This window comes from Brachyhypopomus gauderio, chromosome 5 (assembly GCF_052324685.1).
Source record: "Brachyhypopomus gauderio isolate BG-103 chromosome 5, BGAUD_0.2, whole genome shotgun sequence".
Taxonomy (NCBI): Eukaryota; Metazoa; Chordata; class Actinopteri; order Gymnotiformes; family Hypopomidae; genus Brachyhypopomus; species Brachyhypopomus gauderio.
In genome coordinates, this window is record NC_135215.1 from 17,396,863 (window position 1) to 17,468,951 (window position 72,089).

A 72,089-nucleotide genomic window follows, 5' to 3' on the forward strand; every position below is an offset into this window, starting at 1 on the left:
CCTCCTGCAGTGTTATAGGCGGTTTGGTGTTTCCCTCTAGTTCGATGGAGAGGGCTTGAGTGAGTCTCTCAGGCTCTCAGTCTCTCAGTCCTCCTCTACTTTTTACATTTCCTCTACTCAAACACACCTGACACAACTTATCACATAATTATTGAGCACTCCACGTGCACCAACACACGTGCTGAAGTGGAACGAGCAGAGAAAACGTGCGACGCATGAGCCTCCATTCGTTAGCGTGTTTTCAGGATGTGAGGTTCACGTTAACAAACACCTGTAGGCACGCTGAGCCCTGTATGGAGTGATCCTCAGCGTAGACACACACTGCTTTGCTCTGTGGGTTGCCTTCATTCTCTTGCATTTCAATGGTAGTGCTAAATGCTTGTGTGGAACACCTTTCAGATGAAGTTGTTTCTCTACTGCAGGATCTGAAGGTACTCACGCCCTTATCAGACTCTCTGCTACACCTACATTTAATTATATCTCTGATCTTCCACATTTTGTTTGAAAATAGCAAATAAGCATTTTTCTCAGGGTTCTTAACAGAGGAATCAATTACTTTGTTACCTATGGCATCAGTCATGTGGAAGTCATCTTTGATAAGCATTCGTGCAACATTAAAACTTTAGCTTGATGTATTTTGTGTGTGTGTGTGTGTGTGTGTGTGTGTGTGTGTGTGTGTGTGTGTGTGTGTGTGTGTGTGTGTGTGTGGGTGTGTGTGTGTGTGTGTGTGTGTGCTCTAGGTTTGGCACCCTGCCACATGTGCTGACCTTGTTTTGTCATTGTGCAGTGTCACACATTGTGTGTGAACAGAAGGAATGGAGCACAGTGCTTCTGGTCTGATGCAGCAGTCAGAGACATTAAAGTAGGCATTCATCAGCCTCTCGACCCACACCTGTTTCTGTGGGGGTACGACAGCTCGGCAACACGCTGTCACATCCTTCTTCTTGCTGTCTGTCTTAAGTGTTCTTGTGAGTGAGAGAAACATTTCTTCCCTGGGTGATGGTGTTAACACAAACCCCACCCCACCCCTCCTCTTCCCTGGGTGATGGCGTTAACACAAACCCCACCCCACCCCTCCTCTTCCCTGGGTGATGGTGTTAACACAAACCCCACCCCACCCCTCCTCTTCCCTGGGTGATGGTGTTAACACAAACCCCACCCCACCCCTCCTCTTCCCTGGGTGATGGTGTTAACACAAACCCCACCCCACCCCTCCTCTTCCCTGGGTGATGGCGTTAACACAAACCCCACCCCACCCCTCCTCTTCCCTGGGTGATGGTGTTAACACAAAACCCACCCCACCCCTCCTCTTCCCTGGGTGATGGTGTTAACACAAACCCCACCCCACCCCTCCTCTTCTCTGGGTGATGGCGTTAACACAAACCCCACCCCACCCCTCCTCTTCCCTGGGTGATGGTGTTAACACAAACCACACCCCTTTTCATACTGCCCTCCTCTGCCCAGTGACATTGCTTTTATGCTTTAAAAATGATCCACATCACCTGAAACAAGCTCTCCCACTTATTATTGACAGTGAATGTTAAGTGAACTATTTGTGTTTATGGGGGTGTGAGGGTGTTGGGGTGTGGGGGTGTGAAGCTGTGAGGGTATTGGGGTGTGAAGGTGTGGTGGCATGAGGGTGTTGGGGTGTGAAGCTGTGGGGGTATTGGGGTGTGAAAGTGTGGTGGCATGAGGGTTTTGGGGTGTGAAGGTGTGAGGGAGTGGGGGTGTTTGTGTGTAAGGGTGTGAGGGAGTGTGCTTGTGGAGGTGTTTGGGTGTGAGCGAGTGTGTATGTGAGGGTGTTTGGGTGTGAGGGAGTGGGTTTGTGGGGGTGTTTGGGTGTGTGAGGGGGTGGGGGTGTGTAACGAAGTGTGCTTGTGGATGTGTTTGGGTGTGAAAGAGTGAGTATGTGAGGGTGTGTTTGGGTGTCTGAGGGAGTGAGTGTGTGGGGGTGTTTGGTTGTGGGGTATTGGGGTGTGAGGGAGTGAGTATGTGAGGGAGTGGGTGTGTGGGGGTGTTTGGTTGTGGGGTATTGGGGTGTGAGGGAGTGAGTATGTGAGGGAGTGGGGGTGTGGGGGTGTTTGGTTGTGGGGTATTGGGGTGTGAGGGAGTGAGTATGTGAGGGAGTGGGTGTGTGGGGGTGTTTGGTTGTGGGGTATTGGGGTGTGAGGGAGTGAGTATGTGAGGGAGTGGGCGTGTGGGGGTGTTTGGTTGTGGGGTATTGGGGTGTGAGGGAGTGAGTATGTGAGGGAGTGGGTGTGTGGGGGTGTTTGGTTGTGGGGTATTGGGGTGTGAGGGAGTGAGTATGTGAGGGAGTGGGTGTGTGGGGGTGTTTGGTTGTGGGGTATTGGGGTGTGAGGGAGTGAGTATGTGAGGGAGTGGGTGTGTGGGGGTGTTTGGTTGTGGGGTATTGGGGTGTGAGGGAGTGAGTATGTGAGGGAGTGGGCGTGTGGGGGTGTTTGGTTGTGGGGTATTGGGGTGTGAGGGAGTGAGTATGTGAGGGAGTGGGCGTGTGGGGGTGTTTGGTTGTGGGGTATTGGGGTGTGAGGGAGTGAGTATGTGAGGGAGTGGGCGTGTGGGGGTGTTTGGTTGTGGGGTATTGGGGTGTGAGGGAGTGAGTATGTGAGGGAGTGGGGGTGTGGGGGTGTTTGGTTGTGGGGTATTGGGGTGTGAGGGAGTGAGTATGTGAGGGAGTGGGTGTGTGGGGGTGTTTGGTTGTGGGGTATTGGGGTGTGAGGGAGTGAGTATGTGAGGGAGTGGGCGTGTGGGGGTGTTTGGTTGTGGGGTATTGGGGTGTGAGGGAGTGAGTATGTGAGGGAGTGGGCGTGTGGGGGGTGGGCGGTGTAAACAGAGTGAAGGCAGTGCTGGGACAAGCAGGTCCACACATGATTGGCTCAGTTTGTAATGACATGAGCTCTTGATGGAAATGAGGCTTACTGGTACTTTGCCAGGAAGGTATGGAATGTGTGTGTGTGTGTGTGTGTGTGTGTGTGTGTGTGTGTGTGTGTGTGTGTGTGTGCGAGGGCGCACGTGTGTGTGTGTGTGTGTGTGTGTGTGTGTGTGTGTGTGTGTGCGAGGGCGCACGTGTGTGTGTGTGTGTGTGTGTGTGTGTGTGTGTGTGTGTGTGTGTGTGTGTGTGTGTGTGTGTGAGTGTGTGTTTGGCAGTAGGAGGTGATAACCTCTCTGTCTGCATAAACGATTGCCTCAGTTTGTGTTATTAAAAACTATGCCACGTGAAATTGAATACCCTGGATGGAGCCACCAGTGGGTTCCTGCTGCTTCACATCCATTCTCCCCATGTTAGTGATGTCACATCCACTCTCCTTGTGTAAGTGATGTCACATCCACTCTCCTTGTGTTAGTGACGTCACATCCATTCTCCCAGTGTTAGTGATGTCACATGCACTCTCCTTGTGTAAGTGACGTCACATCCACTCTCCTTGTGTTAGTGACGTCACATCCATTCTCCCCGTGTTAGTGATGTCACATCCATTCTCCCAGTGTTAGTGATGTCACGTCCACTCTCCTTGTGTTAGTGATGTCACATCCACTCCCCTTGTGTTAGTGATGTCACATCCATTCTCTCTGTGTTAGTGATGTCACATCCACTCTCCTTGTGTTAGTGATGTCACATCCATTCTCCCTGTGTTAGTGATGTCATATCCATTCTCACCGTGTTAGTGATGTCACATCCACTCTCCTTGTGTTAGTGATGTCACATCCATTCTCCCCGTGTAAGTGATGTCACATCCACTCTCCTTGTGTTAGTGATGTCACATCCACTCTCCTTGTGTTAGTGATGTCACATCCACTCTCCTTGTGTTAGTGATGTCACATCCATTCTCTCTGTGTTAGTGATGTCACATCCATTCTCTCTGTGTTAGTGATGTCACATCCATTCTCCTTGTGTTAGTGATGTCATATCCATTTTCCCCGTGTTAGTGATGTCACATCCTTTCTCACCGTGTTAGTGACGTCACATCCACTCTCCTTATGTTAGTGACGTCACATCCATTCTCCTTGTGTTAGTGATGTTACATCCTTTCTCCCTGTGTTAGTGATGTCACATCCATTTTCCCTGTGTTAGTGATGTCACATCCTTTCCTCCCTGTGTTAGTGGTTTCATATACATTCTCCAAGTTAGTGATGTCACATCCTTTTTCCCTGTGTTAGTGATGTCACATCCATTCTCCCTGTGTTAGTGACATCACATCCATTCTCCCCGTGTTAGTGATGTCACATCCATTCTCCCAGTGTTAGTGATGTTACATCAACTCTCCTTGTGTAAGTGATGTCACATCCACTCTCCTTGTGTAAGTGATGTCACATCCATTCTCCCCGTGTTAGTGATGTCACATCCATTCTCCCCATGTAAGTGATGTCACGTCCACTCTCCTTGTGTTAGTGATGTCACATCCACTCTCCTTGTGTTAGTGATGTCACATCCATTCTCTCTGTGTTAGTGATGTCACATCCACTCTCCTTGTGTTAGTGATGTCACATCCATTCTCTCTGTGTTAGTGATGTCACATTCATTATCCTTGTGTTAGTGATGTCACATCCATTCTCCTTGTGTTAGTGATGTCATATCCATTTTCCCCGTGTTAGTGACGTCATATCCTTTCTCCTCGTGTTAGTGACGTCACATCCACTCTCCTTATGTTAGTGACGTCACATCCATTCTCCTTGTGTTAGTGATGTCACATCCTTTCTCCCCGTGTTAGTGGTTTCATATCCATTCTCCAAGTTAGTGATGTCACATCCTTTCTCCCTGTGTTAGTGATGTCACATCCTTTCCTCCCTGTGTTAGTGATGTCACATCCTTTCCTCCCTGTGTTAGTGATGTCACATCCTTTTTCCCTGTGTTAGTGGTTTCATATCCATTCTCCAAGTTAGTGATGTCACATCCTTTCTCCCTGTGTTAGTGATGTCACATCCATTCTCCCTGTGTTAGTGATGTCACATCCTTTCCTCCCTGTGTTAGTGATGTCACATCCTTTCCTCCCTGTGTTAGTGATGTCACATCCTTTCTCTGTGTTAGTGATGTCACATCCATTCTCTCTGTGTTAGTGATGTCACATCCATTCTCCTTGTGTTAGTGATGTCATATCCATTTTCCCCGTGTTAGTGATGTCACATCCTTTCTCCCCGTGTTAGTGACGTCACATCCACTCTCCTTATGTTAGTGACGTCACATCCATTCTCCTTGTGTTAGTGATGTTACATCCTTTCTCCCTGTGTTAGTGATGTCACATCCATTCTCCCTGTGTTAGTGATGTCACATCCTTTCCTCCCTGTGTTAGTGGTTTCATATCCATTCTCCAAGTTAGTGATGTCACATCCTTTTTCCCTGTGTTAGTGATGTCACATCCATTCTCCCTGTGTTAGTGACGTCACATCCATTCTCCCCGTGTTAGTGATGTCACATCCATTCTCCCAGTGTTAGTGATGTTACATCAACTCTCCTTGTGTAAGTGATGTCACATCCATTCTCCCCGTGTTAGTGATGTCACATCCATTCTCCCCGTGTAAGTGATGTCACGTCCACTCTCCTTGTGTTAGTGATGTCACATCCACTCTCCTTGTGTTAGTGATGTCACATCCACTCTCCTTGTGTTAGTGATGTCACATCCATTCTCTCTGTGTTAGTGATGTCACATTCATTATCCTTGTGTTAGTGATGTCACATCCATTCTCCTTGTATTAGTGATGTCATATCCATTTTCCCCGTGTTAGTGACGTCACATCCTTTCTCCCCGTGTTAGTGACGTCACATCCACTCTCCTTATGTTAGTGACGTCACATCCATTCTCCTTGTGTTAGTGATGTCACATCCTTTCTCTCCGTGTTAGTGGTTTCATATCCATTCTCCAAGTTAGTGATGTCACATCCTTTCTCCCTGTGTTAGTGATGTCACATCCTTTCCTCCCTGTGTTAGTGATGTCACATCCTTTTTCCCTGTGTTAGTGGTTTCATATCCATTCTCCAAGTTAGTGATGTCACATCCTTTCTCCCTGTGTTAGTGATGTCACATCCATTCTCCCTGTGTTAGTGATGTCACATCCTTTCCTCCCTGTGTTAGTGATGTCACATCCTTTCTCCCTGTGTTAGTGATGTCACATCTATTTCCTCTCAAAGTTCTGATTCTGGGGATGAAAAAAGCCACATGGTTTCCCTTTTCTCCCTCTGCTCCGAGACACCTGGTCTGGGGTTGCTAGGTAACACATTGTGCCAGGATGTTTGATGTGTGCACTCATTGCAAATTGCTTTGATCCTTCCTATACACTAACAGCATCCGACCCAGAGCTGCTCACAGAGATGTGCGGGTACTTGATCATTCTGTGGTCCTAACTGCATTTCATAGTGGGATTAATGGGATAAAATAACTGAATAACTATCTTGTTAAACAAATCCAGAATGGCAGCGCAATACCCCAATAAAAAACAAGAACCACAGTAGTGTGATTATGAACAGCACCTCATTACTGATGCAGGGTGGCAGATCTAAACAGACCTTTTCTGACACCCCTCTTACTTTCATCTGTTATCAGAGAAAAGCCACAATCTGTCAATGGACTCTTTCCTGGCAATAAATTAATACACAATCAGGCTGCCTTAAAACAAAAACTTTTCTTTGAAGCATCAGGAGTCAGATGAGGGTCCTGCCCTGATGTAGGCTTCTTCCCTCAGTGAAAGCTCATTTGTACATCAGTCACTTTTTAACTTTCCTCTCTCCCTTTGTGCATGAAAACATGTTCTGAGTCCCTCGGTCACCCAGGGGTATTACCTGTCACATCCTGCTCCCCGTTGAGAGCATGTGTTTACCCTGACTGATAAAGCACCTTTATGTGATGAGCATTTCTCTAACAGATTTTCTCACTGAGCCTCAAAGAATTGTTTCGGTAAGCCATATGCTGGTTTGGGTGAGTTTCCACGTGGAGTTGGAGGGCCTTCACACAGGCTGGGACCTGGTTGGAGAACGCTGTGTGCTGATAGCTTTAACCTAAAGCCCTGTCTGAGCTGCAGGAGACGTAGGCCTCCTGTCTCCGCTCTGGCCCTGGAGGCCCCAGACGATGTTTCTCATGCCTCCCAAAGCTCATTCACTCCGTCCTGCCCAATCGCTGCATTAAATAAATAGTTCTTAATTCCACTCTCTGCTTTCTCATACAGGGGCCCCCACAGCTCTGCAAACTTTTATGGTGGCTGTTGCTTTGATTAAAGCACTTTGTAAACTTGTTTTAGAAGGGACTATATAAATAAAATTATATCATTATAATAAATTGCACTGTTTTATTTATTTTTGCGATATATTTGTCTAGTTCAGCTTATCAGGTAATTGCCAAGGCCAGATTCAGCTGTATTACGTGCGCTACAGCCGAGGAAGGGCTAGAATATGATGCGTCTGTTGTGGGTGCTGCCTGTTGGTTTATCCCTGCGTCTGGTGGTGGACAAAGATGGTAAATGCTGGGTAAACCCCACGGTGGGCTCACTTAGGGCTCGCGAACGGCTCGAGTAAAGTACGCGCGGCATGTCTGAGGCAAACCCGCGTGCCTAATGAGGAGTAATTACAGAAGTGATTATCGAGCTTCCCTGCGCGAGCCTCCAGATGAAAGTGTCGGACACTCCAGCGGGCCTGCGGTTGGGGGAGCCGTCAGCACCTCACAGGCGTGCGAAGTCTAATTCGCTTCTCTTCATATGGGAGAGTCTGTGACTGGATCTGGGATTAACGTGAACTTAATGAAACATGGATGAAAAGTAATTTCCTGTCTGCATGGGAAAATGACGAAGCAATTTACCCATCTTGCTTAGGCCTCGGACTTCAGCGCAGCTTTTGTTTTTAAGATGTTAAACTCAGCGATGCTTAACAAGTTGCCACAGTGACGGGGAAAACTCAGGTGCTGCAATTTCACACCTAATTGATTGCAATTATCGCGCAGTTATTGACTAATAGATTTTAATGAAATTTCAGGCAAAATAAAGACTTAAAAGGAATTGTCCAGGGACACAAGCTGCGTACTGAGACTACAGGCAGTTAGCGCTGCTTTTAAGTTTGACATCGTGGTCTATAATAAAAGAGCTGCTTGCAGCAGCCTCGGTACCTCAGCACAGGCAGATAAATGATGCGCCGTAATGTGGGACGCTTTTAAAAGCCACCCGCACCCTCAAAACAAAAATATACAAACAAAAAAACACATCTGCTTTGAAGGCGGGCGAGAACGATTTTGTTTGTAGGTAAAATAAACGGAACCCGATATGTAAGAATCGCTTTCGAGTTTGCCGCCGCTCTCATTAATAACGGAGCCGAGGCTAATCATGTTGAAGGGAGCGAGGCGCGGCTGCGTTCATCCCGCCTCACCTCACGTGCGTGAATGTCAAACTGGCTGTAGAGATGATTACAGACTCATTGCGGAGGGGGGGATGGAGACGGGGTGGGTAGGTGGGGCAGGCCGGCAGGGTTGTTTCCATGCAGTATTCATTCTCATCTGAGTGTATAGCAGCTTCAAGTTGTTTTAGATCAAAAGCGTTTTTAGTCAGCTGCAGGAAGGCACTGGGGGAGGGGGAGATAGGAGCCGCGCCGAGTGTCTGTCTCACTTTGATACTGCATTTCATCTCGTCACGAGCTCCAGCCATGCAAACGGCAATCTGCACGTGCACTTACATATGTTCTGAAAGTGTGACTCTGCCAGCTACCTGCCTGCGTGTCATATTAATATCACGGCCCCAAATCCAATTTTCGTGTCAAGGAAACTGTGCGCCAACGCACCTCTGTGTGGAGTATGTTGTTTTTGGCCTCCACTGATTCTGACTTTTTCTCCCCCTTCTGGTTCTCCTGCATCTATATGATCACCATGGCAATATCACTGCTCTTCCTGTCATTGTTGGCGTACCTGGACTACACAGGTAAACGATGTTTATTACCGAATGTTTACTCCTGATCTGCAGACTTTATCTGATTTGATGACGTCCTGATACGTCCTGTGTTACATAACCATGAATAAATAAATAAATAAACACACATCTGACAAAGAGAACAGTGTGTTCCCCATGTAATCTCCATGGCACGTCTACGAAAGCCAACTGTCTTTTAGGAAACATTCAGACCTGCTGCGGCGTGGACCAGTCCTTTCGGAGTGACAGCAATTAGCATGTCTCCTGCCAGGTTCCACTGAGTTGAGCTGAGGGGACCTCATAATGGGGCGAACAGGTGACTCTATTCCCTATGTGGTCATTTTAAATGAGACTCTCTTCTCCTTTCCAGGAATGCATTGTAACTGTGAGAAAGGAGATATCAGGGGAAGGGAAAGAGCCCGCCTGTTCTGTCATAGGGCCGTGTATGTCCAGACTTCCACACCCGAGAGCCTGAGAGCTTCTTCTGCATGTTTGTTGGAGTTAACTTGCAAACTCCATGATGTGTATTGGCAGAAATGGGCCATCTGCTGGGAGGACTTGCTCTTTCAACACCAACCCTCTTCCCCCTTGGGAAGATCATTTTGTGATCTCCTTCAAATTATATTTTTATTATGGTGTTAAAGAAATATCAATATGCATATTTAATGTTTCTGCTCTAGATGGGCAACAGCAACTGGGTCCTCCTTTTTGTAGGGTAATGGTTGATTAGAGCGGCGTGGAATTTGCATTGTGAGAAAAAACGGAGATGAAGGCTTTCATTTTGAGGGGATTACAGCATGTAATTAAGTCTTATATATCTGCCTTTGATGCACCCTTTGAAAAAAAAAGTTCAGATCAGCACCATCTAACTTGCACCCCCCCTTCCCCCTGAGCAAAGATAAAATGGCATTTCTTGTAAACCTGAGGAGGCTATATCTCAGAGATATATTACACGTGTTATTAACTCCTCGGTTCCGAGCAGTGTGTTTTAGTCATTTCTTCATGCCAATATTAGCACTAGTGCAGCTAACTGGTCCAGAGAGCATCTGCAGCGTAGATCAACCTTTCATCTTTCATCAGCACTGTGTGCAACACCTTATGACAGGAAGTAGACCAGCGGATGTGTAGGAAGAAGACTAGTGGATGTCCATACAGGAAGCAACACTGTGTGTTACTCAGTGTGAAGAGAACACTCAATGTTACTCAGTGTTACTCAGTGTGAAGTTGAATACCTGTCTTGCAGTGATGCATGAGGATGGTTGATCTGGACCTCTGGTGATGTAAGGCCTATAAGGGCAGTGGGATGGTTGATCTGGACCTCTGGTAGTAGTTACTGCTCAACTTATATGCAGAGGTGGGCAGTAACGAAGTACATTTACTTAAGTACTGTACTTAAGTACAGTTCTTGAGTATTTGTACTTTACTTAAGTTGATTTTTTTTTAATACTTATGACTTTCACTTCACTACAGTTGAATAACAAATACAGTACTTATCACTCCACTACATTTCTGTCCAGCTCTCGTTACTCGTTACTTCCACACACAACTCTCCTCCCCTCCCCCGATAGGCTGTCACCTGTGAAAATACTATCAGCAATCAAGGATGTGTCTGTGAGGTGTAAAATCAAGTTCGGTGTCGCTAGTCGTTCTTTTCCTAAATAACAGCAACATGAGCGGAGACGGCGGTGATGGAGCATGCCAGGGTTGCCAACTTTTCAAGATCGCTTGGAGGGAGATTTGAACCTGGACTTGGTGGCGAGTGTAAATTGTTGATCGGGGGGTGGCAAACGTTACCGGGGCGGTGAAAAATGGACACAAATTAAGTATTATATCACGATCGCCGGTGGTTGATAGATATAGATCAGAGGTAAATAAACTAGATTTTTTTTCGGCGTGAGATATCGGAAGTGTGGCGTGAGAGCGTGTGAAAACGGTCAAATGCGTGTGTCTCACGCTCAATGCGTGAGAGCTGGCAACCCTGGCATGCTCTTTTGCACCCATGGCCGTATCTCGACAAAATGTTCCAGTTTTCTGAACGGATGAATCATTCCTATTGTTTTAAATGCATGCTTTGTTTGCCAAAAACAAACTATATCACTGCATACCAAAATTCACCGTCCCACCTGAGGAAGTATATTACGGTATGCAGCCTAAATGTTTTGTTAAGTGACTATGTAGTCAGAGGAGCTTTGCAGTAAGGCTAGTGAAATGACTTTGCCTGTTCACTCCACTGCTAGGTCTGCTAGGATCACTATAAATAATGTTAACATTATATTGGCAAGTAATTCAAACTACGGAAACATCAATAAGGGAAACCGTGTGGGTTAATCGAATCTTGTCAAATAATGTTTCCATTCTAATGTCAGTGTAGAATTAATGTCAATAATTCTAATGTGGCTGTGATTTCTAGTTTGAAAAGAGTTTGTTAGCATGTTGGGTGGCATGGAGTTGGTGGGCTTTAGCCATACTGCAAAAGGTTGTAGCAAGGTTAGACTACCAAGATGCCACACTGCTAATTTTACTTTGTCTTTGTTTATATTGACTGTAGCATAATGTTGTATTGGATGACTGAATACCTAACTAGCAAAGAGAGAAAACCGTCATTTTATTATTGACTTTTAATATGGTAACATAATTTGCTTAAACAGGTTAGGCTAGGCTAATCAGTGTATTGTGGTTTTAGAAAATGTTTTTGTTCCTTAAACTAAAGTGTAGGTTAAACTTTTCTGCTACCACTACCTGAATGATGTACATCATTGGAATATGCCTTATGGATTATTATCAAAGACTGTATGAATATTATGCCCAAAGAGGATTTGGTAGGATGTATAATACTTTTAAACTATAACTTTTTTACAAATGTGACGGAAGGTGTACTTTAATACTTAAGTATTTTTAAAAGCAAGTACTTCAGTACTTTCACTTAAGTAAGATTTTGAACATGCAACTTTCACTTGTATTGGAGTAGCATTTGACCAGTGGTATCTGTACTTTGACTCAAGTAATGAAATTGAGTACTTCGTCCGCCTCTGCTTATATGTGCCTGTCTAAGCTGATTCCATACAGCAGTACCGTAGTTCGACGCCAATGGCTTCATAGCTTCATACTGTTTTATTTACTTCTATCTAGCATGTCTCAGCGTGTGATTTAGTCACATGTCTACAATACTTGTGGAATTTCTTTATTACATTAATTATTATCTGACATGATTCCCAGGACAAGATAATTGTTCCTGTCCTAGTGGAGGTGCACCCATTCTCTTAGTGGAGCTAACACATACCACAGTGGTATTTCTCTGACATTTTGGGAAAATTCAGAGTTTTGGAATTATTAACACATCTCCTGCTTCACTGAAGGAACCTGCCATTTTCACCACTAATGTGCTTGTCTTAAGAACTCTGAGTAGAGATTAGAATAGCTTGGTGTGTAGTGGATATATGTGTAGTGTATATGTATGTCCCAGTGGCCACTATTAGGTACACCTGTCCAACTGCTCATTAACGCAATTGTCAAATCAACCAATCACATGACAGTCACATGTGGACATGGCCAAGATTATCTGCGAACCTTGAGGCAGATGGGCTATAGCAGCAGAAGACCACACCGGGTGCCACTACTGTGATCCAAGAACAGGTAACTGAGGCTACAATTTGCACAAGCTGACCAAAATTGGACAGTTAGACAATTGGACAAGCATGGATTCAACCTGCCTTGTATCAACGTTTCAGGCTGGTGGTGGAGTGCAATGGTGTGGGAGATATTTTCCTGGCACACTTTGCACCCATTAGTACCAACACCACAGTGGTGTCATACTCTCAGTGCTGGTCAGTGAAGTCACACTCTCACATGCTGGACAGTGGAGTCACACTCTCACGTGCTGGACAGTGGAGTCACACTCTCACGTGCTGGACAGTGGAGTCACGCTCTCACATGCTGGACAGTGGAGTCACACTCTCACATGCTGGACAGTGGAGTCACACTCTCATGTGCTGGACAGTGGAGTCACTCTCACGTTGCTGGACAGTAGAGTCATACTCTCACGTGCTGGTCAGTGGAGTCATACTCTCACGTGCTGGTCAGTGGAGTCATACTCTCGCATGCTGGACAGTGGAGTCATACTCTCACGTGCTGGACAGTGGAGTCACACTCTCACGTGCTGGTCAGTGGAGTCACACTCTCACGTGCTGGTCAGTGGAGTCACACTCTCACGTGCTGGTCAGTGGAGTCACACTCTCACGTGCTGGACAGTGGAGTCACACTCTCATGTGCTGGTCAGTGGAGTCATACTCTCACGTGCTGGACAGTGGAGTCACACTCTCACGTGCTGGCCAGTGGAGTCACACTCTCACGTGCTGGACAGTGGAGTCACACTCTCACGTGCTGGCCAGTGGAGTCACACTCTCACGTGCTGGACAGTGGAGTCACACTCTCACGTGCTGGACAGTGGAGTCATACTCTCACGTGCTGGACAGTGGAGTCACACTCTCACGTGCTGGACAGTGGAGTCACACTCTCACGTGCTGGTCAGTGGAGTCACACTCTCACGTGCAGGACAGTAGAGTGTCGCTCTCACGTTACTGAACAGTGGAGTCACTCTCACGTTGCTAGACAGTGGAGTCACGCTCTCACATGCTGGTCAGTGGAGTCACACTCTCACGTGCTGGACAGTGGAGTCACACTCTCATGTGCTGGACAGTGGAGTCACACTCTCACGTGCTGGCCAGTGGAGTCACACTCTCACGTGCTGGACAGTGGAGTCACACTCTCACGTGCTGGACAGTGGAGTCACACTCTCACGTGCTGGACAGTGGAGTCACACTCTCACGTGCTGGACAGTGGAGTCATACTCTCACGTGCTAGTCAGTGGAGTCATACTCTCACGTGCTAGTCAGTGGAGCCTCTCGTGCTCACTGCTGGTTTCCATGATTTATGTCTCTTCCTCCATATGCACTCCATCTCTTTCTTCTTCACTTTCATCTCCACTTATATTCCTGTCAAAGATTTCACTTATATTCCTGGAAGATTTCCCCTTTATTGTCATTGCTCTAATACACATCTGTTTAAATGAATTGGTTTTAATACTAAATCTGGCACAAAAACACCATCTGCACTATGCAGAGCTCTTTTCAATCTTCAGTGTGCCTATCTAATATTAGCTATCTAGAATGACTACATTATCACTCAGCAGGAAATAAATATTCCCCATCATTACAGACAACTAGCTAATCCATTTGTGGGTCTAATGCTAAACTATTAACAATTAATCCCAGGGACTTTATCTGATGGGACTGAAACAACAAAATGAATCAATTCTAAAAAGGTCATGTTATTATCTAGTGACAATACACCTAGCCTACACATCGCCTATACACACCACTCAATGAGATTGCCTCGAGATTATAATGATATTATTTATTTATTTTCTTATATGTTTTGTAGGAGGGGGTCCACACCTTGCAGGTGCGCCCGGACGTGTCTGGAGCGTTTCAGGAGACTGGAGTGTGGGAGAGGCCAGCAGGAAGAGAGCCAACGTGATTCATGGCATGACAACGTCAGCATCAGCTGCAGAACAGGAAGCCCAGCGTGGGGCCAGACTTTATCACTCCGGCAGTGACATCATCTGTCCGTCTGGCTTCCTGCCGATCCCACTGTTTCCCCTGTTTGGCCTTTGGAAGCTGTGCGCCGGCCTGCTAATAGGCTATAGAGGCCTTTACAGCAAAGCCTCTCCTGTTTTTCTCACTGGGGGCTGTGAACTGGGAGACAGATGGAGAAAAAAACGTATGAAGGATCTCAGGCCCAACGGCAGGATGTTATGAGGATCTTACTCATTTAGCTTTTCCTGATGCTGTATGCCAGCGTGACTGAGCTCAGTCTGAGATTAAAAGCACAATTATCCAGGCCTGTGGTCATTCTTTAGCACAGGGAACATTGCACCTCTGCACTGGCTGAGAGGAGGAGTGTTTGCTTCTTTCATGCTGAGGTACAGCGAGCAACTCTGCTACTGCTTGCTCCAACATCATTTGCTAATTGCCCCTTATTCTTCTCTACCTTTGGTTTCCTGCCATATCTCTCCGGGTGTACATCATGTGGTCTTCATTGGTGTCCATCTCTGAGAATGTCTGTAAATTTGCCCAGAGCCTAAAGCGTTGTTCTCAGAACATTTTCCCCACTGTTGTCAGAGGGACTAATGAATGCTTCCAAGGACAAAACTTCCTTCAGCCAGGCAGTATGTCATTCGCAAGCTGCTTGAACTGTTTGGTGGAAGTGAGAGGAGGTTCAGTCACGGCTCTTCTTCCTGCTCTGAACCCACCACGCTGGGAGCGAACCTTACCGGAAAATGCAACGTCTCACTTCGAAACTTTTCATTGCTGGCCGGAGCCTCTGCTGGTATCTGTGCTGGTTTTTCATGAGGCAGATGGGTTGCGTAACTTTTGTTTTTAGCATCCTTCTGGAAAGCTTCCTTGGCCAGACTGAACGGCACGTCCATCCTGCTCTCTGCTGTTCAGAGTGATAATGGGCAGATGGGGGAATCTGCCATTTTGCCGAAGGTGCTACATCATGTCTTTATCCAAAGCCTTTGTTGTTTAATTAACTTGATTAATAAAACTGATTGGGTGGTAGCAGATACATAAATACATGTGAAAAGACGAGAGAAGTCAACATTAGAGGAGATGAGTATCAGAAAAGCGCTCTGGAAACGCATGAGCCAGGTGATTTATAAATGATTATGAAGACATTTCATGTACATTAACAGGCTCTGCACATAATGTATCAACCTGATTGTCTATCTCTTTCTCTGTCTGTCTATCTCTCTGTCTTTCTCTCTGTCTCATCTTACTCCTGCTCTTCCCACTGGCATCTCTCTCTTTCTCTCTTATTTACCCCTCTGTCTCCCTCTTCCCCTCTCATCTACCCCCTGTCTCTCTCTAGATGGGTATCATTGGTTCTCTTTGCTGTATCATTTCTTCAGAGAGGTCTCCATCTGGGCTGACCTCATAGCTGGTGGACGGCCTGTCTCTCTCTCTCTCTCTCTCTCTCTGCACATCAATCCATCTGGCTGCTCAGACAAGCCTTCGTAACCAAGCTTAGCATCTCCCAGTCTAAATGTCATCCTATCACATGTTAGTGTGCCTGTACGTCCAAACAAACATGCCACCCCTCTGCACCAGAAGCTTCTGGATCTGCCGTGCCCGGTCATTGGCTTGAACTCTGGGACTTGGGGGGGGGGGGGGGGGGGGGGGGGGGGTAATCTGTCCAAGCAAATGACGGACGTTAATGACATTTGAATGCCCTTATGCTTGACGTTTCCATACTCTACGTCACCCAGGGGGCAGTAGAGAGACAATGATTGATTCGATAGGTATTTTCAGTGCAAAAACACCACAGGCGTGACATTTTCGCTCCATGTGGTCTCTAGTTGTGTATGCTACATGGCATTCACACACTAGGAAATGGAATTTTAGTCGCTCCAAAGTGAAGTGAGTGGAAGTGACAGGCACGCTGGAACATCACATCTCCTTCCTCCTCACAATGGTCTTCATCACTGATATCATCGGCATTATGAATGAACATGTCCTTATATATGAACTTCAATTCCAAACCTCAATCCCAAACCTCACTTCTGAAGCAAGGGAATGCCTGTCAGGGAATCCTGGATCGTGTCCTGCCTGGTTCTGCTACTAACCGCCTTCACTACAGGGAAAATCCAACTTCCCAGTCACGTTTCCAGTCTCCCTGTACTGTATGGAGACGTTAATTAGCAGTCATTCTTCCCAGTCTCTTTGAGACATATACCCATCCTTTTTTCATTTCATAGCTAAATCACTCAACACATTTAGTCCGTGACCTTCTACTTATTACTAACCTGACCTCCACTGCTTAAAGAAAATGTTGTTTTCTCTCATTTTTCTTCTTTTTAACTGTCATTCTGTAAGGCATTGAACCTCTGAACAGATATGTTCAGAACCTTAAAGAATATGAGTCCTGTTGTGTAGACAGACACACACACACACACACACACACACACAACTGAACGCACACAGTCCTGTCTCCCTGTCTCCTTCTCCTTTGACAGTTGTCTCGTTTCTCTGACTGCCTCTGTAGACTCGAGGAAAGGAGGCCTTGCTTTTGTATTCTTTCAAATATCCTTCTTGCATGCACCCTTTCTTGCGAGAGACCTTGTTAAGCCATAGCATGAGGTTGAGACCTCAAAGAATGACCGTGTCTCTCTCCTTCCTGTCCAGAGACCTTTCCCAGTGCATCACACCAGTGGCGAGCATGTGCGTGCATGATGACATCACACTGCTGCACCCACTTAGCACAGCAAACAGCACATGTTAGGCGGAGGAGATGTGCTATGTAGCAAATGTCAGGAAACCCCTGGGATTTCTTATTTAAAACACGAAGGAACCATCCACCTAAAAACCCACCAGACAAAGATATTTATAGTCCATTTCTAAGCTTGTTTCTGTGAGCCATGACATAAATTAAGTTTACACTGAAAGCCTATATCAGATTTCTTATGATGCATCATTAAAATCGTTCATATTTCATATTTGCAAGAAGGAATATTCTAAAAGATGTAGCATGTGTTCCTCCCAACTGCATGCTATATGCTCCTGCCTGCCTCGTGATTGACTGATTTTTACTTATTGTAAGCAATTATGTACACTGTAAAACATCTTTTATTGCTTTGAGTTTGTCATCCAGATGTCAGTAATTTCTGAAACATGTCAACATCTCACTTTTGACAGCCCTGCTGGCCTGTTCATGAACACGGACCCATCGTATGTTTAACAGAGCCACGGTGAACGTGCTGTTTGCCGACAGCTTGAATGTGAGTCAGTGTGACTGGGTTCAGCTCACGCAGAAAAGACATCAAAAATAACAAAGAGAAAAGCAAGTGTGGCAATTTCAGAGCGTGGGAATCATGCCAGTCGTCTGTATTACAGCAAGGTTGAGCGACACTGTGGAGTTGCTATTTTTTGAGGAATTACTGAGAGCAATGAAAAGAATGTTGTTGAAGTTCAGTAAATATGCACATATTATCTACCTGAAATCTGTGGCTCAAAATCATTGTAAAATTACTTAAAAGTGAAATCTGTTGCTCAAAACCAGACGACTAATACTTATACTAGAAAGTTTTATTTCCTGTAACACCTATACACTTCCTGTTAAGCTGAAATAGGAACAGGAAGTGTTGGCCTGCCTTGGAATGGACAACACATAATGATAGCATTGGATGTAATATAATGTTTCCATAGATACCTCTTGTTTTTGAAGGACAGATTCAAAATGAACTCTTACATTTTTTATTCCAGTAATAATACCTTCATTTAAACATCCCATAATGACAAATGTCTAGGAAGGTCTCCTCATTCCTTTGGACAGTGAATGAAAAGACACATACAGTGGTAAGTCCATAGCTCTCAAGGTTAGACATTTCCAGTGTGTGAGATTAAATGGGGTGATGGCCTTAAAATTTTGGTCAGACTATTGTGAAGGTTGCAATAGCAACAAAGCCCATACAATCAAAACAATAAGCTCGGACTAAGTTACCTTGTAACGGCACAGATTTTTGTGATGCATAAGATTCTATTGGTTCGGTGTGAGACTTGAGAACTATGTAAAACTGATGTATTTCAGTCTTTCACGTTTACAATTTTAGCCTGAAGTGTATGTATATACCCTTTAGGCATAAGACCATGTGTTGTTGAATAGGTGTGATTCAAACGAAGCAGAAAGCCTGTGCCCCGTAGGAGGGGCGGGGCAGAAAGCATGTCCCCCGTAGGAGGAGCCGGGCCAGGGACTTTTACCTTCTACAAGACGTAGCATTAAACATTCAGAAGATCACTCAGTTAACCAGCCATGGGACAAAACCTCTGGCTTCATGTTAGCAAAACAAACACACCTCAGTGAATGATGCAAGTGACACAGGCAGTTACCCGGGTTACGATCACCAGAGCTGAAGTGGGCAATGTGTTTCATGTTCATTAAAATGCACGAGCTTGATATTTTAGAGCACTAGGAATTTTTCAGGTCTTTTAGTGTTTGCAACTTGAAAAGAGAATTGGCCTGGGTATCTGTGATGGTTTAATTTGGGCAATGCATGCAAAATCGAGTTAAGCACAAATTTGTTTTAAAAGGACAGCACACAGTCAGTATTTCAGTTACATTACATCAGAATGAGCTATAAGCCACGTTTCCATCTGCAGTCCCTGGGCAGCTGAAATGATTACTACCTTGGGCTGCAAATGTACTTTTAAACCCTAATTGACAATAGCCCTGAAAACAAACGCCAGAACAGTGCTGCATCTTTGCTAGTGCTGGCTGCAAGCACTCTCATCCTCTTAAACACAGGCACACTTGCATACAGATAGACCAGGAGACGGTTAGGCAGGCAGGCAGAGTAAAGGTGGTATATACCCTGTTGTTTGAGAGCCTGTGTTATGGCAGGGGCTGTGTGCAGGATCCCTGACTGGGGACTTAAAGCTGTGTTTTAGCATTAGATTTTTCCTCTTTTCATGAATGGTTCAGGTTGCCATAGAAATAACGCCAGCTGGATGCGACAGTTCTGCTGAGTCCACACAGATTTTCAGCAGGTCCATTATTCATCCCCAAGCGGGTTCTCATCTCCAGTATTGATCTCCACATTGGTTCGTTTATGCTCATTTAGCTCTGAATGTTGACGGCGAGGAAATGACATTGGGTGCCGCCCCTTGGAAGCCGAAGCTTTTTGCACAGCGCCTCTGGCACGGCTCTGTTCTGGATCTGAATGGGTCAGAAACGTGTGTGTTTCACACTCAACTCTTCACCTTTCAGCTTGGCAGTGCTAATAGGTTCTGCTCCTCTGGGGCGGGAGGCCGGCCCTCTGTTCTCCCAGTAGTCCAGCGACCTCAGGCCTTCTCAAGGTCGGCCATTAAGCAAAGACTGATTACTCTGTACCTTTCTGGCCAATGTTAAACGAAATCTCTTAGAGAAAGGCTAATGAACACGGAGCAAGGTCGCCCGGTACATGTACAGTATTTAAAAAGGGGCGTGCAAGCCAGACGTGACGTAGGCACGGACTCAGCGGCACGGTTTCCTTCCCAGCATGCACTGCCTTGCATGTCACCGGGTCTGATCTTGCAGGTGATGGATTAGCATGTCTGTGTTTTGTTCTTGGGGGCAGGGACACGTGGTTGTGTGTGTTGTACTGCAGGTCCTGCTGGGATGAACGTAGATGGGACAAAATGTGTAGATGCACCAATACGTGACTGATCAGATAAATGGATGCTGGTGCCCTCTTCTGCCTTTAGGGGGCACTGTAGCACTTTCCAGTATGTTTGCTGTTTTGTATGTCTCTCTCTCTCTTTCTCTATCTCTCTTCTTCACACTCACTCACTTTCTTCAGTCTTTGTTTCCTGTCTGTATTTTCCTTTACTCTTTCAACCTTTCTTTCTCTTTCACCTTCTCTCATTTTCCCTTCTGCAGTTCCTGCTCATCACTCTTTTCATCATCCTCTCTCTCTCTCTCTCTCTCTCTCACTCACTCACTCACTCTCTCTCTCTCTCTCTCTCTCTCTCTCTCTATATATATATATATATATATATATATATATATATATATATATATATATATATATTCTGTCTATCCCATTCTCTCTCATAAGTGCACGTGCGTACACACACACACACGCACAAATGCACACACAGACACACACACACACACACGTAAGCAGAGAATTCGCTTACACACAACTTGCAGACAAAGCCCACTGTGAAGCTGGTACAAGCACATTGACTTGTTTGCGCTATTATTACCTGTGCCTCTTTGAACATTGAGGTGTCTAATACATATGGCCCTCCCTGCAGACTGTGACTACGAGCGTGTGGGTGTTCTGCCAAACACAGTGCATTTCCTCACTAACCAAAGGGCTCCATCTCTGGTCTTAGCATGCGCATCTCTCCAGGCTGCTCCACGCTTGATTCATATTAAACTATTAAACTATTTACATGCACTTATTATCTTTCCAACAGAAATTATGCTATGAATACAGGGAACACTGTGTATGTAAAATAAGTTATTACGGACCCAGTGTATTATTTCCTGTTAGGACACAAAACTCATTTTCTAAGTGATCTTCTGATTATTCAAGTTATTTTCTGATTATCTATATGATCCTCTGGTTACCTATGTGATCATCTGGTTAATTAGGTGATCCTCTGGTTACCTATGTGATCCTCTGGTTACATATGTGATCCTCTGGTTAATTAGGTGATCCTCTGGTTACCTATGTGATCCTCTGGTTACCTACGTGATCCTCTCCTTACCTATGTAATCCTTTGGTTACCTATGTGATCCACTGGTTACCTATGTGATCCTCTCCTTACCTATGTAATCCTTTGGTTACCTATGTGATCCACTGGTTACGTATGTGATCCAATGGTTACCTATGTGATCCTCTCCTTACTTATGTGATCCTTTGGTTACCTAGGTGATCCTCTGGTTGCCTATATGATCCTGTGGTTACCTATGTGATCCTTTGGTTACCTAGGTGATCCTCTGGTTACCTATGTGATCCTCTGGTTACCAAGGTGATCCTCTGGTTACCTAGGTGTTCCTATCAGTGTCAATGGGGTGAGAGAATGAGAATGTTTGAAGTCAGGGTTAGGGTTGTCTCCAAAATGAGCTTTTAAGGACTTGTGTGACATTTTCCCAAAGGGCTCTTAAAGTTGCTTTGATCAGGGAGAGCTGCCGCGCTCTCTGCTCCATTGTTCCTTCATTACACCGTCACGCACTCAGGGCTTCGTTGACTGTACGCCTGTCCTCTCTGGCTGCTGCAGTCGTTAGAGGGGCTTTGAGGCCCTTCCGAACACTCAGTGCTTCAGTGCACCCCAAACTGAGCTATTGCCTCGTCCTTTAATGTGATAATTAAGGCTTCTCATGAACTTGCTAATGCAGCCAGGTACTTTTTGAAAGTAGGTTTGGTGTAGCTGTGTCTGTTTGTGTCACTGCAGCGATAACCGGAACCCGTGTGGTTTTTTCTGCTCTCCTACCCAGCGTTGTCTTTTGATGTGTGCAGGTGGTACGGTGGTGAGTAGTGGAGAAGCAGAAACACACACAGGAGCAACGTTTTGACAGGTTATTGTCATCTGTGAGAACAAGGCTCCTGGCAGGAGTGCACAGTGCTTTTCCCTGCTCTAATACCTTCCACTTAACAACTGAAGTGCTTGGTAATTAGCTGATTAGTCGATAATTAGCAGATTATCTTCATACTGTCCTCGGACCCTCGAGGGCAGGGGTGTGCAAATCCAGGTCTATTTACATGAAAGTCTTGATAATGAACTGATGGCTTCAATTTGGTAAAAGTAAAGAGAAAATGCAGCAATGAACAATGTTGTGATTCTGAGGAGCTGGATTGAGGTCAGTGAGCGATTCATTGATTTATTGATTCGTACACTCAGACTAGGTCTGTCAAGAACTCATTTGTCATCTTCAGGTCCACCCTGATTGAAAAGACGAGGGATGGATACAGCGCCCCCTGCAGGTGCATTAGGGACCGTTTGGTCTGAGGGCTGGACCAATATCCTAATCTGAACTCATAACACTCCCTTGTTTCCAGCTGACTATGACCACTCTGACCACTTTGATCACTCTGAGCACACTCTACACTGAGCACTCTCTACACTGAGCACACTCTACACTGAGCACTCTGAACTTCAGTGCCTCCCCAAACTGAGCAAGAGGAGCCATGGGACCAGGTTTCACTTGGTGGAAATGGAAAGAAGAGATAACAAAAAGTGATTTGAAATTATGGCTAATATGGAAAGAATAGTTTCATTATTTTAGACACTGTTAATTTGTGACTTTTGGAAGTGAACCTCCACGCCCTAAAAATCTTCTTCCCTTAGAAAAGAAGGTTTTTCAGATGAATATTTTAGAGAGTGGAAGAGTCTCAGGGTGTGTGTGTGTGTGTGTGTGTGTGTGTGTGTGTGTGTGTGTGTGTGTGTGTGTGTGTTTGTGTGTACGGCTTGCTCTCTCTCTCTGACTCCCTCCATCTCTCTCTTATCCCCCTCCCTCTCCTCTGCCTTTCCTGAACTTTGCCACATGGACCTGGAGATGCTGGTGCAGCTCTGTATGTACATCATGACTAATAGGAGCAGAGGAGTCTGGAGCTACAGATGGTCTGTAGTGACATTGATCTGCATGAGGGCTCCCCAGTGAACATGTCTGCCTGTAGGAGGGGCAACCCCAGGATACGTCTACCAGTAGGAGGGGCTACCCCATGATGTCTCGGCCTGGAGGAGGGGATACCCCATGACAGTGGGGAACCGTCAGGGCCCTCTATGCCCTTTCAGAGGGCCTAAAATATTCGTAAAATATAAATATAAATAATTTATAAAATTTTTTAAATCTACTTACAGTTTGACAATCGACATCTAAACAATTACAGAAATATAAGCAAAGAAATTATTCACCTGTGTCTATTCAATCTGTGTTGGAAGGTGAGGGGTTAAGTGGAAGCCTGTGAGCCTGTGTCTCCCCCTATCAGGACTGTGATCAAATCAAATATATTTGTATAGCGCTTTTCACAACATATGTTGTCACAAAGTGCTTTACAGGATTTACAAGGTTAACAATATTATGGGTCCAAATCCCTAATGAGCAAGCCAAAGGCGACAGTGGCAAGGAAAAATTCCCTAGATGGTGGGGAATAGGAAGAAACCTTGGGAGGACCAAGACTCAAAAGGGAACCCATCCTCCATTGGGCGGCCCGTTAACACACAAATTACACAAAAACAAATTATACAGACTAATACACAAGTTACAAACAAATCACACAACCAGGCTAAGTATAAGGTAACTAGAATGAAAGTTCTGGGTGTTGATATTGTCAATGTAAACGTCTTATGATGAACGCCAGGTTTTCATTCCGTGTGGTATTGTAGGCTCCAACTGCAGTGTTACTCCCCAAGTGAACCTCGGAGAAGAAAGATATGTGATGTGGTAAATATGTAACAGATTATTCAAAGGCCAAATTAAACAGATAAGTCTTTAGTTGAGTTTTAAACATTGAGACTGTGTCTGAGTCCCGAATAAAGGCAGGAAGATTATTCCACAGTTGTAGAGCTTTAAAAGAAAAGGCTCTTCCACCTGCTGTGATCTTTTTGATCCTAGGAACAGTTAATAAGCCTGCGTCCTGTGAACGAAGTGAATGTGCTGGGTTGTAATGATCAATAAGTTCACTAAGATACTCTGGAGCTAAGCCATGCAGTGTTTTATATGTTAATAAAAGTATTTTATAGTCAATACGGAATCTAACTGGCAGCCAATGTAATGATGATAGTACAAGACTAATGTGATCAAATTGTTTAGTTTTCGTTAAAACTCGTGCTGCTGCGTTCTGAACCAGCTGGAGTTTGTTTATCGATTTACCAGAACATCCAGCTAGAAGACTATTGCAATAATCTAGGCGAGAGGATATGAATGCATGGATTAGTTTTTCCGCATCACTAGTATTTAATAGATTTCTAATTTTAGCAATGCTGCGTAAGTGAAAGAATGCTACCCTAGTTATATTATTAATGTGTGAATCGAACGAGAGATCTGGGTCTATTGTGACACCTAAGTTCTTTACCTCTGCGCTGGGGGTTATAGTAAAGGAATGTAGATTCAATGCTACATTACGTATCTTATCTCTCGCTGCCCTAGACCCAACTATTATTAGCTCTGTTTTATCTGGATTTAGTGCTAGAACGTTACACGCCATCCAATGTTTCATCTCTTCTACACACTTCTCGATTTTACTGTTTACACCTAAATCATCGGGTTTAGCCAATGAATATAGTTGGGTGTCGTCTGCGTAGGAGTGGAAACTGATGTCGTGCTTATGCATAATCTCGCCTAAGGGTAACATGTAAAGTGTAAATAGAAGTGGTCCTAGGACTGTCCCTTGTGGGACACCATATTTAACCTGCAGATTTAGATGTTCTATTATTAACACTTACACATTGGAAGCGGTCGGTCAGATATGATCTAAACCAGGAGAGTGCAACTCCTTTAATACCTACTGTGTTTTCTAGTCGATCCAGCAAAATGTTGTGGTCTACAGTATCAAAAGCTGCGCTAAGATCTAACAGTATAAGGAATGAGATGAGCCCATCATCGGACGATGATGCCCACTGTTCGTTTACAGAGGGCCTGGCAGTTATAATTCAGCACAATACCAGTTCCAAATAACAGCAAAATTGACCAATCATATCTTCCCTCTTAGTGGGCGGGCGTAACTGTATGATAATTTCCGCCCGCTGTGGCTACGCTAGCTGTCGTTAGCATACCACCGCTAGCTAGTTTTGATTCATTCCTTTGATGCCCTCGTGCGCGTTGTTTACATATTCCGCTCCTGAGGAACACAGAGCTGTGAACCTTATTTTGTTGGAACCTTATTTTGCTTAAGAAGTTACCTAGTACAGATATTATTGTTTATTGCGTTTCTAAAGCTGTACTGTCGTCTCAGTTTTTTATTTTTTATTTATTGCAGTTAATTAGGAAAGGAAACTTTTTTTTTCTGGGGGGGAACGGGCCCAGCGGGCCCAGGTTTAATGGTCACGGTTGGCTAGTGCCCCATGATGTCTCTGCCTGTAGGAGGGGCTACCCCAGGATACATCTGCCTGTAGGAGGGGCTACCCCAGGATATGTCTGCCTGTAGGAGGGGCTACCCCAAGAAGTCTCTGCCTGTAGGAGGGACTACTCCATGATGTCTGTCTGTAGGAGGGGCTACCCCATGATGTCTCTGCCTGTAGGAGGGGCTACCCCATGATGTCTCTGCCTGTAGGAGGGCCACCCTATGATGTCTCTGCCTGTAGGAGCGGCTACCCCAGGAAGTCTCTCCATCTTATTTTTCACTTTTTATTTTATTTTTTCACTTTTTTCAAAGTAATACTAATGGAAATTTTCCAGGACTATTGGAACTGAATCTAAATTTACTTAATCTACACTATAAGCCAGAATTCAAACCTTCCAGACCTAATCTAACACACACATGCTCCATCTCAAGATATGTAGGCGTGCAGACCTGAACAAATACAAACAGTGAAAATCACCAGGTTTGACACCCCTGCTATAAATAGAAGGAAACAGTTAACAGCAGGGGTGGGAGTACATCATTCTGTCATGACTTCTGCTGTCATACTGTGAACCCCTTGGAAATAAAGTTTATCTTTTTGTGGGACTCCCTCAACAGCGTTGTCCTGTCTGAGTGGCGGTTTTCTTCTTCTTCTGTTCCCCAAACATCCTTGGGGCAGCTCAGGCACATGGACTCAAAGCCTCCCCATCAGACGTACTGCGGAACGTTTCGCACATCCGCTAACGCTAAAATGCGCAGAGGAGCTGGCCGAGGAACTGAGCTCTGTTTAAAAAATTGACGCGACTTTCCTTTGTTCAAACGTGCTGTTGGCTGTGCCAGTTTCCCTGAACATCATTCATTACATTCAGATATTATTGATTTGTCTTTTGTAATAAATTACAGTGAATGGAGTGTGGTGTTAGGGGGTAGTAGTTAATGACTGGGGGCACTTGCGTGACTGACAAGTGCTTCTCAGCCTCTGGGTTTCCCACGATTGCTGCCAGCACAGGCTGCTCTCAGACAGGACGTCTGCCTGATCACGTAGGTAACCAGTGCTCCTCATCTCACAATTCAGGACTCGAGCAACAGCTCATAAAAGCCTTTATGGTCAGTCTGCCAGAGGAACTGAGGGGGATATGGCACCCACGAGGCAGTAACGCTTTGCAGAGAACTGGGATGAGTGTCTGACTGGGAATGGGGGTGTTTAAGCCAAATCACTGATGGTACCACTATGGTAGGTCAGTGGTAGGTCTATGGTAGGTCTAAGAGAGGCAATTTTCAGCACATTGTGTGCGGTTGCATCTCCACCTTCTCTGGGTGGCTTTCTGCTGCTTTTCTGTATATTCACTGTACCATTCAAATTCTTACACAGGAACCATTTTGATCAGTTGGTTGGTTTATTGGTCCCTGTGTCCATGCATGGTAAATTGGTTCCTTATAACTGAAACAGTTTTTGCAGTTTCTTTTCATAGAAAATGACACAGTTCCAAAATGTGCAGTTTCACTGTACATTGTAAGTTGGAATTAAATATGAGAAGCATCTATTATTCAGGTGGGAAATATTCTCATTTAATTCTCAGTTGAACGGGCCTGTCTGTTGCGGTGTTCTCTGTGCTGCATGTTGAACAAGGCATTTTTTAAATAATGATTTTTTCATAGTAAATGACTCATCCTTCATCTAAATGATTTTTCCTATAGCATGACTCATCCTCTATCAAAATCAGATGGCATTGAAAGTTATAGGTGCAGTATGTGCCACAAGTATAGGTGGGAATGAAATCCCCTGGATTTATCTTGATAAGTGACTGAGAAAACCTAAAAGCAATAACCAATAGATTAATATATGCATTTTAATATAGGCAAAGACAAAGTCACGATAAACCAGCTAGTATGTCAAATAGATTTGTTTAAAAAGACAACATTAATTTAATATTCAAGGCAAATGTGGGATGTACCTGATGTGTTCTATAGTCCATTATCTTAATAGATCTGAACCAAGGCGAGTTAGTTAATGGGGAATTTCATACCCGACCAGCTTAAACACACATCGTAATATTGCTTAATGGAGGATGTCCGTGGTTAGGACTGTGTAACTAATTGTAATACATGATGAGGCAATGAAAAAGCAATGAAAAACAAAAGTATGCAAATGATAAACCTGTATGACAGAACGAGAGATGGAGGGAGGAATAGATGGATGGAGGGGAGGAAGGGCTAGAGAAGATGGGAGGGGAAGTTCACAGAGAGGTGCATTCTAGTTGTGGGGTTTTGTGGGTGGGCGTGGATGGTTTTGGGGTTGTTGAGAGCAGTTACACATGTGCATTGGACAGACTGAGAGAGACAACAGAACACAAGTCCTCTCTGATGGCCACTCTTACTCACTCTTCTAACATCTCTCTCTCTCTCTCTCTCTCTCTCTCTCTCTCTCTCTCTCTATTTCTTTTCTTGCACTCACTCATACTGTTTCCCTGAATGTCACTCTTATTCTCTCTCTTATGCCATGTGCCAAACTATCTCTTTCACCCCAGAAAGTCTACACAGCATGACTCCTGTATCTGTGTGACATGGCCAGCAGAAAAAGCCCAGGAGCGCCTCGTCCCTTTATAACGACTCAATTTCAGAATCACCATGAAATCAAAGCAGAGTAAAGTAAGATTACCCACAATTCCACTGCTTCTTAAGCGGCAGGTGATTTCGAGAGGAAACGGCGTGGTGTGTGTGTGAGAGAGAGAGAGAGAGAGAGAGAGAGAGAGAGAGAGAGAGAGAGAGAGAGAGAGAGAGAGAGAGAGAGAGAGAGAGAGGAGGGGGGGGGCAGAAGCGGGCAGAGGCAGTAAGCTATTAAACGATCAGGTTTTGGTGGCACCCAGCAGGTGGGTAATTAAGAGGTACAATGACTCAGCTCATCATTTGCTTCCGTGTGGGAGTTTGCTACTGGGCCGGTAACCGTCGGCATCGAGTTGCGTTTGTATGAGAGAGTCGGGCCAGCTCAGTATCTCCACGGCCTCGCTTTAGATATCACGAAATTGTGCTTTTCTTTCCGTTTCTTTCTCTCCAACACAAGGCTGTGCTTGAAACAAAACCGACGGAGCACAGAAAGCCCGTAAGAGGCGCGTATTGTCGCATTGTTCAGGTACGAAACGCTCTTAGTCTGAAATGAAAGACGCGGCCGGATACGCTCTCTGGCGCTGGTGTGAATGTGCCCGATCCAGTTAAAAACACTTTACCATCGCCACAAACACAATGCCTAAGCCGTTAGCATCTGTGAACATCTCCTTTATGCTCTCTTTCTTTTGCTTTTTTTCTTTCGCTCTTTCTTTCAGATCAGAATGGTTTCAGATCCTAATTCGCTAAAAATAAAATACAAATGCAGTAAGGTAGGTACTACACAGCTAAGGAAAACCAAGAGTAAATTGTGTATGAATAAACATCCACATATTATTTAAAATATTATTATATAAGATATTATATATATATATATATATATATATATATATATATATATATATATATATATATATATATATATATATGGGTTTATTCTAAAGGTCATTTGTGTTGTGGAAAGAAAACAGTCCTAGTCTGAGCCTAATAAAAACATCAGAGGGAATCAACACTTAAAAAACAAGTGATCAAAAGGAGTAAAATATACACAAACCTGCTTCCTTTCAAAGATTTTAAAATGAAAACCTAGAAGATACAGTAAAAAATACACAAAAAAGAGAACATTTATTCGCTCAGCTTCCTAAGTCATATACATTTAACTTCAGTGGAAAATGATAAATGATTTCCTCTGTGTTGTTAGACTGAAATCCGTTCTATATATACTGTGTGATTTTGATTTGCATAATCACAGCACAACACACTGAAACTGAAATAAAAATACCCAGGTACACATGGGGCCAACAGAGAATAACCTGCCAATAAAAACATAATCTGCCAATATGGTGATGGTCGTGGTTATGACTGATAGACACAGTCCCCTCTTGCTTCTGCATCACTATTTCATCCTTAAGTCTCAACTTTGTTCATGTAACCCTGTTCAGTAAATATACCACATTCATCTACAAAGGTCCACTGTGGTCAACAGTTTAAGTCTGAGGTCAGAGTTCAAAGACATGAGAGTTCAAAGACAAAGATATATATAGCACAAAAAAGGTTCAAGTTCATTCTTTTGAATGCATTTAATGGGTAACCTTGAGCAGGTGTCTGACAGTCTCGGCATGGTTAGCGCTCTCTTTTTAAGGTTCCACTAACACTCTGAGTCAGGCCGTGTACTGTGGATTGTTTTTAACATGGTGTTTCTGTGATTGAGTCAGTCATTAGGTTTGAGTTTGGTGCAAATTACACAGCATGGCGTGACAATTCGGCCAATCACACGGCCAGGCATGACTAGGGGGCTGAGCGAACAGATGGGGGCCGGAGCTCATTTTGAATTGCGAAATGTGTCACGAGCAGCCTGTTTACTCCCCGGCTAAGGACGAGCCCCAGGGAGATGCTGTTGTCACATGACATGAGGGATGTGTCACTGTGCTGAGAAGCAGGGGCTAGATGGGGCGGAGGGATCTGTTCCAACAGCAGGAATACTTGTTTTAGCTCCTTAACTTAATACTCATGTTTTATTACCTTACTATGGCTTTTAGTGCATTTGTGCTTGTGTGTGTGTGTGTGTGTGTGTGTGTGTGTGTGTGTGTGTGTGTGTGTGTGTGTGTGTGTGTATGTGTGTGTGTGTGCGCGCGTGTGTGCTCGTGTGTGTGTGTGTGTGTGTGTGTGTATGAGAGAGAGAGAGATAGAGATACAGAGAAAGAAAGGGAAAGAAAAAGCAAAAGAGATTTCTTTCCATTTACAATTCTTATAAGCGATATTGATGCATTTAGCTCATTCGGCTGCCTATAGTCCATTAGGGTCGCTGATCTGAGAACAGCCGTGTTCTCAGACAAGAACCATGACTCAGCAGAGACACAGTTGTGAAGATGAACATGTCAGTCGCTCTGCATCATCCCTGTTTACATTTGAGCGGAGCCGCTGATGGAGCTCTGGACGGGAGCCCTGGAAAGGCGGAGGGGTTTCACAGCGTCTGTGTGGGCAAGTGCCGCGGTTTTGCAGTTCAGCTAGTGCAGATAGGGCCGATGGCGTGGGTTGGTCCCTTGGCTAAAGAGTTGTTGGGCTGAAAGTGTTTTTAGAGTGGGCGGGGGCAGGTTGCTTACACCTGCTCCTAACGAGGTCGTTAGCCAAATTCAGTCCTTGGCAAGTGAGCAGAGCACCTGCTGGAGTGATGTGATGGCGTTTGGCTGGCGCGTTGCTCTGGCAAGCAGCGGTAGATCTGGGGGCCCTCGGGCCCTGCACAGAAGCCTCTGAGTAAAGATGCCGGCCTCTGCAGACAAGCCTGTGAGTGAAGCCCCGGCTGTAAGCCTCAGTTTTGCTTTGGATGTTTCGGGAGTTTGTAAGTGCCTGATTCACACTCAGATTAAGCTTCAGCTATCTGATGCATGTGTTCGTGTCAGTGCTGTAATCTGCACTTGGTATCCTGTTGGGGTTGTCAGTTGGTTACATCTGCTAAACATTCCATGTGAGGCTTGCGAACTATGATAGGGCTTGCATTTTTATCAGGGAGCCTTCATTCGAGCGCTCTTTCATTCTAGTGCTCTTTGTAGCATGGAGCAAGTTTAACGCACCACTGGGCTAGGAGGCCGGCGGATTTTGCCACATTCTAACAAAATGTCGTCGATAATGTGTAGATAGCTTTTCATGAAAGATGTGAGGAAATATTTCACTAAGAGTACACGTTACAGATGAAGGATTTTCCAGTCGCAGGTCCTGAGGTCTTACAGGTCTAGATCTTACAGACTTCCCTCCCTTTTCCCACCCAGGTGACAGGTGCAACTATTTGCATTTATTGTTCAGTTACGCACCAGCAATTACGAAATCCTAATTGGATTTGGATTCAAAGGTTCAGATTTAAACAGCTATGGATGCAGAGAGGTAATGACTCCAGGTTTTGGGCCAGAGCTTTGCCTGTTCCCCAGGCGTATGAGACACAGGATTCTTCCAGAGCTTATTTGCTGTCTTTCCCCACCTCAGCATGAACAAGTTTGTTCTTTTTTTCGTTTGTCTGAAACACGCTCAGAGGAATTAGCACGCGTCTCTGGAACCGTCCTCGCTTTGTCCTCACTTAAGCGCTCTGTCCTCACTTAAGCGCTCTTTCCTTGCTTAAGCGCGTTCCATTAATGAATAGTCAGGAGCCTGGTTTGCCTTGACCCGCCGTGTTCACGCACTTGTTTAAAAAACCCCACAAACAAACAAACAAATGCAGTGACGTGCATTGCGGCGAGTGCTGACATGCGAGTGCTAATGCATCCCAAACAGCGGCAACAAAAGAGGCTTTTCACACTGCGACAGACAGGCTGTCTAACAGACGTGACACCGCCATACACAGACAGAAATATTCCCTCATGCTCGTCCACAGCAATGGCCAGTAGACCTCTAAATGAAAACACGCTGCAGTGATCATTTAGTTTTTAAACACTGTAAAATCTCATAAACTCCATGTTGTAGTTGTTTCTTGTGCAGTGTGTATCCGGTGTTCACATATCTGTCATAAATACTTAATGGACGTTTGGACAGGGAGATAGCTGCTGTATATTCCTGCTCTGGTCTTATTAAATCTATGGGGCAGGCATGTTTGACACTTCCTACCAATTTGCCATGATCGAGTTGTTCACAGACAGCGACTGTCCAATCCACAAGACCGTCAAGCTGGTAACGAGGACGCGTGTGTGCCCCAGAGAGTCGTCACGGAAACCCTTTTGCCCTGAATCTCATTATTAGATCGGATCCTTGGTGCCCAATGGAATGGAGCGAGAATGACAGGATCCTACAGACTGTTCTAGGATGTCTGAGAGAACTGTCTAGCTCCCCTGGCTTATGTTATAGCTAAGAGACCATCAGCCCCAGTTTATGATGCCAGAAGACTGGAAGGCTGTGCATATTTCCTCCCTGTCTCCTTGGACAAAAAGGTGCCACGCAGGACTGTGGAGCTCATCCAGGCCCGCCGGGCCCCGAGATCCATGCCCACCTGCTCCCTGGGCCTGGCAAGGGCCCACCCACCTGCTGCCATAGCGACGAGTGAGTGATTGGCGTCTCTTGGAGGCTGTACCTCTTTGGCACAATGCACGCTGTTCTACTTGCCAGGGTATAAACTAGATTTAGAAGTCAAGGAAACATGGCATGTCTTTTATCAAAAATGTCAAATGTGGCCATGTGAGAATAATTCACCTCGGCACAGGAGAAGAGGAGCCACCGGGGTACCCGACGTCAGGCAGGAAAATGGGCCAGTGTGCAGTGGTTCACACACACCTCTCCCATGAGACACACCGAGATGTGAGATCTCCTCTCCTGAGTGATGCTAGACCCCCTCTCTGGCTCTCTCTGAAAATGGTGTCAAATGCATTGGCTACATAATAACAAATGCCCTTGCACTGTACGCATGTGAATTTGCGGTTCATCTTCACTGTGTGTGTGTGTGTGTGTGTGTGTGTGTGTGTGTGTGTGTGTGTGTGTGTGTGTGTGTGTGTGTGTGTGTGTATGTGTTTAAAGTGTGTTTCCCTGTACTTTCACAGAGGACACGTCTATACGTCAGTCTCGTTCATGCAGGTCCAAACGAAGGAGCATGGGTACTTATCTGGGTTTTTTCCCCCATTTCTTCTTAGCTGATGTTTTGTAATGACTTTCCCTTATTGATTAAATGTAATTATAGAGTAATGGTCTGAAGGCTTTCAGGACATGTGGCTATCATTAGGCATTTGGTCTGCAAAGAGGACGTTCGAGTCAGTGGAGGGGTGTGGGGGTGGAGGAGTATGGGTGTGTGGGGTGGAGAGGTGTGGGGATGGAAGGGTATGGGTGTGTGTAGTTGGTGTATTTGGAGGTGTCTGGTGATGGAGGGTGTAGTTGATGGTGTAGTTGGAGGTGTCTGGTAATGGAGGGTGTAGTTTGTGGTGTAGTTGGAGGTGTCTGGTGATGGAGAGTGTAGTTGGTGGTGTAGTTGGAGGTGTCTGGTGATGGAGAGTGTAGTTGGTGGTGTAGTTGGAGGTGTCTGGTGATGGAGGGTGTAGATGGTGGTGTAGTTGGAGGTGTTTGGTGATGGAGGGTGTAGTTGGTGGTGTAGTTGGAGGTGTCTGGTGATGGAGGGTGTAGATGGTGGTGTAGTTGGAGGTGTTTGGTGATGGAGGGTGTAGTTGGTGGTGTAGTTGGAGGTGTCTGGTGATGGAGGGTGTAGATGGTGGTGTAGTTGGAGGTGTTTGGTGATGGAGGGTGTAGTTGGTGGTGTAGTTGGAGGTGTCTGGTGATGGAGGGTGTGGGCCACACTTCCTGCTTCTGCATTCTGTCCTGACAAAGACAATTAACTGGCATGAAAAGTGTTGCATTAAAAATTGGAAATTGATTCTAGGGGCCGATTTGGTACCATAGTTGACTAATGAAAAGATGGGCCTGAGTTCAGGGCCCTGTTATTAAATACGCCATTAGCATTTCTCTTAGTGATAAGACCTATTTGCACTTTTTACATCTCATATAGTGGCAAATATGCCTCATCCCCAGAGATTAGACACTACGACAGTGATGTTTCAGTGTAATGTGGTCAGACAAAAGCCATTGTGCAGGACCACACCACAAGTGCATTAGCAGCTACCACACACCCCCGCGTTACGTCTGGGGGATAACGAGAGGAAGTTGTGTTTCTGTGGTGAACACACACAAGGTCAACGTTGGGAAGAGCGTTTCTGCTAGTGCTGTGCAGTGTGTTTCTGTTGCCATCTCTGCATCGTGTTTCTCTGCATCCTGACAGAATGTGCCGTGGGTGTTATCCAGCTCATGTGTCAACGAACACGACTACGAACGTGTCTGGGTTTCTGACAGCGCTCCACAGAGCGTTTCATAGACAGTTTGGTTCCGTGATGCCTTTTGATATATGAAGCACTGCGTTTATGCTTTTGTGACATGCTGTGTTTGGGTAATTACATATTTACCTATGTGAAGTTAGTTCATACATCACCAACAGTTCTATATTTGGAAAACCGAGATCGGGCTGCGTGGTTAAGCGTCAGGGCCCTACCTGTGATTGGGCTGCGTGGTTAAGCGTCAGGGCCCTACCTGTGATTGGTTCACTCTGCCTTCTGCATGAAAGCTGACGTGTGAATGTTCACACCCACTCACGTTGCTCCTGCATACATACGTTAACAAACATGGCCAAGACACGAACTCCTTTGGTGCATGAGAGTGCGGTAAACTTCCCTGTGTTGTTATTCAGCTCTGCATATTCAAACAGGCCTAACATTCAATTAATAGTCGGTATCTCAGCGGTGCTTAAATCCCACCCCAGGGACGCCCGCGCCTGCTCTGTCTTTGCCCTGTTCACTTCCACACATTCCATTTCACTTGCTGCAGGCCTTCGTAATTACCAGCTCAATAAGGTGATTTAAAGGCGGGGAAACACAACACATACATGTACGCAAAACAACACATTCTGTTCTGCTTGTATTCGCACTAGGGTCAAATATAATCCCGACTGTTGGTGGGCATAATCTGTAAATCTGGAGACGTTGGACCTTGGACCCAGTTACACATGAGTCATCCAGAACTTCGTCACTTTCAGTGGAGCTTGTTTCTGACAAACGCTGCAGATGAAGAATTCGTGTGAGTTTGCGCAATGGACCCAGTTCTGCTTGGGACGGGAAGGTTTAATCATCCTCTGCTGTTGTACCGCACCACCGAGGAGGTATACGTCACCCTCACAGATGTTTGAAAACAAAGTGTTTTTCTCCGTCCCTGAGGACTTCCGCTTGGACAAGTGTCTGTCCCATTCCTTCACTACTGGTCTGTCCCATTCCTTCACTACTGGTCTGTCCCATTCCTTCACTACTGGTCTGTCCCATTCCTTCACTACTGGTCTGTCCCATTCCTTCACTACTGGTCTGTCCCATTCCTTCACTACTGGTCTGTCCCATTCCTTCACTACTGGTCTGTCCCATTCCTTCACTACTGAGACCCGTGTTGTCACCTGGAATAATTCCAAGCTTGTGTTGAAACATCCTGTTTATTTGTTTGTGTGTATATTTGTTTTCTTTGCCATATTTTTCTACAGATGTAATAGAGAGGAGATGATTTAGTTGTCTATAAACTGCCATGCCGGTGAATGCTAGCTGAGTTTAATTAAGCGTCCACAAAAAACTGCTCTGCACTCCGTTGATTCATAAAAATGACCTTTGCAGTCAATTAAGGTAAAGGTGAAACACAAAGAATGGTGAGTGAGAGAGAACACAGGCAGAGGCAGAGGAGAGTGAAAGGGAGACAGAAGAGAGAGAGAGAGAGCGAGAGGGAGCGAAAGCGTGTGTGTGTGTGTGTGTGTGTGTGTGTGTTTCTCCAGAATCTGTCTAGTCACCTGCTGTTTTATACAGTATGTGATTCTGATCTCTGTGCAGTGAAGGCTACAAGTCCAGGTGTTAAAAGGTGCTAATAGTTTGACAATGGGTAATGAGGTATTACCATAACAATCAGTGCAGCTTAATTCATGATCAATCGCGGTGGCCGTGGAAACGAGTCTAGCGTGTCTCCCCGAGTGTGTGTGGAGCGTGTGTGCACACCTACTTGACAGTGTGCTTCAGACTATTTTTGGGAAGGTGACTCATTTGTCACTGTGCAAACTGAAAGAGGATGTGCAAGAGCCGAGGTCAGCGCTCCACAAGTGGAGGGAACCATCAACAAATAGGCTCTGGTGGAGGAAGACGTGGAGGGCCCAGTAGCGCGGGGGTGGAGGGCCCAGTAGCGCGGGGGTGGAGGGCCCAGCAGCGCGGGGGTGGAGGGCCCAGCAGCACAGGGGTGGAGGGCCCAGCAGCACGGGGGTGGAGGGCCCAGCAGCACGGGGGTGGAGGGCCCAGCAGCACGGGGGTGGAGGGCCCAGCAGCACGGGGTGGAGGGTGGGACACTGCCCTGAGTGGCAGGTGCACTGGAAGGCCACGTTTGTAAAACAGTATGTCAATCTGTAATGATAATAATGGATCTGGGAACGTTGTCTCTGGTTCTTGATCCAGCTGGCTGTGACAGGGATAATGTCGAGAGAATAAAAGAAAAAGAGAAAAAAGAAAAAGATGTTTTCCTGCGGTGAATTGAGTGATCTCAGTGACGTGATGAGGCTATAATGTCTTTTAAGTGTGGTGTGCCTGAACGTAATCAGGCTCTGCTCAGTGCCACTGTGAAATTGTAGCAGCCCCAGACGTCACAGCACAGCTCATGACGCAGGTGTGTCCAGGGCTGGAGATCAGGTGGTCAGTACGGGCAGATTGTCCAATAGTGCAGACTGATGATCAGGTGGTCATTAGAGGCAGATTGTATGGCAGTGCAGGGCATGACTGAGGACTCCATGGCACAAGTTCACTGAACACATAGGACCCTGCTACTGAACACAGTCTCTCTCTCTCTCTCCCTCCCTCCCTCTCTCTCTCTCTCCCTCCCTCTCTCACAGTCTCTCTCCCTCCCTCTCTCACTCTCTCTCTCTCTCTCTCTCTGCTATTGTTGGTATGATTTGTGAGATAGTTAGTCGCATGCACCCCCACCCACAGCCAATCAATTTAGTTTTCTTTCCTTCAGTGAACATGTGATTCAACTCAAAGGGATTGTTAGTTTTCTAATTTGTGTTACAGTGGGGGATACACTATATTCTACAGTGCAGGAGGGTAGTAGGCTCGTGACTGAACATTTCTTTCAAGTTTTCAGTAAGGAATCACTTCAACCTGCAGTTCTGTTTTGTATATGCCAGTTACAAATAACATCCTTTCTGTATGGCAGGGAGCCCTTGTTACAGTAGAGGACGCGTGCTGTCCACACTGCTCAGTAAGCACAGAGCTAATTATCACCACGTCGAGAAGTGCCTGCTGCCTTTCTGACTATGTTTTTAAAGCTTGATGTCTCAGGTTGATCGATGCACTGCTGCTGTGTGCAGAAATGTGAGGCGACACTGTGTGCGGAAACGTGACATAACGTGACACTGTGCGCAGAAACGTGATGCGATGTGACACTGTGTGCAGAACCGTGCCATGACATGTTGCTTGCAGACGCTGTTTTTCCTTGATGCACCTAAGACTGGAATTTGATTGCTTCCAAAAGTCAGCAAAAAAAATATGAACAATATCAGATTTTCAACCTCATCTTTTGTAGCCATTTGTCTGGGGATGCGATTTCTCTGTTGGCTCCTCTCTGGAGGTAAATTTATATCCACCACACAGGGGGAAACCAATCACGGGGGCCAACGACCACTTCCTTTGCACAACAAAACTCTTTCATTGACTGGGCAGTAATTACCACAGTGGCATCATAAAGTAGCTGGAGCAGATTGGTGGCGCGATGTATTGACTCGCTCCTGAGTTGGGTTTGGCTGCAGTGAGGTGGCTGATGGGATATTCAGACCTCCACGTCTCCCTCCGGGTCTACACTCACACACTCTCTCTACGCGTTTGCTCTTATGGGTTTATTTATTCTGATTTGCGCTGGTTTCAGAGGGGCTTCACCAGACAAGTTCTTCGTTCATCTCTCGTGTGAATGTGTGTTTCTCAACCTTCAGTTTCCGGAATACATCAGTAGCCATGGTGAAGTTGAAGTAAAGAAGTCAAGAAGTCAGCAGGCGAATCCCCTCTGTTTGGATTGTGTTTTTGCTGTAATGTGTCCCTTAACCCACTTTATTATCCACTCTCTCCGCACGCTCGCTCTGTCTCTGACCTCTCTGTGGTCTAACTCAAGGCTTGGCCTGCTTGCTACCAGCTGTCTGGGATGGTTCATTAGCCAGCTGACTCCAAGCCTGGAAGTCTCTGACCCTGAATGCTGCTCCTCACAGAACACAAACTCCAACACACACACACACACACACACACACACACACGCGCACACACACACACACACACACACACACACACACACACACACACACACGCACACACACGCACAAGCTTCCATGGGCCAGCCACATGCTGCAAGCACTATGCACATGTGTGCACACACCACACAAATGCGCCCATACACACACACACACACACACACACACACACACACACACACACACACACACACACACACACACACACACACTTCTAGTTGTCCAAGCACATGCTGCAAGCACTATGCACATGTGTGCACACACCACACAAATGCGCTCATACAACACACACACACACACACACACACACACACACACACACACACACACACACACACACACACACACATACAGAGTAAACCCTAGCCACCATGTGAACTGGATCAGATTTTTAAAAATGTTCCACTGCATTAAAATGCTGCAGAAAAAGCAGAAATCAAAAGCAAATCACTGGTTTTAGGTGGGATGGGGGTGATAATAGATTCACTATTGAGAGCAAATTACTGCACAATTAACGCCTGGTTTCCACAAACACGGTCACATCCCATAATTTATTTAAGTGTTTGTTTACGTTACGCTTCGTCATACTAGTTATAATTTTAATATAAACGAATTCACCCTGTGATGCTGGTGTTTCATGGCGTTCGAGAATGAAACTTTTCACGCATTGACTGAGAAGATATTGAACAAATGCCTTGAAATTCATGAGCCGATTTGTGTTCCGAATGTGGATCAGCCTTTTCGTCGCGGTCGTGTTAAGACGAGCGCGTCGCCATTCAGCGGCGGGAACCCCTGATCCCAACCTCCTCTATGGCGCACGTGGGGGAGCCGCACAAACGCGCGCGCACGCGGAAGCACCTCGCGCTTGGCTCGGGAGGATGTTTCAAAGTTGCAATTACACCCTGTGGAGATCGTGAGTCATTTGCGCGGTTGGAGTGCTGTAACTGAATTGCGTCTTTTTTCTTTTCCACAAACAGCTCGCAATTAGCGCTACATCAGTGAATATTTTAACTGAATTGTGCGAGAAGCGGAGGAACCATTTTCAGTGTGAAGTATTATTCGGATTAGTTTTACGGACATTTCTTCGTAAAGTTATTTGACCACAAACCGTGTAATGTTTGTGACCGATAAGATATTGCAGTTTAAATTACAGAACTGCGATTGAATACGTGATTTACGTAATTTACACACACACACACACACACACACACACACACACACACACACACACACACACACACACACACACACACACACACACACAAAACCCACTCATAATATGTAGCGCTTGCTGGTTAGAGCCATGAGTTTCCCAGCTCAGTGCCCAGGGGTCCGGTGACCGACCTTGAGGACCTCAGACCACACAGCCTGAATCAGCTCAAAGTCTGCAGAGACATCACAGCAGGGTTGAAAATTAGATCATTGGAGTTTGTACAAGTAACTAAATCAATTAATTAATAAAGAAGCGTAATGAAACACACATACACTGACCACTGGAGGCACTGGTCTAGCGCCTCCACGAGCCTTCTCCACAATCACTGCACACCCCTGTATCAACGAGGACGGTAAAGAAGAACCCCATAAAAAGTAGGAAACATTTTCTTCAACCTTGATGTTGAATTTTAGTACATAGTATTGGAAGAGCGAATATGGAGTGAAAAAAAATACGTGTATTTAATTATGTTCACAGTGTTTGGCAAACACATTTATCCAGAGTGACTTACGTATTCATCAGGATGACCGTACAAGTGCCGGGGAACTGAACCCACAGCCTTCATGCTGCTGGTATGAGGGTTAACCAGTGCTCCAAGGTGAACTATGGGCATAATTGAACAGTTGAAGGAATTCAGTTTTTCTATCCCGATATTTTGGAGAGTGTGTGATAATGGTATTAACATTTTCCATTCTATAACGTGCTATTATGAATCAGGGAAAATAGATTTAGTCTATATTTTTCCATTCACTTGTCTGCAATCACACACACACACACACACACACACACACACACACACCTCTGCAAAATGTTGATATGTAATAAAAAAATGAGAAAACACCTTTCACAGGAACGTTTGGAATATTTAATATGGAATATTTACTTCGGAATATTTACTGACATGACAGTTCACATGGGATAAAAATAGCTTGGGGTTATTTCTCCTGCTGTTTTATACTAGGTCTGGAAAAGGTGTAAAAATCTGCTTTTTACTAACGAAGGAGTGCACAGTGACTGATGTTAAATATATGGATGGAATTAGTCACCCAAGAATGCAGATAATAATTACATTACCCCACACCAATTACCATTATATTTATGGAATTTAGCAGTCTTATTCAAAGTGACTTCTGATCATGCTTAGTGGTCCATCCAGAAAGAAATTCTTAGCTAGAACAAACATATACTATCAGAAGCAAGTCAGCATCGTATTGAGATATAGTCCAGTACAATGCTGTAACATACAAGGCAATTTGAGTGTGATTGCTGGAGACGTGTTGCTAAAGCAACAAAGCTCAAGTGCAAATATAAATGTCCTAAGAGAGTGTGATGAGGTTCCCTCTCCATGTGAAAAGAATCATGTCCGGAAAAAGGCTCAAGGTTTCCTCCTCCGTGGGCACCGGGCAGCTGAACGCTGGTGCTTTTGTTGGAGGAAATCTATGTCCTTTAATAACGTTCTTCTTTAACAGTCCAGAAGAGATGCAGTTAGATGATGAAACTCAGTTCATTTCCTTCCAACTGGGTGCAATTATGCATAATGTTGCTCTTGCGGGTCTCCATAGCTTTGCAGCTCTCGTAGTTGTGGCCTAATATGACTGCAATATAACCTTCTGACTCTGTTTTCTTACTGTCAGTGAAGGGTGTTTTATGTCCACCAGCTGTAATGAAATATAACCAAGCAGATAGCATGAAATAACGCTGATGTGTGTGAGGTGCTGGAGATCACTGCTGCAGTGAAGGGTGTGTTCACGCTCTTCATTACTGTTTGATCGTTTCCTGTGGGAAGCAGGTTTGTCTTTGAGAAAGCCACTTTGAGTAGAGTTTATTACCCCATCGCCAGGGCTGTATTAGTGGTTTGTGTGTGTGTGTGTGTGTGTGTGTGTGTGTGTAATGTTTATAAGGCTTTCAAACTGGAGAGTGTACTCCATGTCTGCAACTGTAACTGACCATCTCTGATGTTCGAATGGAGGAAAACGTCCTCCTTCATCAAGTGTTTGAGAGCAGAACTGTGAGGGTGAAGATCTAGTCCAGACTTTCTGTAACCTTTAATAAAATCTTCAGTGTTTGTTTCCAACTCGGTGGTCTATGACGGCTTGAGGACCAAGGCCTCCAGCCATTACCACTTGACATGTGTCTTCTGTATATTTATGTCCTTGGTCTTGTTTTAACTTGCTGAGTGGAGCTCAACTTGGCCAATCAGCATCATTACACCTTTTTTCCAGTGAAACGAGGACACTCACTGAGTCATTTGATTGGATCTGAACAATCCAGATATCCAATGAGTCATTTTATTGGATCTCTACAGTTCAGACATTCCACAGAGTCAATTGATTGGATGTGAGCAGATTATACATCAACCGTCATCTGAATTGATCTGAGAGATTAAGATAAAGTAGTTTGTGTCAGAATTACTCCTGCTGCTGTGTTTGGTGGCCTGATGATCACTGAAGATGAGTGAGCCAAGTGAAGCCACCCACCACACCCGCAGGTACCCCAGGTGAAGCCACCCACCACACCTGCAGGTCCCCCAGGTGAAGCCACCCACCACACCTGCAGGTCCCCCAGGTGAAGCCACCCACCACACCCGCAGGTCCCCCAGGTGAAGCCACCCACCACACCGTAGGTCCCCCAGGTGAAGCCACCCACCACACCTGTAGGTCCCCCAGGTGAAGCCACCCACCACACCCGCAGGTCCCCCAGGTGAAGCCACCCACCACACCCGCAGGTCCCCCAGGTGAAGCCACCCACCACACCCGCAGGTCCCCCAGGTGAAGCCACCCACCACACCTGTAGGTCCCCCAGGTGAAGCCACCCACCACACCTGCAGGTCCCCCAGGTGAAGCCACCCACCACACCTGCAGGTCCCCCAGGTGAAGCCACCCACCACACCTGCAGGTCCCCCAGGTGAAGCCACCCACCACACCTGCAGGTCCCCCAGGTGAAGCCACCCACCACACCTGTAGGTCCCCCAGGTGAAGCCACCCACCACACCTGCAGGTCCCCCAGGTGAAGCCACCCACCACACCTGCAGGTCCCCCAGGTGAAGCCACCCACCACACCTGTAGGTCCCCCAGGTGAAGCCACCCACCACACCTGCAGGTCCCCCAGGTGAAGCCACCCACCACACCTGTAGGTCCCCCAGGTGAAGCCACCCACCACACCTGTAGGTCCCCCAGGTGAAGCCACCCACCACACCTGCAGGTCCCCCAGGTGAAGCCACCCACCACACCTGCAGGTCCCCCAGGTGAAGCCACCCACCACACCTGCAGGTCCCCCAGGTGAAGCCACCCACCACACCTGCAGGTCCCCCAGGTGAAGCCACCCACCACACCTGTAGGTCCCCCAGGTGAGGTGGTGTGCAATAGACCATATTTATTCCTCCAGCTTTTTTCCTCCATTTGTCTCATAAGATTCTGAACTCTTCAGGCTCTCGTGTGCTTTACCTGATGGGCCTGTGCAGTAGTTTTTTATCTTGGTGTGAGGTGTGTGTATTCATCTCTTTCTTATCTTCAGCCCGTGTTTGCCTACATCCTGCATGGATAATGTTGCTTTTTTGGTCCAGCATGTTTCTGCTCACCATTGTTCATCGTTAATGTTCCTCGGGATTTAAAGTATTCCTCAGTTATCTGCAAGCTGTGTGTAATTGCAGATTGTGCTCAGGTGTAATGGGCTATTATTACTTCCTGTAATATGACAAGATACAGACAAGATACTCCTACAGATGGCTTTTGGAGTTTTACCATGATCATTTTTAAGGCATAGCATGTAGCAGATATGTAATACTGTAATTACAAAGTTAATATGAGCAGAGGGAGCAGAAGGGCATGTTTGCATGTTTTTACTATGACAACCAGTATGAATGAGCTTTTGCTGTGTGTGTGTGTGTGTGTGTGTGTGTGTGTGTGTGTGTGTGTGTGTGTGTGTGAGAATGTACAGCAGATTGCACTAGTGCATGAGAACATGCAACAGAAAGTTTTGATTTATGGGAGCCATCATGAGAGAGAGGGAGAGAGAGAGAATCAAAAGATGTGATAGGATTTGAAGATGAACAGTGGGAAGGGGAGAGAGGAAGGCGGCAGGGGAGGAGAGGTAGGAGGTGGGTGGAGGAGAGGTAGGAGGTGGGTGGAGGAGAGGTAGGAGGTGGGTGGAGGAGAGGTAGGAGGTGGGTGGGAGGTGGGTGGAGGAGAGGTAGGAGGTGGGTGGGAGGTGGGTGGAGGAGAGGTAGGAGGTGGGTGGAGGAGAGGTAGGAGGTGGGTGGGAGGTGGGTGGAGGAGAGGTAGGAGGTGGGTGGAGGAGAGGTAGGAGGTGGGTGGAGGAGAGGTAGGAGGTGGGTGGAGGAGAGGTAGGAGGGGGGTGGAGGAGAGGTAGGAGGTGGGTGGAGGAGAGGTAGGAGGTGGGTGGGAGGTGGGTGGAGGAGAGGTAGGAGGTGGGTGGAGGAGAGGTAGGAGGTGGGTGGAGGTTAGGTTGGAGATGGGTGGGAGGTGGGTGGAGGAGAGGTAGGAGGTGGGTGGAGGTTAGGTAGGAGGTGGGGGGAGGAGAGGTAGGAGGTGGGTGGAGGTTAGGTTGGAGATGGGTGGGAGGTGGGTGGAGGAGAGGTAGGAGGTGGGTGGAGGTTAGGTAGGAGGTGGGTGGAGGAGAGTGAAGAGGACCAGCCTTCTGAACAGTTCACCTCAGCTGTCTTTACTTGTGTGGACATGTGTGCAGGTGGGACACAGCTGTGTGTCCATGCACCTCATCTCTCACTCGTCTTTCTGCCTGTCAGTATGTCTGTCTGTATGTGTCTTAGTGTCATAGGTCCTTCTCTCCATCTGGCCTCCTTGTCTGTCTGTCTGTCTGTTGGTGTGACCGCATGTCTCTTCTGCTGTGTCACTGTGAGCCCGTTTCTTTATTTCATGGAGGTGTCTGCAGAAAAAGGACTTTAGAGGTGCTGTTTCGTTTGGGTTCAATTTGAGCAATTAAAGGAAAGGGCAGGTTTAGAAGCAGATGGGTTAGTGAGGACGCACAGCCCGAAAAGACAGTTGACATTTACATGTGGGGGCTGCAGCAGCCCCTGTTAGGAGAGTGCAGTCGTAAACAAGGAGGGAGAAACCCAACGACACACTTCACACACAAACATACAAACACACTTCACACACAAACATACAAACACACTTCACACACAAACATACAAACACACTTCACACACAAACACACTTCACACTCAAACACACAAACACGCTTCACACACAAACATACAAACACACTTCACACACAAACATACAAACACACTTCACACACAAACACACAGCTTGCTTGGACTCCCACTCACAGCAAACATCACCGTTCTGTTTCTGAAGCTGGTTGTGGGTGGGGATGTGGGTAGGGGTGTGGGTGTGGGTGGGCATGTGGAGCTGGGGGTGTGGGTGGATGTAGGTGTGTGTGGGTGAGGGTGGGGGTGTGGGGGTGGGGGTGTGGGTGGATGTAGGTGTGTGTGGGTGAGGGTGGGCATGTGGAGCTGGGGGTGTGGGTGGATGTAGGTGTGTGTGGGTGAGGGTGGGGGTGTGGGGGTGGGGGTGTGGGTGGATGTAGGTGTGTGTGGGTGAGGGTGGGCATGTGGAGCTGGGGGTGTGGGTGGATGTAGGTGTGTGTGGGTGAGGGTGGGGGTGTGGGGGTGTGGGTGGATGTAGGTGTGTGTGGGTGAGGGTGGGCATGTGGAGCTGGGGGTGTGGGTGGATGTAGGTGTGTGTGGGTGAGGGTGGGGGTGTGGGGGTGGGGGTTAGTGAACTAGCCAGCCTGCCCAGGTCAGGATTCATGCAGAGAAGGTAAAGAATAATGATAATGCCAGCAGGTCCTGTGAGGAACTGGAGAGGAGCATAATGGAACTGGAACTCAAGAGGGCATAATCTTTACGCATTAGAAGAAGACAGAGAATAAAGAAGCTTTGAGGTGGAGGTAGACGACTCATCCTCTCTCTCTCTCTCTCTCTCTCTCTCTCTCTCTGCCCACCTCCTCTCCCTCAGTATTCACCTTTATATAGCCTGTCTTGATGAGCTAATTTAGCCCAGAGGAGACGGGGTAATTCTTCTCCGGAGACCAGGGGCCTTTGTGCTGTGCCAGAGAGCGTTGCTGTCCAGGGTCCTGAATATGCAGTGGCAGGTCTGCCACCTCAGTTCTCCATGGCAACGCCTTCTCTGCCAACATAGCTCCCTGCCAGGGAAACATGCCACTTCTGAGGGTGGGCAGGAACTCTTTGATCTGCTCGTTAGCAGAAAAACTGTGACCACATGTTCTGAAAAAGTTTCACTGACAGGTGAAAATGCATCCATGAAACTCTGAACGGCTTAAAAAGGCTGGTGGGTAAAATATGTATAATACATAAATGCATGCATACATATATAATTACATACACACGTCAGATATTAGGACAGTAAGACTGTTTGTGTGGGGGAGGGGCATCAGTGCATTCTTGGAGTGCGTGGGCAAACAGAAGCACCAGCACTCTCATTAAGACTGTTTGGGGGGGGCACCAGCATTCTTATCACAGTAACTCCTGAACTGTCGGCTTGCCAGAGCTGCTCACTCTCCATTGCCAAGCAGACAGACACCCGGCCGACACACGAGAAAAGGAGGGACCAGAAATCTCAGCATTGTTTACAGTCTCTTTGGACCAGAAGAGAAATGAGCAAATGCGAGAACACATCAGAGTAGAAGCAGAACTCGTCTGACTCGTCTCACCACGTTGTCCGTCCTGATGTGCAAGGTTGTCTGGAGTGGGCAGAAAAAAACCAAACTGCATTTAGCCTTTTGCCCTTAAAGCTAAGCGTGATCTTGGCTGTCCTCTGTTCACCCGGCCAGCTGCGCTCCGTGCTTCACCTCCTAACACCTTCAGGGCTCCGCACACACAGTCACGGGCTCCTCATCATGTGACCTCCAGCTAAAGAGTCATATGCATTATGAGCCGTGCTGGCGTGCGGCTGAGCGGAGCGGGTGCAGTGCTAGATAAAGGACCACGCTAGCCCCAGGAGTCAGCTGCCCACTAACCGGACTTCCTGTGTTATGAGTGACCAGTGTGAGTCAGGGACTGTTCAGACAGTACAGTCTGTCCCCGTTGCCTCCATTAAACTTCATGTATAACACTTTCAACACAAGGCCCTGTCGTAGAGTGACTTTTTCACCATTCTGTTCAACTGAGGAAGTCAACGGTATTGCTGTCAAGCAAGAAACACTGCAGGATATGATCGTGATGTTTGGGGGGGGTAGAAACATCTAAGTCTGTCTGCATAAGAGCATCTGTTAAATGCCATAAACGTAAATGAAGAAGACAACCTTCTTACATTGGCTGGCTGACTTTAATGAAGAGGGTTAGGATTTAATGTGTCTAGCTTTTACTTTTCTTTTTTTTTACTTATTGCCAATTAACATAATGGGCTAAATCAGGATGATATAATGACCAGACACAAATGTGGCAGACCAATCAGCAGGTATTTGTGTGAGGCCAATGTGTGTTGCAGTGATCAACATGGGAGGTTATGAAGGTATAAATAAGAATGTGTGCCTCATTAAAAGGGGTGCGGAGAGGAGAGAGAGGACAGCATTAGAATCAGGGCAAAGACAGAGTGAGGCGTTGGGTTTCAGGCCCAGGATTGGAGAGATGAGGAGAGAGTAATACATCAATGGCAGGTTGGAGAACAATAGCTATTTTATATTTCTAAAATATGTACACTCATTCTTAAATGTGATCTCAATACTTGACTCGATGGGCTGAGTGTAAAATGTTATATTTTTCTGTCCCTCATGAGGTGGGAGGGGGTACTTTGGAGGTGTCTGCCTGTGTCATTCCCAGACTGCTAAGCTGAGAGTCTTCTCCCAAGCCAGTAAGGCACTTGTCCTGTGGTCAGAAACCACTGATAGCCATAAAGTGCTGTAGAATGACTAACACATGCCATACATGGCCACAGATGGGCCTGTAACGTCTAACTGAACCCCTGCCGGGTGGCACTCATTAATACACACGTCTAATGAAGCCAGTCGTGAGTGCTTATGTGTGTATACATACTGATCTGTGCTATTATTATGGTTTATACACACCTCAGCCAAATGCCAAACTGCACAGACTCAGACATCCAGGTTGGTGTGTGAACACTGTGTGAGATTGTTGTGCAGTCAGCAGAATGCTTACCACATTCCCTCGGAGTTACACACACACACACACACACACACACACACACACACACACACACACACACACACACACTTCTGATCAGAGTGAAGGAGCCAGGGCACTACACAACACACTAGGACTCGCACGTTATATGTTTTTTTTTAACCAGGAGCAGGAGCTTAAATGGGGACTGGGTGGGATTCATGGACCAGGGTGTAAGTGTGATGGGAGGCAGATTATATTCACCTTCCAGTTTATGGCTGTAGGACCATCACAAGGCTTAAACTGGGATTGATGGAGGTGTGTACAGGTTTCCCCCTTCATCCCTTCCAACAATGTGGGAACGACATGTTGTTCGACTTGTGTGTAACTTTATAAATTTCTCAGCATTAGCAGAACAGAAAACTGATTAACGCTGGCTTTAGATATAACTTTCTTAATTCTTTATGTATGACACAGTAATGACTTTAAATTAGCAACATGACATGAAGAGGGAGTGAGAACATATTTTTTTCAGAACCCATTTTACATTAGTAATCTTTGTTTAACTGACGATCTGATTACTGAGATTAATCTACAAAGGCCATGCTTTTCCCTTTTGAGTGCATTTAGCAGAAACCAACCGACAGAGGTGTGAACACCATAATTACACTCGTTGCCTGTGTGCATAGTGGTCTTCTGTATGAAAACGTTTAATGTCAGAAGCTCAGTGGTGGTAAGTTTGTTGGCCTTGGCTGCCAACCTGTTGGAATGCTTTGGTACTATGTTGGGTGTAATGTTAGAGAAACATAATAATAGTCTAGGTTTCCTAAAGGCTAGAGCTAGAAAGGAGGGTCAGTATTACACAGCAGGTAGAACTGAAATCCTGCTTGTATAGGGGAAAATGGGCAGGAAGCAGAGAGAAGAGAGTGGATGTACGATCACCAATGATCACGTCTGAAGGGGATGTACGATCACCAGCGATCACGTCTGAAGGGGATGTACGATCGCCAGGAATCACGTCTGAAGGGGATGTACGATCGCCAGCGATCACGTCTGAAGGGGATGTACGATCGCCAGCGATCACGTCTGAAGGGGATGTACGATCGCCAGCGATCACGTCTGAAGGGGATGTACGATCACCAACGATCACGTCTGAAGGGGATGTACGATCACCAGCGATCACGTCTGAAGGGGATGTACGATCACCAGCGATCACGTCTGAAGGGGATGTACGATCACCAACGATCACGTCTGAAGGGGATGTACGATCACCAGCGATCATGTCTGACGCTCTGGGAGGTGGAACGCTGGTGTTCATGGGTCGGCTGTTATTGCACTGAAAGGTTTAAATGGATTTTACAAAGACAAAGGACATGTTTGAAAAGGACACGTTTGAATCCGATTTTTCCATCCAGAGCTGCACTTTGTTTGCTGATGCTATAAACCATAGCTGAAAAACAGGTTTATTTGGGAGGGGTCAAAGCGGTGGTGTGTGCACATCAGCAAACAACGTTTGGCGTCATATTCTGTAGTTAGAAAAGACAATCACACATGCAGGATCCGTGTGCTTGTGGTCATTAGTACAGCACTGCACCAGTCTGAAGGGCTGTGGTTTGTGCAGGTACTGCTAAATTTCTCGTGATAAGAACACTGAACTTAAGTCTAGGAATAGCCTTGATCATTTTTTTTTCTTCCTGCCATTAAGAGTTCATTCCTCTTCTCGGATGTTTAGTTAATTAAGCGATTTGCAAATTGCTTCTAATAATTCATGAGCTGGTTTAGGCTTGTGAAACTAGAACTATAAATTAGCAGGTCGACTTACGTGGACAAAGTGTCTTGACACAGAAAGCACAGTGTGTCTTGATGGTGTCATTAAGGCCCATTTGGATAAACAAATGTGTCTTTTCCAAATGCTGAGTGTGTGGTAAAACCTACAGAAATGCCTTAAATGCAGCAATGTTTTCTGATTCAAATCAAACGAAACCGGACATATTTCTCACTGGGCTTGTTTCAGTGGTCAATACACTGTGGCCACGAGTGAATAAATATTGCTTCAAGTGAACTGGTGCTGTGAGATGTATCAGAGTTTGGTGTAATTCAGACACGGTTAGAGCACAGGTCAAACTGAAGATACAGAGAAAGATTAAACCTATGGGGTTTCGTGGCTTTTTTGCTATGAACCTCATATATGTCCTGCTTGGAATGTCCAGACCGGTTCAAATCGAGCTAATACTGCAGGACAGATTCAGAAAGGGTTAAGGTTACAGGAGTGCTGACATGTGGTGGTTTTGTATGTTATTACGTTCTGATAAAAAACCTTACTTATATCAGGTTAGAATTTGTTGAATGTGGCCTGTAAGTGTGATTCTAAGAAAATATAGTGGAATTATTCTGATACAAGAATGACTGAATGCTATTTGAGTTCTGCTACGAAAGACTCTCTGGAATACCAACCATCATATTAACACTATAAAGCTTCCAGGAGAGCAGGACCAGCACTCATTTCAGTTCTGTTCCTGCTTCAAATTTCTCTGCTCCGGATCCGGACATCACACCAGTGGCTCCCATCTCCTGGTGTACCTGCAGAGGTGTGTGCTTGGACTTTGAGAGAAAAGGGGAAAAAAAATAAAAAAAGAAATGGACCCGAGAGAAAAGAATGACAGTTTCCAGAAAGAAACCCTTTAGGCTGTGCAGCGCTGAACTGCATGTCCAGCCATTACTGCGCCCCGCGGCACTGTGGGTAGTTAAGAATCACCCCCGCTGGTGTACGCCCCTTTCCATTGGCGGGACGAGATGAGTCATCCATCAGGAAGTGACCACAGGGTTCGCGCGGGGTCCTTGTTCCATGTTCATGCGCTCACATTTCCCATCATGCCCTCCACCCTCACGGCAGGCACGGTCCAGGCTGATGTTCCCGTCAGTGATGTCCTCTTCATGGCTGAATGCAGAATCAGAGGTTTTAAAATCTTAATCCATCAGTGACTGTGATGTGTCTGCACCCAGGGTCCAGCCGGGGCAACTATTAAGCATTCTCCACATTTCTATATAATGTCTTTTTCTCTTATTTTCTCTTTCTCTCCCTCCTTTATTAGAATCACATTGGAGTTCATTACACTCCTTTAAACACAGGCAGGCCCACACTCTTCTCTCCCTCCTTGTCAAAATATCTGGTCTTTTCTGTTTTTAAATAGGCACTTACCACCCACTTTACAAGCAAGAGTTATTTATTAAAACCACCTTGTAGGCGTAGAGTTAGACACTATAGCCTGTCTGTCCCTGTACGGTTGCTGTGAGTCATCCTCTAGTTCTTCATCGCTGCTCATCTTCTGACCACAGCATCGGCTATTTTTGGGTGTCATGCCACTATCAATCCAGCAGGAAAGCAAGCCCACAGCAGCATTGCTGTGCCTGGTGCTTACTTCATGGTCCACCATGCACTTCAGTACAACAACAACTTTGTTTACATAGCACATTTATCCAGCCTTTTCTATAGCACATTTGAAGGACAGCTGGTATCAACCGAAGTGCTGCACAAATTGAAGAATTAATTAGATATGGATTTATATAAATAAAAGATAACAAAATGCAAACACTACCAAAGGCTTGAAACTGCACAATAAGCTAAAATAAGCTTAAACAATCAGAAATGAACTAAAACAAATTAACTGGCAAAATAAAGTAATCTAATTGGAAAGCAAATGCCCAGTCAGCAGTACTTCTGTGTTCAGAAACTGAGCAGTGATGAACAGGGCCACGCACAGCTGAGCTGCTGTATGTGCACAACCATAACACCCACTTAGAATCTATGGAAGTGAATATACTACAGAGGCCATTGAAATTAGGTGAGAGGCAGGTGTTTGTAATGAAGAAGGTGTGGAGTGCATATGAATATTCCAGTACTAGAACCTTCTAGAACACTGATGTGGGGTGAATATTGCAGTACAATATCCTTCTAGAATGCTGAGGTGGAGTGAATATTACAGTTCTACAACCTTATAGAAAGCTGAGGAGGAGTGAATATTACAATATTAGAATCTCCTAGAATGCTGAGGTGGTGTGAATATTGCAGTTCTAGACTCTTCTAGAATGCTGAGGTGGAGTGAATATTACAGCACTAGAACCTTCTACAATGCTGAGTTGGAGTGAATATTACAGTTCTAGAACCTTCTAGAACACTGAGGTGGAGTGAATGTTACAGTTCTAGAACCTTCTAGACTGCTGAGGTGAAGTAAATATTGCAGTGCTGGAACCTTCTAGACTGCTGATTTCCTTTTCTTCTCTGTTCATGTCTCCTTATTTTCATTAAGGTTTGGGAAGGAGCCTGAATGAAGCTGATTTAATCTCATTATGCAATGAAAAGATCTCGCCAGTCCATTTCCATTTTCACACAAGTACTTCAGAGATCTTTAAAATATGTTCTCACCATTTTCTCAGGATTTCAAAGCCCTGTTGCAATATAAAAAGTGAAGGGAGTTCTCCCAGACTGCAGATTTATCTACCGTTAAATGACACCAAATCAGGCATTACACAGACGCTCCATTCATTAAAAGCTATAATCACATAGAATAATTAGGACGATAATAATGTCACTTTGCAATCTGCAGAATTAAAACACTACATCTTATCTTTTGAAAGCAGGAAGCATTTTAATGAAATTATGCATTACTTTTTAAATCAAACCTGGATCATAGTTTATATATATATAAAGTCATCAGTGTTGGTAGGTTGAGACCACCTGTTATTTGCTAATTGTGGTCCAAAGTGTGAAAATGAGCTGCAGGCTGTCTAGCTGAACTTGATTTAGTCTGAGTCTGATTCTGGCTCCATATTGTCTGATTAACAGTCCAGCAGACTACAGCGCTCTAATAGTCCAATGGAGTCATTCATTCAGCCCAGGATGAATAATTTTAAATAAATAAATAAATAAATTAAAAAGAAATAAACAAGGACATTTGTTTCGGTTCTTAACCTTACTGCTGGTCTGAATGGGATGTTCTGTTAAAACCTACGGAGCAAATGAGGCAATTCCTTATGATTGCTTCGTTTTTTACTTTGTCAAGCTGTTTTTTTCAGTCGTCTTATACATCATCTGAACAAGAGTTCAAAACCTTGTTTCCTTTCATGTGAACTACATCACATAAGCACACAACTTCTGAACCTGGAATATCAACCTATTCTGGACTGTGGGCGCATGCACCATGGACCAGGAGACTTATTCTCTCAGTTCCTGATGACACCAGAACGTGCTTCAGTCACTCTGACCCTCCATTTTGGCAGGCGGAGCTGTAGCCTATCCTGTCATTTGCTCTAACTTTCATTGTGGTGTGTGGTTTTGGTTTTGTGCTAATGGCTTAAAGTATTCTGAGCTCACTGAGACCACTAACAGGCCGTGAGTGTAAACGTCTGTACCGATAGAGGCAGCGCAAGCACAGAGGCCATATTGTCCACATGTCCGTATGTCCATACTGGGACTGCACTCTGTCCCCTGTCCCCTTATAAATTGTGTGCTAAGTGAGTGTGTCAAGGCTGCAGTGCAGTTATTTGGGAGTCAAATTTGGAGACTATATGAATCAGTTTGACAGTTTGACGCTGTAGGATAAAAATGAAAAGGAAAATGAAATGCTCAAACTTAAAGCCCCAGAGAACATAACTGTGTTTTCCTTCTAATTAGGTTAATCTTGCACTTCTGGGGAGAAATGCAACATTTGTTCTATTAATACAGTTTCAAAGTTCAATAAAGGCACAATTTATTTTTCCATAATATCTCTCCTCCTGATATAAAACGGGTGGTCCTGATGTCGGAGAAAGCTTATAGAACCTTTACTACACTGAGATTAACTACAGCAACCCTCGAAGGGACTCAGCGTTAGTGCAGAGATATTTTGCATGAAATCCACCATGTCCATGTTTTTAGTGTCATGGGGGTTGTTTTTATTTAATCCTATGGATTTGTTTTCATTTCTAGCCTTTATATGAGTATGTAAAATGCGACTTACGTGCGTCAGTGTGACAGGACAGGCGAAGAATGGAAAAATGTTATTTTTATTAATTGTAAATATGCTCAATGTTTAATATTAATAGAGTGTTATATTGATACTAAGTATGACTAATAATCTATCAGAGTTTAAGGAGCCTAGCCTGCTAGCGTCTGTGCTCCTGCTAATGTGTGTGCTTGAGCTAGCGTCTGTGATCCTGCTAGCGTGTGTGATCCTGGTAGCACCTGTGCTCCTGCTAGCGTGTGTGCTCATGCTAGCATGTATACTCCTGCTAGCGTATGTGCTCCTGCTAGTGTCTGTGATCCTGCTAGCGTCTGTGATCCTGCTAGCGTGTGTGATCCTGGTAGCACCTGTGCTCCTGCTAGCGTGTGTGCTCCTGCTAGCGTGTGTGCTCCTGCTAGCATGTATACTCCTGCTAGCATGTATACTCCTGCTAGCGTATGTGCTCCTGCTAGTGTCTGTGCTCCTGCTAGCGTGAGTGCTCCTGCTACCGTCTGTGCTCTGGCTAGCGTGTGTGATCCTGGTAGCACCTGTGCTCCTGCTAGCGTGTATACTCCTGCTAGCGTGTGTGCTCCTGCTAGCATGTGTGCTCCTGCTAGCGTGTGTGATCCTGCTAGCATCTGGACTCCTGCCAGCTTCCCCTGCTTTCTTCAGCAAATAATTTCAGCTTAAATAGCAAGGACATCATATAATTTCAGACTAGTTGCAGTTATTGGCAGTTTGTACTGTCTTTAAGTTTCTTGTGTGTGTGTGTGTGTGTGTGTGTGTGTGTGTGTGTGTGTGTGTGTGTGTGTGTGACTTGAACATTGCCCATCTGTAAGGCAGTCACATTTTAATTGGCTGGCGACTTTGCTGCCACCTCTTACAGCTGTGAGAGAGCACATTAATTATCTCATCATCAGTCTCTCGCTGGCACTGGCCAATAGCAAGCAGCCGTGGTTGACCGCGGTCCAGATGGCCCCGTGACACACCCACCAAGCATAACCAAAGGGTCCTTTGATTTACTGTCCGCTTATGATTAGGTGTTTTTACACTGGCTGCTCCAGACTCCATGGCTGTCCAGTCGCAATAAGTACAAAAGTGCCCCACGAATTAAATCATCAAAGTGTTAATTAATTTCTACACACAAATTCATTTGTAAATGTGCAGTAATCTATGAGCATGACTAGAAGACCATACATGGAGAGCGGTAATAGTTTATGCGAATTGATGCACTCAATTTGCATTCCATCAGCATGCAAAAAAGAGTCAGAGAGTACAAAAAATGCATTTATTCAAATATAATGAATTAAATCATCCATTTTTAAATGTCAACAGTTTACACTTGTAGCCCTGAACAATATCAACACTCAACAACTGACTTAGACGCTCATGGCTGTGCAGGATATTCAGATATAATGGCTGAATGTTTGTGTAATGCAGAGCCCCCGCACTGCCCTTGCGTTCCTCTCTGTAGAAGTGTGGGCCAAGTTGTTTCAAAGCCAGAGTGTTGTTCACCTCAGGCAGGAAGCGGGGAGCGTCCGCCCAGGAATTGGGCCCGCTTTCATCCCCAGTACTGGCTCCTTCCTCTTCTCTGTACAGCTTCATTTCGACTGCATGGTGTGGAGCGGTGCGAGTGTGGCCATTAGCAATTACCAGCCTGCCTGCGGGACAGTACGTCTTACTGATTTATCACACCAAGTCATCAGCGCACTGGGAGTGAAGGCAGCTTGGCTTTCTTTCAGAGAGGCCAAACGCTTTGTGGCGATGGCAGTCAGGTTTGTGGCGATGGCAGTCAGGTTTGGGGGTGCCGGGTTGAAGGGGAATCTGGCTGCTTCCGTCTGTGACTCACAGGATGTCTCTCTCGTCCCAGTTAGGAGGAGGCCCACGGAGGGGCCCTGTCCACCCACACACCACTCCTGGCGGCTTGTGTCCGCAAAATAATCCCGTGCTGTATTTGGCTGTCACTCAGCTGATGGTAAACAGCCTGAAGAGACTGTGTGTGTGTGTGTGTGTGTGTGTGTGTGTGTGTGTGTGTGTGTGTAAAGCGTGCTGTGAAGTAAAGAATCAACCATGTTACTCTTATCAGAATATCTGAACTACAGTGTACCATCTTATTTCCCATGACACCTGGAGAGGTAGTACTGTTGGTTTCTAATCTCCAGTCGCCAGACACGACTGTGCCAAACACTGTGATAAGTGCACATGGCTTCAGACCTGCTCTTAAAAAAGAGCAATGTGTTGGAGTAGGAACTGAGGTCTCTCTGCCCCCCTCCAATAGTGTTCCAGCATTCCTGTAGTCATATTCCATGACCAGCACCGTTATTAACACTAATCTCCTGTAGTAATATTATAGGACAACTACACCACTATCAGTAACACTAAACTCCTCTCATAGTATTGCAGGAGTGCTTCACCACTGGTGTTAACACTAATGCTTTGATATGCCAGACAAGACCCACTCAAAGTATTCAAACAGACGCGGCCACTGTTTTTCAGTTATGCGAGGAAACAAATTGCAGTTCACTGATCAGTCACATGGTGCCCTGGCAGAAAACCAAACCAGCCTGCACAAAGCCAGTAGACAGGAGTTTTACACTCATCAGCTTAGTGGAGGGTTGAGGCAGGATGTTAGCAGAAGGACTGTGATTTCCATGGGCAAAGATTACCATGACTAGATCTTCTATTCACAAGGAAACAAGCTCCTTAATGTTGTTTGCCAGCAATTCTGACCTCAAGGGTGAGATAAAGGAACGACAGTGTGCTGGTGGGAGTTCTGGCTGAAAAACAGGAAATGTCCAGGACATATGATAATATCCAGCTTGTAGCATCCAGGAAGTGATCAGGCCATGTAGTAGTGTCCAGGAAGTGATCAGGCCATGTAGTAATGTCCAGGAAGTGATCATGACATGTAGTAGTGTCCAGGAAGTGATCATGACATGTGGTAGTGTCCAGGAAGTGATCATGACATGTGGTAGTGTCCAGGAAGTGATCATGACATGTAGTAGTGTCCAGGAAGTGATCATGACATGTGGTAGTGTCCAGGAAGTGATCAGCTCGAATGGTAGTGACCAGGCTGTAGAGAAGGGACCAGGCTGTGTGGGTTGTGTCCAGCTTTGGGCTTTGACAATGTTTGAGCCTCATCTGTGTGCTCTGCTGCCTTTTTAATTGTCCATCGTGTGCTCATTTATTGGCAGGTGTATGGAGAACCTAAGAAGATTCCACACCTCATCCACGCTGCTCTTAACGCGAAGATCCAGAGGTGCTGGCGGCCAGGTGTGCTGATTACATGGTGCTGCTCATCTGATAAAAATGGAGTTAATGTGTGGGGATGAAAACAAGACGACTGCGTCTCTGGGGATGAACGTGCTGGAATCGTCTCGTTAAAGTCTCAGGCACTCTGTTTCTCCTCATATCTCCCTACAGAATCCGTGGGAAGCTCCTCACAGTCTCATACACAGCTCATCTCATGAACATTGTTGTGTCCCTCTTTACCACTGGATTTGCATCTGCAACATAGCAGGGATTTACATATACAAATTTTAGTTCTGAACGTGTGAGGACTTGATTTGTTTCTATATTTATATACTATAAAGCAATAAAGGTGTTTACTCATAGATAGAACTGCCTTGCAGTGAATCCCCCACTTTGCACTGTTGACAGAATGATAGTAATGTTCAGAAGCATTTTTATTGACTGACTCTGCATTCACACCTGCATGCGTCCGATACAGATCAGCGCTCAACCCCAGATTCATTTCTGGCATCTGCACAGAGCTGTGATTGTTTTTGCACGCTTCTGATAAAAACGTTCATATTACAACATAAGGCATGGATGGCCTTAGATTTAGCAATAAGGCTTCAGTTTACAGATTTAGAACGATCCATTTCATATGCTCTGCTTGACTGTATTCATATAGTCGTCTGGAGAGCCATGAGTGTCCGTGTTCTAGTAGCTTCTCCTAAACCGATTCCAAAGCCCTTTACTCTTCAATTACTTTTCAAGAGCTGATTTTGAATTACATTTTCTTCTCTAGGTCAGTCCTATTTTGGGGCTGTGTATCAGTTGCTGTGCACTGTAATAGTTCTCAGTGTACAAGTAATTCAGTTGTGTAAAAAAGAAAAAAAGAAAGGAAGGGGGGGGGGGGGGGGGTTCTTATTGTCGATTCTCTTAAAAACTGAGTTTGAGACACCGGAGGCAGCTGTTGATTCTTCACTGGGGACGTCTGTCAGGACCTGCTGCTGCTCTGTAGTCAAGGCAACTGTCAACAATATCAATGCCAATATCAATATCAAAGGTGTTTATTTACTTTTGCAGAACCTGACTACTGACTACTGTTAATCATTGTCTAACGGTTCATCTTTACTGTATCTGAACTGTAAACCAACCACATACTTGCTGCTGACACCTTACAATTACACACGTTTTGCCTACTGCACAACAGTTGTGTGTCCTCTACAGGTGGTGGGGGACGGTTTCCTTTGCGCGGTGCCATTGCACACTGTAACTGGGGGAGATACTGCCGCACAGTTTGGTGAAGCTAGAGTGAGCTACAGCCAGAAAGCCGTTCTGTATGATGTGAAATGTTCCTAATCTTTTTAGTACTTGCAAGGTCTTTCTTGATTTAATTTAGGTCAGATCCAATGTATTTGTAAAGTGCTTTTTACAGTAGACATTGTCCTGAAGCACCCTTATTCTGTCCCTGTCTGAGGAAGAACCCTTGAGAGGGGTCAGAACTCCTCTACACAGCATGGTTTGTTACTAAAACTACATCAGATGGGTAGATAGGATAGACAGGGCGTTGAAGATATTCACTTTCAAGAAATCCAGCTTGTATGATTAAGAACACAATAGATGTTGGAAACAAAAGAGTTTGTCTGTGTTTGTTGCTGTTTCCAGATGATATTAATACACGCTGTTAGTTTTGTGAATAATGTTTCATATCAAAGATGTGGTCTAAAGTCCTTTAGAATTACATTTCATACATACTCAGTTTATTGTTGTCTAAGTGAGAGAGGGAGATGGAGGCAGGTAGAGATTGAGGTTAAAACATTTTTTTAAAACATGCCTTTTCTATATTTTAATGATCAGGATGTAAAACTAGAGGTCGTAGGGCACAAATGAAACACTTCATCTGCATACAGGATATAAGGATACAAGGTTTTCATTCACAGCTTTTTTTGAACATCGTTAGCGCTGTGGTGGAAGGTGAACTTGTCTCTTACACACGATCCAAATGAGAAACAAAACATCTATGTCCAGACTTGAACTGCAATGACAGAGAGACAGTGGCAGGAGGACGTGAGGTGTAAGACAGGCCCTGTAAAAGCCCAACGTCCGCAGATTCAGCATCTCAGGAGTTCAGCTTTCCAACCCAGATTACGAAGAATGGTTTAAAACAGGGGTAATCAATTAAATCTTTCCGCGGTCCATTTTTGGCAGATAGCTCAGACCTTAGGTCCGGGTCCGCGGTGGCGAACGAAAGTTGTTGAGGGGGGGGGGGGGGGGGGGGGGGGGGGGGTTGGTGGCGAACGTAACACTCAAATGGGTGGTGAACGTAATACTCGTCTGAAAATAAATTCTCCGGTTTAAAATATAGTCTCCCGTTAAAATTTTTTTGGCATTTGGGTCCGTATCCAGTTAATCAGGAATGTGATTGGGTCCGGACAGGACGGCGTTCGGGTCCGGATCCGGACCGCGGTCCGCCATTTGGTGATACCTGGTTTAAAAGATACATTAGCAATTAGAAAGGCAACTCTTGGGGAGTGACTTGCGAGGTAAAAACATTTTCCTTAACATCCTAAGCATATCCTTAAAGCTGACAGTGTTAACTTTTACCTGTGCTTTTTAAAGGTCAAGCAGTCTTCTCCAATTATCAAATGGCTCTGTATTCAGTCATGTCTCAGAACACAGTGGCTCAAAAGTCTGTGTAACATTTTTAGAAACACAATCCACTTAAAACCCCCTTTACTAGCCTCCCCTCCCCCTCTTACCCACATGGTGATTATGTGGTTCATGTTTGCATTTTGTGTTTTTTTTCTGCCACTTGCATTGTTTGCCTCCCCTTACATGTTGCCCCCAGTTACTATGTTCCCTGCTTCACATGTGCCTTGTAGTTCCCTTAACCACTGTATCTGTGTGTGTGTGTGTGTGTGTGTGTGTGTGTGTGTGTGTGTGTGTGTGTGTGTGTGTGTGTGTGTGTGTGAGAGAGAGAGTGTGTGTGTGTACATGTGTGTACATGTGTGTTTGTGTGTATGTGTGTGTGAGTGTGTGTGTATGTGCATCCTGCCCTTTTTCTGGATAGCTCCACATCACATCACATCACTCCAGGGATGGCATTGCTCAGTAAAGCCTAGATTTTTTCTATTCCTGACCTTGTCAAAATCTTTTTAGGGCTTCCAAGGCCTTTACATGAATTCAGATGAAATGAATTTGTAAAGTGCATTTAAACAGTATTTTGCAGTGGACAGTGTCGCAAAGTCCCTTTATCTGGCTTGTGTGTGGATGTTTTGGTAGTGCTGTGACAGACTGAGACCTGTGTGTTTCCAGGAATGCAACCTTACCCTGTTTGTCAGTGCCCCTGCTGACCATGTGCATGTGGGTGATGGACCGTTCTGTAAGCAGCCATGTCTGAGCAGTGGTGGAGGTCTGGTGGTGGTGGCCTGGTGGTAGAGGTCTGGTGGTGGTGGCCTGGTGGTGGAGGTCTGGTGGTGGTGGCCTGGTGGTGGTGGCCTGGTGGTAGAGGTCTGGTGGTGGAGGTCTGGTGGTAGAGGTCTGGTGGTGGTGGCCTGGTGGTGGTGGCCTGGTGGTGGTGGCCTGGTGGTAGAGGTCTGGTGGTGGTGGCCTGGTGGTAGAGGTCTGGTGGTGGAGGTCTGGTGGTAGAGGTCTGGTGGGGGTGGCTTGCTGGTGGAGGTCTGGTGGTGGTGGTAGGGTGCGTTGTGCTGATGTGCATCATGGACTTTTTGCTTTTGTGTTTGCCACCGCTTGATTGAGAGTGGTCTGTCATCCAGAACCTGTCCAACAGCGGTCTTGAGGTAAGAAACTAAATGTTGATGAAGAGTTCAGACTATCACACGCAGACTGTGCACGTGCAAGATTGTGTGTCAGATAAAAACGCTACAAGAAATCTCACGGGATGTCTTGCAATTTACAGCAAAGTGTAAAAAAAATGGGAAATTTTGAGACACGGGCCCTAAATTAATGCTGGATGGTGTGGTCACGTGCAGGTTTGTTTAGGGTTTCCCCCCACCATACTGCCGTTTGGCACGCTTGTTCCTGCTAGGTCATCATAAAGCTGATTAAAAAAAATACAACAATCTCTGTTGACAAATGTGTTTTCCAGGGAGCTCCCTTTCTTCCTAGCATCTCCGAAAAGGCCCGGCCGATCATGCTGACTCTGGCAGAAGGCCTTGATGGGCCTGATGAATTGCCTTGTCTCGCTTGTAATTCAAATAGCTCTAGCGTTTGTTTAGGTGGGTGAGTAAGTGTTGAGAGTGGTCTCGCGGGACCCCCGTTCGATAGGAAGGGCTGTTACACTGCAGATTACACACACGCCTGCTCTCTGAATAAGAAACCTGCATTGCTGCTACATGGCAGCAGCATGGTTGTTCTCGGGTGAGGGTGTAGGGTGGTGTAGGGTGTAGGGTGGAGTCTGTATCAAGATGATTCTGCTCCAGTAGGTGTGCCCACACATCCTACAGAAAAGCTACACATAGTGGTACATGCTAAACACGCTAAAGGATGGGTTCGCTTAATATAGATTAATACAAGTTCCAGTTTGTAACATTCAGTGGAAAATTCCTATGGACTCTGCGATTTGGAGCTAGACTAACTCCTTGATTGTAGAAAACTGGCTAAAAATAAAATGCAGTAGTTATTAGCATGTCTCATGAATATGATTACCTTAATTGATAGTTATAAATACCTCAAAGTGTGACTTTATTAAAATAAACTTTTTGTGATTATAAAGTGTGTGATCAATTGATAAATGTCGATTTTACCATAACAGTGACAATGTGTCACTGAGTGTCAGAGCGTGACAGTGTCAGTGACTGACAGTGACTGACAGTGACAGTGCTGACAGTGTTGTGACTTTCTGCTAAATTCAGATGTAGAGATATGATGCAAGATGCAATAGTATAACTTCTAAAATGTTTTTAGAACTTTATTTTTTATTGTTCATAGAGTCTTTCTAGGTAGAAAGTAAAATACCTGCATAGTATATTGGTTTGTGATTGGACTGACAATTTTCATTGAACAGAAAAGGCATCTGAGGAGCAAACTCCGCATTGTTGAATTAAAGTTTCTGTAATTGATTTTGCAGTTCTTTGAAAACTTTTGCCAAACTTTGTGGCTGAAGAACATCGCCATCAACTGCACAAGCTCCATTACTGCCCACCTTCCTCATACATTATGTTCAAACCTTTCCCCAAAGTCTCTTATTTCCTCCAAAACAAATATAGGCCTACTAGTTAATTTATATGCCCTGTAGAGACGTTTCCTCATTGGCTAATATAGCTAGCTTATGAAGCTATTTTTAGATTACAGAACCCAGGAGAGTCACCAAACCACTTTATTTTCCCCAGGGCATGCATTTTTGCTGATAAATATAAGGATGTAATTATAATAAAGACAAAGAGTTCTTAAAATAAACTGCTTGCGATGTCTTTGTGCTGCTAAGTACATAAGGGTTAACTGAACCGTCACTGTAAGGCGTAATTAGAGATGCTGGTCTCAGATGATAAAATCTCAGAAGGCTGGTGGCACCAGCAGTAGTAACAGGACGATGGGACTTCAGAAGCACATTGGCTCCATCTCTTCAACTCTTGGGACGATTCCTGTGTTTGACAGACTGATGTTGCTGGTAGAGGCTTATGAGAACAGCAATGAAAGCGTCTGTCACGCAGAAGTAGGTGTGAACTGTGCCTTTTGCATTTGGAACTATCTTGAGAGCATATTTGCCTGCAGACAAGATATTTGCCAATATATTTTCCTGTGGTGTGTGGTAAGGTCAGAAAAAAACGGAACATTTTATCTCTTCTGCTGTTATTAGATCAGTCTTAGGAGGCCCGCACTCGAGTCCATCTTCTTCACCCAATAAGGTAATTGCATGTGCCCCTCGGTTTCCACAACCACTTTCTTAAGATGTTGTACTGGATTTACAATTTTCACAGGCTCTTTGTCACTGTTGTGTGTTTCTTATTCGTTTAGAAGAGTGCTGATGTCATCAATCAGCACGTCCTGATTGGCTAAGCTCAGATTTATGGCGTCGTGCAGTTCCTGCTCACTGCCACACACCTCTGGTCCATTTGTGTAAGGCGGAGCGTTACTCTGCCGCCCGGTAATCGTTCGTTATGGATGGCGTTTGACACGCTGACTGGTAATGCATTCTACTGACATCTTGCAGATTTAGCCCACAGAGGCAGTCCAAGCATGGCAGCTGGTGGAGAAACTCATTTTGATGTAATGGAGTCCCTGTTCTGGTAATGCTATGTGCTGCTGGATGATAATACACACATTCATCTGAACACTAACAAGGTGTCACTGTCCTTTACAAGGACAATCTATTCAAAGGAGGGCGACTGTGTGTGTGTGTGTGTGTGTGTGTGTGTGTGTGTGTGTGTGTGTGTGTGTGTGTGTGTGTGCTTGTGTCCATGGTGACATGATCGTGACCTTGTAGTGCTTCCACAATCAGAAAGGTAGGCCAGAATAAACCCCAAATAAATACTCTGACTGAATTTTGTAGATATCAAACCTATTACAAACTTTAAATTCCATTTTCTGTTATGTCTTTCTGCCAGACAAAACAGTAATTATTCTGTTGTCCAAGCATAAACGCTCGCATATTGAAATGTGCAGGTGTGCATGTTCCTTCATGTTGCTGACTGTCGCTACACTGTGTCTCTGGACTTCATGGAAATATCCAGCAGTTTTCTTCAGTGTGGAATAATGACTCACTACCTCATTCATCTGAAGTCTGTGATCATCTTCAAACAAGGAGCTTTTTTCCCTGATGTTCTGAGCTCTGTTGTATGAAAGCCCTGAACCAGAGGCTGTGATAAAAGGTTTTGAAGTGCTTTATCACACCTCATTGTTTGGCTTAATATCTGATTATTATGATACATTATGATTATATTATGATATATTAAGTCAATAACTCATTACTTCAAGTTATCATGTTCTTAGTTCATTTAGCATAAGGGTTGTTAATTTTGTAACTTTGTAATGTCAAAGCAAAGCAGATTTATATGGAATATGTTATGCATAAGCAATTGTTTAAATTTATGTCTTATTATTATATAGGTATTATTTATTATTAACATATATTTTATTATTTTTTTCCCATTTGAAGTTAAAGCTGCAGTTGAGAACAACAACTACTAGGCTCCTCCCCCTCCCTCCACACTGCACTCAAGCCCCGCCTCCAATGTCCCTCCCAGCTGAGGAGGCTGCACTGCAAACGGTGAAGTGTCAACCTTGCTGGCCAAAAAACAAGCAGAAATAAATCGTATAGACATGCAACGTAATGCAAAGTGCTTAGTACTTATTTCAGTGCTTAGATGTTTGTTTGATAAAGGAACTGTCATGAAAAGTACTAAATAACCCGTAATCCACTTATGAGAATATTTAGCTGTGACAGCACAGACACACATAAATATCAGGACAAGCACCAAACCAATACGGCACCTGGGGCACTTCAACACATTTGAACAACATCCAAATAAACCATCGTTAACCAGTAGCGTTAGCAATGAAAATTAGCTAAATTAGCCCTGTTAGCCCCACCGTTAGCCCTGCTTCAACATCATTATAAAACGACAAAATACACTATGGTAATACCTGTAACAATTACCATCTTAGCTTTACTAAACAACAATCAAGCTGGGGTAATTAGCTCCCTGTGGAAATCTGGTTAAATCGGCAATGGTTTTGAATGCTGTCACATCCCACAGCTGGTTAGAGCTCTCCACTTCTGAAAAGTCACTCTAGTATTTATCCCTGTTTGTTTAATTATTTCTTTTTAGAAAGCATTTCTTAATTTGTCAACTTCTATTTACTTGTCTTTGTTGTAAGTTGTTGTTTGCAAAGCATTGTGGTTGATGGACATCATGGTAGGTAGAGGGTTCACCCCTGTGTTTTTAATTTTCTTTATTTTTGGTATTGAACTTTGCATGAACCTTGAATAACCCTCAACTGACCGATGCCCAGCAGCAGAAGTAAAGACACAAAGCACAGAAGTGGACATAGACGAACATTTGGCAGCTGGCCAGTTAGCCTGTGTTTCAAGAGATATGGTTCATTTCTGAGGTTCAGCTGCATGTGAGGGGCCTCAATGAACAGCCCTGGGGACGTGATATGGAGGAACAGTTTAATGCTCAGAGCAACAGTCAGTCAGAATATTATGAGGTAGCCAAGGTAGTGGATGTGAAATATAATTAAACGTTGCCATTAGTTTTGTGTCTATGCGAATATATTCAATATTGCATCAAACATACATATATATAAACACTCATTAATTTAACCATATCATTAAAATGTGTTTTGAATGAAGATAATAAGCTAAAAATAAAACAGAACTCCAATTGAATGTGGTGAGATCACCACTATCAGCCTTCTGCACATATGGTATCAGAAGTTTGATGGTTCAATGGGGATGATACAAGGAGAGTGATGATACAAGGAGTGTGATGATACAAGGAGTGTGACGATATGAGGAGTTTGACAATACGAGGGGTGTGATGATAAGAAGAGAGTGACGATATGTGTGATATGAGGGGTGTGATGATAAGAGGGGTGTGATAGGAGGAGTGTGATATATGAGGGGTATGATGATACGAGGAGTGTGATACAAAGAGTGTGATGATACGAGGAGTGTGACGATAAGAGGAGTGTGACGATAAGAAGAGAGTGACGATAAGAGGGGTGTGACGATAAGAAGAGAGTGACGATAAGAGGAGTGTGATGATACGAGGAGTGTGAAGATACAAAGAGTGTGATGATATGAGGAGTGTGATGATACCAGGCGTGTGATGATACCAGGCGTGTGATGATACAAGGAGTGTGATGATACGAGGAGAGTGATGATACGAGGAGAGTGATGATACGAGGAGAGTGATGATACGAGGGGTGTGATGATACGAGGGGTGTGATGATACGAGGGGTGTGATGATATGAGGGGTGTGATGATACAAAGAGTGTGATGATACGAGAAGTGTGACGATAAGAGGGGTGTGATGATACGAGGAGTGTGATGATACAAAGAGTGTGATGGTACAAGAGGTGTGATATACGAGGGGTGAGATGATACGAGGAGTGTAATGATACAAAGAGTGTGATGATACGAGGGGTGTGATATATGAGGGGTGAGATGATACGAGGAGTGTGATGATACAAGGAGTGTGATAATACAAGGAGTGTGATGATACGAGGAGTGTGATGATACGAGGAGTGTGATGATACGAGGGGTGTGAAACGAGAAGTGTGATGATACGAGGAGTGTGATGATACGAGGGGTGTGAAGATGTGAGGAGTGTGATGATACGAGGGGTGTGACTATACCAGGGGTGTGATACGAGAAGTGTGATGATACGAGGAGTGTGACGGTACGAGGGGTGTGATGATACGAGGGGTGTGATGATACGAGGAGTGTGATGATACGAGGGGTGTGACTATACCAGGGGTGTGATACGAGAAGTGTGATGATACGAGGAGTGTGATGATACGAGGAGTGTGATGATACAAGGAGTGTGACGATAAGAGGAGAGTGACGATAAGAGGAGAGTGATGATATGAGGGGTGTGATGATATGAGGGGTGTGATGATACAAGGAGTGTGATTATACGAGGGTTGTGACAAAAGCTCATCCCATGTACCAAAGAGTGAGACTTTACAGTAGGGGATAATCATATTAAGCTCCACTATCTAGTTAGTGTCTGAAACAGTGCAGGTTTTGTCTGGCTCTGTCTGAAATAGTGCAGGTTTCGTCTGGCTCTGTCTGAAACAGTGCAGGTTTTGTCTGGCTCTGTCTGAAACAGTGCAGGTTTTGTCTGGCTCTGTCTGAAGCAGTGCAGGTTTCGTCTGGCTCTGTGTAAAGAAGTGGAGAAGTAGGAAGTGCTGCAGCTATTATTCCTGCTTTAGAAGTCCAGTCTGCACTTAATATCATGAAAGTGAAAGTCATATTCCCTGTGGCAGTTTATGGGCCAAACTGCCAGACATTTCTGCATTTATTATGTGTGGTCACTGTATACCTCTATAGGGGAAGCTGGTATAATTGCAATTGGAATACAGTGTGTTCCTGGCAACACTGCTGTGCTCTTGAGATGTGTTCGCTGACTGTACCACAGTCCTGATCCCCATGTGCATTGTGACCACCTGAAATGGTATGTTTACACCTATGAATGATGCATAAATTAATATATATGCATGTAAATATACATACCAGCAATTATTCAGCTGTAACCAGCTTGGTTTTTAAAGCGCTTCCTTCATGAAAGAGGCTCTTGGAAATACGAGTTAAATACATGTTTTAAATACTGAGTACAGAGCACAGAATACAGAGAACTGAGCACCAGTCCAGAGCTGACTGTGAAAGGATTATAGGCCCACACGCCAAAGTATGTACATCAAATAAACTGGCAAAACAGTGCGTGCATGTGTGTGAATATAGATGTACATACTGTATATACACACATGTTGTGGTCCCAGGCAATGGAAATTGCCTAAATGAAGGAATTCCTGAAGTTTGGGAAAAAAAAACAGGGCCTGAAAGAAGAAATAGAGTGTAGAAGGTTAAAGCCAAGGTTGTCCCAGTGGTGATGGAAGAAGTTGGGGCAGTGACCCCTAAGCTGAAGACGTGCTTCAGATCCCAGTCATGACAACATCAATCTCAGTCCAGAAGAGCACAATCATAACAATGGCAAAAATACTGCACTGCACACTCATATATGTAGGAGCTTGAGATTCCTGGAAGGCAAGGAGTTCCCGTGCCTTGCGGATTAAGCAAAAGCATCAGGGAGGTTCTGCATTGTTTCCACGGAGCAGCACAAACACCCTGAAGCAGTAAAACAAATGTGCTGGACAGGACACCATGTAGGAAACATTTCCTAATGGAGCAGGTGTAACCCATCTTGACTGGGTTGCCTGATCCAGACCTGTATGTGCACCCTGTGGTACAGACCTGTATGTGCACCCTGTGGTACAGACCTGTATGTGCACCCTGTGGTACAGACCTGTATGTGCACCCTGTGGTAGAGACCTATATGTGCACCTTGTAGTACACACTTGTATGTGCACCCTCTGGTACACACCTGTATGTGCACCCTGTGGTACACACCTGTATGTGCACCCTGTGGTACAGACCTGTATGTGCACCCTGTGGTACAGACCTGTATGTGCACCCTGTGGTACAGACCTGTATGTGCACCCTGTGATACAGACCTGTATGTGCACCCTGTGGTACAGACCTGTATGTGCACCCTGTGATACAGACCTCTATGTGCACCCTGTAGTACAGACCTGTATGTGCACCCTGTGGTACAGACCTGTATGTGCACCCTGTGGTACAGACCTGTATGTGCACCCTGTGGTACAGACCTGTATGTGCACCCTGTGGTAGAGACCTATATGTGCACCTAAATAAAATTTCTTTAACAACACAAGGAAAACCAATTAACGTGGGGAACCAGATGCTAGACACTGTCCACCCTTGCAGCCATGTGCATCACACCTCAGGAATCCACCACTACAGACTAGTTGATCTCTGCTCACTAATTTCACCTTCAGTTTCAAGTTCTCAGCTGCTACCAACTCATCTTAATGACTGTTTGTCAGGACACACACATTGCATGCCACGCTCTGGATTAAGTGCACAAGGGAGTATTTCTGCAATTCCCAGAGCATCAGACAGAAGATGTCTGACACAGCCTCTCCGTCAACTCAGGGACAACACTGAACTTTAATATAAACGTTTGCCTCCCTTTTCTCCCCAGTGTTGGCATGACCTTATAGAACAAAGAAATGTTGACTCCACTGAATTGTATTGTTTTTTAAATTTTATTTAATGTTTTTCATAAATACCCTATTTCAGGGGTTTTATTAGTATGGTGATGTTTTTTTCATAAACATGTTATTTCTGTGGTTTTATTGGTATGGGGATGTTTTTTTTAATTAAGTTTTGTCAAATGTGATGTATGTACACATTCACCCCAATCGAAATTTGTCCTCCGCATTTACCCATCTGTGCAGTCAGAACACACACACACACACACACACTAGTGACTACTAGGGGGCTGCACGTGCCCAGAGCGGTGGGCAGCCCTATTATCAAAATTAACCATTTCTAACATGTTAACAGTAATAATTCACTCTGAAACCTTCCATATATATTTCAAGTGTTAATAGCTTAAGCTCAGTTTCCTGCATCCCAAATGCCTCTTTTCCAAGGAGAAGATGTGGAAAAGGCTGATGGGTCATGCCCCCCCCCCCCCCCCCCCATCACTGCCTCTCTCCTGGTCTAAGCTTGCAGATGATTCTCCAGCAGAACATCTTTCTTGGCTTGTATCTAGAGATCCAGGAGCTCCAGAGGATTCTGGAACTGTGCCCATGTCTCTTTGTGCTGCGTACAGGAGGCGTGGAAGCTCAGTGTGCTTGAAGTGTTATCCCCGCAGCGCAAGGCTGCTTCTGCTGAGGGAAGAGCCCTGGCTTGCAAAAAAAGAAAGCAAAAATGAGAAAAAGAAAGAAAAAAACAAGCCTCCATGAACGTAGGGAACGATAGTGGTGCAGGTAAACATGGCTGTGCGTGCTCGGGCAGTGGGGAGATTTGAACAGCACACGCAGGACAGAGAGGAGTTGGGGGAGGTACAGGGCAGAGTCCACATCAACCCCTGTGGGGGGGTACGCTCCTTTGTGTCCTCTCTAATAGGTGGATATTGGCTACATTCTATTAACTGCACTGGTTACATTCTGTTACGTTGCATTTTGCTGGATGTTGCTTCTCTTTAGATTAGATCATGCAGTAAATGCTGCATTTTGTACTGTGATAACTGTATTACTGCAAGCACTGCATACTAGACGACATAGCATTAGGTAAAGCCTGTCTGCACTGGGGAGACCATGGGCATAGCAAGGAATGACTAGGAATAACTAAACATGAATATGAGAATCTCTGTGAGCAGCCCAAGACCCTTTTTAACTCTGATAGAAGAGCAGCGGACGCTGACCACACCTTCTTACGCCCTTATTTGGCTTCTCTGAAACAGCTGCAGATTTGCCTCACGACCAAATTATGTGCGACATGGCTGGCAGTCGTGCCTGTGATGTTAAATAGGAGAGGAGGGGAGAGAGAGGAGGAGAGAGAAGAGGGGAGAGAGAGAGCGTTAAAGGAGGGGGTAGAGAAACCCCCAGTGTATGCCAGCAGGGTCTTCTCAGGCACTCCACGTGTTGATGGGTTCACACGCCACGCTTTACCACAGGTGGCGCGGGGTGGTTTTGCTGCCACAGGTGGCTCGGGGGGTGGTGACACAGACTCGAAATTAGCCGCGTGACGTCGTTCCCGCTTGCTCGGTGGCGGTGGGGGTTTTCATGCCGGTGGTTTGTTCCACCGACCTCGCCTTGTGAGTCAGCAGAACCGCTTTGCAGTGCAGGCGCATGGCTGACGCTGCCAAGCAGAGCGGAAAGATACTCTGCCTGAGAGAAGCAGTCAATACACTGCTCTCCCTCTCTCCTTCTCTCACTCTCTCCTCCTCTCCCTCTCTCCTTCTCTCACTCTCTCCTCCTCTCCCTCTCTCCTTCTTTCCCTCTCTCCTTCTCTCACTCTCTCCTCCTCTCCCTCTCTCCTTCTTTCCCTCTCTCCTTCTCTCACTCTCTCCTCTCCCTCTCTCCTTCTTTCCCTCTCTCCTTCTCTCACTCTCTCCTCCTCTCCCTCTCTCCTTCTCTCCCTCTCTCTCCTCCTCTCCCTCTCTCCTTCTCTCCCTCTCTCCTCCTCTCCCTCTCTCCTCCTCCTCTCCCTCTCTCCTTCTCTCCCTCTCTCTCCTCCTCTCCCTCTTTCTCCTCCTCTCCCTCTCTCTCCTTCTCTCCCTCTCTCTCCTCCTCTCCCTCTCTCCTTCTCTAGCTCTCTCTCCTCCTCTCCCTCTCTCCTTCTTTCCCTCTCTCTCCTCCTCTCCCTCTCTCCTTCTCTCCCTTTCTCTCCTCCTCTCCCTCTCTCATTCTCTCCTCCTCTCTCCTCCTCTCCCCCCTCCTTCTCTCCCCTTCTCCCCCTCCTTCTCTCCCTCTCTCCTCCTCTCCCCCCTCCTTCTCTCCCCCTCTCCTTCTCTGCCTCTCTTCTTCTCTCCCCCTCTCTACAGGTTCTTATGTTCTTTCTCTTTCATTCTTCTGCATGCTCATCATCTCTTTTTACATTTACATTTTGGGCGTTTAGCAGACGATCTTATCCAGAGTGACTTACAAAGTGCTTTGCCACCTGTTCACAGAATGCATCCTAGATAGTAGTGTAGATAGGTCACAATTCAAGATACCCTTGAATCACACTAGCATTACCATTAGCAATCAATGCCATTACCTAGTTTTGCAAATAAACACAGGATCAAACCTAAACAACATTACAAAGCAATACCGGTAAGTGCCTCTTCATTCATATCCTCAGACATGGGCATGATTAGGCCTGTCTTAGGAGGACGATAGCCAATAGCCAACTCTTAAATCTTCTTTACGCATGCATTATGCATTTAAATTGCCCATAGTTCTCATTCATGCCTTATTATTCTACCATGCCACCGTGTCTCTAAATTCACAAAATGCTGAATTAAAGGGGCAATAGGACCTGGGGGAGGTGCTGTTGCGTATAAAAGCCCTGAAACCTGAAATGCAATTTGAGTCTGAAAGATTTAATGTTTGGGCATGCTGTGTCACCCTTTCAGATCGTTCTGCACTGCATCGCCAAAATCCCAATCAGTTTGTGTGAGACAGGGGATCTCTGTGTCAGAGAATGTTGCTGATGCCAGTGTAACTACAACAACAAAAATAAAGAAAATTCACAATTTGGATGTCTGTTATAGTTATCTGAAATGAAATCACATACTTGTGAAAATACCACGAAGCTAGCAGAGGGACCCTGAGGACTGATGTAGAAATGCTAATATAATTTTACTTAAAAAGCAAACTAAAAATGACTTCTGCAGTAAAGCGTTCAGTATGTAGGACAGGAGTTAATAGACGGCGTGTTCGTTTTCATTGCTGCTGTTCTTCTGTAGGGCTCAGACCCTCATTCACAAATCTCTACTGACACCTCTCTACTGTCGCTCTGCGCTACATTGCTAAAATCTCAACCAGTTTGTGTGGCACCATGTCAGTGAGTGACAGAATGTCACTGTCAGA

At 45.4% G+C, this 72,089-nt stretch overlaps 1 long non-coding RNA gene across 1 annotated transcript; it reads left to right on the forward strand.

Annotated features, from left to right (window-relative positions):
- Positions 1–18,079: 18,079 nt before the first annotated feature.
- On the forward strand, positions 18,080–57,289 carry LOC143513859 (uncharacterized). The gene is made up of 3 exons (XR_013130690.1): positions 18,080–18,301; positions 56,918–56,996; positions 57,147–57,289. It is a non-coding gene; the product is annotated as an uncharacterized LOC143513859 (long non-coding RNA).
- The last annotated feature ends 14,800 nt before the right edge of the window (positions 57,290–72,089 follow it).